We start from the raw sequence: 72,089 nt of genomic DNA on the forward strand, positions 1-72,089 counted from the left end.
AATAAACATATCACACCACCCCATTATATTTTGTCCCCCATGCCTAACATAAATAAATACAAGATTCCCCCACTAAATTTTGTCTTGTCCCCCCTTTATATTAAATAACCATATCACAACCCACCCCATTTCATTTTGTCCCCCATGCTTCATATAAACAATTACAAAATGTACAATTCCTAAACTACCCCTCCGACCCTATTGCAAATTACTATTTTACCCCCGAAAGTACTATAAATTACCAAACTACCCATCAGCTATAACACATCAATTAATCAAACTTAACCAAAATATAGACAATATGATTAATTTCTAACAATGTTCAAACAACAAATTTCATGAACATGATTTCTTCAACATTTCAACAACAAATCACATGAACATGATTTCTTCAACATTTCAACAACAAATCACATGAACACAAATTGAACAACAAAGAACAACTAAAATTTGATTGAACAATATTTTAGCAACAAACAATCCTATTTTCGGATTCAACAACAACAACAAACAAGTATATTTAGATTTCTAAATTCAATAATATTGAACTTAAAATCAACTACTCTAACAACATTACAACAAACAATTCCTATATTAAACTTAAACAAGATTATGAGACAAATTCAAGAAATAATCATAAATGATAAACAAGAAATCAAACTATACAAAATTCGGATTCAAGATCATCCAAACAAAGTATGAACATGAATGAATCTATTTTAACACAACAAACATGACGGATTAAAACGATTAAATCAATATATTTCCTTTAACACAACTAAATTCTTTTTAGACAAATAACAAGATCGACGAATAAACAATTATGAACTTAAGCTTGAACTTAACAATATTAACAATTTCTAACAATACATAAACACATGAAACAAATTGAAGAAATAGTTAATTAAATTTCAATTTGAATCTAGCAAACATTAGACTAACAACTTTTACCTAAACAATAAAACAAACATGAAAAACCACTAATTAAATTTCCATTTGAAATCTGAAAATTAACTCAATCAAAACACATGAACAAAAATAAAAATTAATTCAACGATGAACAACGAACAAAACAAGAATCAAATATTTAACGATTTTAACTTTGAGAAATATAAAAACGAAATATGGACAAAAATAAAACTCAAAAACAACTAACCGGAGATGAATCAACGACGAACTCGATTGTAAACAAATTTGTCCGGGCTTCGACTCAACGAAAGACCTTCGAACTTTGACGAAACGAAGAGGAAAGGAGTAACAGCAGGAGCTACTGCCGTGACGAGCAGTAGCAATTTGTTGAGGAGGACGTCGGGAGAAGAAGCATCGACAGAAGCGGCGTGAAGCCATAGCCGCGGGGAGCAGAAACGGAGGAAGCAACATCGCTTCACAGTAGAGCTAGTCGACGCACCTGTGCGTGCTCGTCCATGGCGGAGATCAGCAGCTCGGAGGAGAAGGAACAACAGCAACACGAGTAACAGAAACGTGAGCAGCAGTGCTGGTCATGGCGAAGAGGCAGCAGCGACGCAACAACACGACAGAGCAACGGTGGAGCTCATTTTTGGGCTGGTTTCGAGCAGCTCTCATTGCTGCGTTTTGGAGAACGGAGCAACTTGGTCGTTTGGACTTGAGGTTGAGAAGATGGAAGCAGAAGGACCTCCATGGATGACGAAGGAACAGCAGTAGCAGCTGCAACGACTGGAAGAAAACGCAGCAACAATGGCGGACGTGAAGCTACTCCAATGGTCATTTGGTTTCGACAACGGGAAATGGGGGGAGAAAGCAGCCATGGCTGATCGTGTTGGGGTCGATGGGATGATGGAAAATGTCGTGTGTGTGTTGAGGTGGTGGAGGCGTGAGGAAGGGCAGCCATGGGAGGTGGAGAAGCTTGAGGAAGAAGAAGAAGATAGGAGGGGTGGGGGCGGATGACTTAGGTTTTTTTGAGGTTTGTTTTTTTTCTTTTGTTTTGTTTTACAAGATAGGGGGTGTTGGGTTATGGACTGGGTCGACCCAGTTCGAAATGGACTGGGTCGTAGGAAAGATTGGGCCATTTTTTGGGCCTGTGGCTTGAAATCGAAGAAGAGGCTCAATTCCGACTTTCTTTATATTTTTGCTCTCTTTTCTTCTTTTATTTTTCTAAAACTAAATTATAAAAATACTTAAACTATTATTAAGAATTAAATTAAGTTATAAAAGCGCAAATTAACTCCCAATAACAATTAACGCACAATTAAGTAATAATTAAGCATAAAATTGTATATTTGGACATTAAATGCTAAAAATGCAAACGATGCCTATTTTTGTAATTTTTAATTTTTGTAAAACAAATTTAATTACTAACAATTGTAGAATTAAATCCTACATGCAAAATGCGACATATTTTTGTATTTTTTTATTAATTTAGCAAATAAACACGCACAGACAAATACAAATAATTATTCAAAATATCACAAAATATCACAAAATTGCACACCAAAGAAAAATTATTTTATTTTTGAATTTTTTGGGAGTAATTCTCATATAGGGCAAAAATCACGTGCTTACAGCTGCCCCTCTTTGCCCGAAGACACGAAGGGTTTTCGTGCAAAGATAAAGCGAGCGATTTTTGCCCATTCGAGTACTCCGTTGAAGCATTTTTTGAAAAAGATTTGACCGAACCTTTGCTTCAAAGGTTTCCTACATATCCTGGGCTAAACAGGAATCAGGTCAATGTAGTTCGGGAAACTTTGGTAGCTGGGACTACCGTTGGACATAAAAGTCCAGAACCACTGGTTCAGGGTTCAAGAATTCGAGCTTAAAATAACTGTTATAGTTGGCTTTATTTATTATCTGATTTTTACATGATATATGCTTAATGTGCTAAATGATGCTTTTACCGCTTTAATATTATCTGAATTGTGTATATAAAACTGCTACGAAACCCTTCTTCTTTCTGAGTCTTCTGAATTTATGGTGTACACGTGCGCGTGGCCCACCTTTCTGTTAGAAGTCATACCAAATAAGACGAAGTTGGGACAAGTAACTAGGCCGGGCAGACTTTCGTGCTCCCGGTACGTTGCCCCCATTTCGGCTCAAGCTGTCCACTTGGGTAAGCCAGGGCTAGAACAATATGCCTCAGGTTTTTTCACTTAGAATAACTCAGCTTCATGCCGGATCCCTAGTAGGAACGTTTGTTTGCATCACGTGCATTTGACTTTGGAGGCTCAACACAGGGGTTGGGTCTGTCTAGGACAGGTGTACCAAAAAATGAAAATGACCATCCTGATGCATCTTACTTGCTGCTATTTGCGCATTTATTTGATTCGGACTTTTGTGTTGACTGACTTTTGAATATCAGGAATAATATTTTGAAATTGAAAAAAATAGCGGTTAGGGAATTGATTGTTTATTTTTGAAAAAAAAACAATGCCCAAATACTGTCAAAACTCTGCCGAAATTTTGAGAAAATGAAAAAAAAATGTTTATTAGTTTGTTTTAATAAAAGCAAAGAAAAATAGAAAAATAAAATAAAAAGTGTCTTTCATTATTTGTCACAAACATATATATATATATATATATAAGTCCAAAAAGTTTTTCTTTATTTCCAAAATATATATGTATATCTTTATTAGTTGCAAAAAATATTTGTCTTGCCAAAAGTCTAGAAAAGTTTTTTTTAGACCCCCAATTTTCAAAACAAAAAATCCAAAAATATTTTCCATTATTGACTTCTTTAGAATTTTTTTTTAAATTATTTTAAAAAAAAATAATAAAATAAAAAATCCGAAAATATTTTGATTCTTCTTTCAAAATTAAAAAGAAAATTCAAAATTCAAAAAAAAATATTTTTAGAAGCATTTCTTTGATTAAAGGTAAAATTCCGAAAAATATATTCTTTTTTCTTTAGAATAAGAAAAAAAAACAAATGAAAATTCTGAAAAAATATCTTAGAAGTCTTTCTTTTAAAAAGAAAATCAAAAAAAAAAAAAAACTTCCTTTCTTCTTTTAAAGTAGTTCTTTCACAAATTTTAAAAAAAAAAAGAAGTTAGCTCATTTACTTATTCTTGATCTGCCCGAACTACGCGGGTTTGATTCTCACCGGATGTGAGATACGTAGGCAACCCTCATCGGGTCCAACCCCCCCTTTTGTTAAAATAGCCAAAAACCAATAAATAAATAAAAAAAACGTGTCAAAATTTTAATTTTGTCATAAATAAGTCGGGAAGTGTCCAGCCTCCCCTTTTGCTAAAAAAAAATAGCCAAAAAAATATGTCAAATTTAATAAATAAGTCAGGGTGGTGCTGTTTTTGTCAAAAATAGCCGAATGTTCCCGAAAGGGACGCCGGAAGGCTGACTTCGCATAAACAACCACTTTTGGGTCATGTGTAGGATTTTGGTCCAGTCGACCCACACGGCCTTAAAAATCTTCGTCCCCGAGGCGCTGAAGGGCCATGTTTGAAACACCCGGTTTTTATTATAACTTGAAAAAAAAGAGTCAACGGTCAGGTGAATACCGTTTGGATTTTTGGTCAAAATAAGCCGAGCCAGCTTCGACCGCGTCTTAAACCGTTCTTGCCGAAATAGCCTTAGAGTATCTTTCAGTTGTCGAAAGGCTATTTTCGTAAAAGAACGGACAAGTTTGTAAAGTGTCAAAATAATCCTCCCCGGCCTCAAAATTCATGTGAGATTTGGAAGGGGCCACATTTGCAAAAAAATAGCCGTTTGGTTGCATTTGTCAAACGGGGAAAGGAAGCTGCCCTTTTTGTTTCGAGGTTATAAATCTTTAATTAGAATATGTGGGTTGTTTGATTTCCCAGTTTATTTTAATATGAAAATTGAAAAAATGATTAGTATTGCTTATCTTTCATTGGTCCGAACTACGCAAGGTCTGATTCATGCGGGGTCATGATATGCATGCAATCTCCATAAGATTCGACCATCACTGAAAAAGAAAAAAAAAGGAAGAAAGAAAAATAAAAGAAAGCGCAAGTGCATCGTATCTCTGATAGAACGGTTTAACTGCTTAGGTGCATTGCATCTCTAATATATGATTATCTGTCAAATACCCTGACACTAACGTGATGGCTTCCCTTTGCTGTGTTCATATATAGAAAAAGTGGTTGGTTGTGGTAACTCCTCCCTGCATAGCAAATGACACAGAACCTCAGAACAGGGTGGGTCGGTACTGATAACCGACAACAATTGGTCGAACAGAACAACGGGTTGGTAGAAGAAGTGAAAATGCTGAGACAACATGTGGCAGACATGTATCAGGCATGGATAACTGGGAAAACACCACCCCCACCACCGCCAAGCTTTTCAAACTATGGCATTATCCATCCCTCATACTCTCCGGCGAGGGTGCGTGGGGGTGTTTTCTCCAATTAAAGGACAGTCGAAACGGGATTTGTTTGTTTGTTTCAGAGTCGCCACTTGGGAATTTTTAGGCGTCCCAAGTCACCAATTTTAATCCCTGAATCGAGGAGAATATGACTCTGTTTATTATTATGCGAACCAGAAATCCTGAGTAAGGAATTCTGTTAATCCGGAAGAAGGTGTTAGGCATTTCCGAATTCCGTGGTTCTAGCACGGTCGCTTAACTGTTTTTATTCTTGGCTTAATTATCTCGATTTTGCATTTTTTATTGCATGATTTTGTTATCGCTTTTGTTTAGATTGTTTATAATTAAAGACCCTTCTTCGAATCGAATCACGCATACGTGTATCCGTTTTATATATTATATATATTCTTAACGTGAAAAATCGTATCATGCGTACATATATACAATGATATTGATAATATAATAATTATTTTTTCGATTTTTTTTTATTATAAAAATAGACTTAAGTTCGAAATTGTGCTTAAAATAAAATTAAGAATGTTCGACGAGTTAAATAGCGAACTGCACATCTCGGGTTATATGAAATTAATTTAAGATCCTCCGACGAGTCTCTTTTTATTAAAAATTTGCTCGAAGTTGCGCGAACGCATAATCCGAATTGCCTTTAGAAGTATAATCAAGTCACGCGAACGCATCCCTAATTATGCAAATATTCTTGACAGTAATATAAATTCTCTACAAATGTTTATTGCATCCATCTATTTTTAAATGGAAGTCATGAGAAATCACTATTTGAGATGCCTCTAAATTCCTTGAAAAGAATTCACAATTCATTAAGTGTTGACCGCAAATTATATTTTTACGTGTGAATTATATTCCTCAAAAACCATGAGTTTAAAGAGTAAAATAAAAATAAAATAAAAATAAACAACGTGTGATTAATACTACCATTTTTATGGTAAATACAATATTTATCTACCCAAAAAGCGAATTGCGTATAAAACTTAGGAAAACAATTGATTTAATAAATGAAGTAATATTTTTTGAAGAATTTTCATTGTTATATTTGGAGCAAACGCTATTTACACATTTTTTGACTTAAAATGTTACAATCTATAAATCTCATCCTTCTTTTACACCACTTGTTTTTAGTCCGAGGTTATAATTGTTTGGTTAATTTTGCTTACGAAGATTGAGTTTGAGATAAATAAACCAATTCTTATTCTCTGCCTATGCGAATATTTGCAAATACTAACTCTATATTTTGTAAAAAATTCATTGACATTATTTCATACATTAAAAGAAATGAGTTGATCGCGTTCCTAAAATAACTAAGCCATTTGTTATTAAGAAAGAGAACTAATCTACCAATTGATTTAATAAGACGATATCACATATAACGTAAACATACATCATGACATGTTCGCAATATTCCAGCATTGTAATAGTAATGGATTATATTAATTCACCTTTCAACTATGGGTTATACACATAACCGTTATTACGCCATATACGAACAAAGTACGACTGACATCATTTAGTCTTAAACAAAATTGGATATTTGACAGAATAAGCTAGTAATGTAATTTCTGGGTAGTTCCGTACTATTCTTTACTTAACTAACAGTATCACAAGATTTAATTAATGGTCAACTTTCTGTCATGTTCCCTATCTCAACAATTCAAACAGTAAATGTCATCACTAGTCCTCAAAACATATATGATTATCGTGGAATTTATTACTCCAGAAGGTTAATTAGTTAACAGTTTATCATGTCAAGTATAATACTATATTAACCAACTAAAACAAAACTGAAACTTAAACTAATAAAATTTAAATGAGTAGAAGACATCCTTATAATTCCAAACTTCATTTACTTGTCATGTTGAAGCTTTTCATGACATGAATTTACAGATATGTACCTGATATTGGAAGCAAAAGAAAATGATGATGAGAATTAGCGGTAGTAATAACAATACAACAACAACAATCCAGCAGCAGTAACAACCCAGGAACAGAGTTTGCAAACCAGTAGAACAGTAATCCCAAAAACAAAAGCTTCAAGCTTTGAATGAAACAACAACCATTAATACTAATTTCAAACAAAGAAAGAAAGCAGAAGATTTTTTAGTTTTTATTTTTATTTTGAAAGCTTAAATATTTTTCGGAATTTTTCTTTCTCTTAAATGTTCAGCCCTTTTTTTTCTCTCTTCTATTCTCTGTCCGTTTTTTCTCTCTATCTGTCTGTGTATTTTTTCTTGTCTCTCTTCTTTCTATTCTGATTTCAAGACTTCTTATAACTCATCCCATAAATCTTTCCATTAATTAAAATCAATACTTTTTCTCTACCCAACCCATTATCTTCCCACTCATCCCCATTACATTAAATAAACATATCACACCACCCCATTATATTTTGTCCCCCATGCCTAACATAAAATAATGCAAGATTCCCCCCACTAAATTTTGTCTTGTCCCCCCTTTATATTAAATAACCATATCACAACCCACCCCATTTCATTTTGTCCCCCATGCTTCATATAAACAATTACAAAATGTACAATTCCTAAACTACCCCTCCGACCCTATTACAAATTACTATTTTACCCCCGAAAGTACTATAAATTACCAAACTACCCATCAGCTATAACACATCAATTAATCAAACTTAACCAAAATATAGACAATATGATTAATTTCTAACAATGTTCAAACAACAAATTTCATGAACATGATTTCTTCAACATTTCAACAACAAATCACATGAACATGATTTCTTCAACATTTCAACAACAAATCACATGAACACAAATTGAACAACAAAGAACAACTAAAATTTGATTGAACAATATTTTAGCAACAAACAATCCTATTTTCGGATTCAACAACAACAACAAACAAGTATATTTAGATTTCTAAATTCAATAATATTGAACTTAAAATCAACTACTCTAACAACATTACAACAAACAATTCCTATATTAAACTTAAACAAGATTATGAGACAAATTCAAGAAATAATCATAAATGATAAACAAGAAATCAAACTATACAAAATTCGGATTCAAGATCATCCAAACAAAGTATGAACATGAATGAATCTATTTTAACACAACAAACATGACGGATTAAAACGATTAAATCAATATATTTCCTTTAACACAACTAAATTCTTTTTAGACAAATAACAAGATCGACGAATAAACAATTATGAACTTAAGCTTGAACTTAACAATATTAACAATTTCTAACAATACATAAACACATGAAACAAATTGAAGAAATAGTTAATTAAATTTCAATTTGAATCTAGCAAACATTAGACTAACAACTTTTACCTAAACAATAAAACAAACATGAAAAACCACTAATTAAATTTCCATTTGAAATCTGAAAATTAACTCAATCAAAACACATGAACAAAAATAAAAATTAATTCAACGATGAACAACGAACAAAACAAGAATCAAATATTTAACGATTTTAACTTTGAGAAATATAAAAACGAAATATGGACAAAAATAAAACTCAAAAACAACTAACCGGAGATGAATCAACGACGAACTCGATTGTAAACAAATTTGTCCGGGCTTCGACTCAACGAAAGACCTTCGAACTTTGACGAAACGAAGAGGAAAGGAGTAACAGCAGCAGCTACTGCCGCGACGAGCAGCAGCAATTTGTCGAGGAGGACGTCGGGAGAAGAAGCATCGGCAGAAGCGGCGTGAAGCCATAGCCGCGGGGAGCTGAAACGGAGGAAGCAACATCGCTTCACAGTAGAGCTGGTCGACGCACCTGTGCGTGCTCGTCCATGGCGGAGATCAGCAGCTCGGAGGAGAAGGAATAGTAGCAACACGAGTAACAGAAACGTGAGCAGCAGTGCTGGTCATGGCGAAGAGGCAGCAGCGACGCAGCAACACGACAGAGCAACGATGGAGCTCGTTTTTGGGCTGGTTTCGAGCAGCTCTCATTGCTGCGTTTTAGAGAACGGAGCAGCTTGGTCGCTTGGACTTGAGGTTGAGAAGATGGAAGCAGAAGGACCTCCATGGATGACGAAGGAACAGCAGTAGCAGCTGCAATGACTGGAAGAAAATGCAGCAACAATGGCGGACATGAAGCTACTCCAATGGTCATTTGGTTTCGACAACGGGAAATGGGGGGGGGGGGGGGGAAGCAGCCATGGCTGCTCGTGTTGGGGTCGATGGGACGATGGAAAATGTCGTGTGTGTGTGTGTGTGTTGAGGTGGTGGAGGCGTGAGGAAGGGCAGCCATGGGAGGTGGAGAAGCTTGAGGAAGAAGAAGAAGATAGGAGGGGTGGGGGCGGATGACTTAGGTTTTTTTAGGGTTTGTTTTTTTCCTTTTGTTTTGTTTTACAAGATAGGGGGGTGTTGGGTTATGGACTGGGTTGACCCAGTTCGAAATGGACTAGGTCGTAGGGAAGATTGGGCCATTTTTTGGGCATGTGGCTTGAAATCAAAGAAGAGGCCCAATTCCGACTTTCTTTATATTTTTGCTCTCTTTTCTTCCTTTATTATTCTAAAACTAAATTATAAAAATACTTAAACTATTATTAAGAATTAAATTAAGTTATAAAAGTGCAAATTAACTCCCAATAACAATTAACGCACAATTAAGTAATAATTAAGCATAAAATTGTATATTTGGACATTAAATGCTAAAAATGCAAACGATGCCTATTTTTGTAATTTTTAATTTTTGTAAAACAAATTTAATTACTAACAATTGTAGAATTAAATCCTACATGCAAAATGCGACATATTTTTGTATTTTTTATTAATTTAGCAAATAAACACGCACAGACAAATACAAATAATTATTCAAAATATCACAAAATATCACAAAATTGCACACCAAAGAAAAATCATTTTATTTTTGGATTTTTTGGGAGTAATTCTCATATAGGGCAAAAATCACGTGCTTACAATAATGACCATACCGAGTCCTGAAAGCGGTCTTCGAGATATCTGGCTCTCGAATCTTCAACTGATGGTATCCTGAGCGCCAGTCAATCTTAGAAAACACCCATACACCCTGAAGCTGGTCAAACAGATTATCAATACGAGGCAAAGGATAACGGTTCTTAACTGTAACTTTGTTCAACTGGCGATAATCAATACACATACACATAGAACCATCCTTTTTCTTCACAAACAAGACAGGAGCACCCCAAGGTGATACACTAGGCCGAATAAAACCCTTATCAATCAATTCTTGTAGCTGATCCTTCAACTCAGGAGGAGCCATACGATACAGAGGGATAGAAATGGGCTGAGTGCCCAACAATAAATCAATGCCAAAATCAATATCTCTATCCGGCGGCATGCCCGAAAGATTAGCTGGAAACACATCGGGAAAATCCCGTACTACTAAGACTAAATCAACTGAAGGGGTATCAATACTGACATCTCTCACATAGGCTAAATACGCTTCACACCCCTTCTCAACCATACACTAAGCTTTATGAAAAGAAATAACTCTACTTGGAGTGTGATCTAAAGTATCCCTCCACTCAACACGCGGTACACCTGGCATAGCCAGCGTCACGGTTTTGGCGTGACAATCAAGGACAGTATAATGGGGCGACAATCAGTCCATGCCCAAGATAATGTCAAAATCTACCGTGCTGAGCAACAATAAATCGGATCTGGTCTCAAAACCACTAAGATCAACCAAACACGACTGATAAATGCGGTCCACAACAAGAGAATCTCCCACAGGAGTAGAAATATAAACATGGGAACTCAAAGAATCCCGAGGTATACCCAAATACGGAGCAAAATAAGAAGACACATAAGAGTAAGTGGAGCCTGGATCGAATAGAACCGATGCATCTCTATGACAAACCAGTATAATACCTATGATGACAGAATCAGAGGCAACAACTTCAGTACGGGCAGGAAGGGCATAGTATCTGGCCTGGCCTCCCCCTCTAGGGAGACCTCTACCTCCCCAACCTCTACCTCTAGCTGGCTGAGCAGGTGGGGTAGCAACTGGAGCTGTAACCATAGCCTGAGAACTTTGCGGGGCACGCTGTGGCTAAGAAGTCTATGGAGGTGCACCCCTCCCAAGTCTGGGGCACTCCCTCACCATATGGCGTGTGTCACCACACTCAAAACAAGATCTGGGAGGACGTGGTGGCTGTGACTAGCTCGGGCCAAGTCTGCTGGACTGACCTTTGAAAGCACCTTGCGCATGAGGCACGCTAGATACCGGTGGTGCATAATAAGGCTCTTGAGGCCTAGGAGGAGCTAGAATACCACTGGCTACTGGAAACGCTGAATGAATAAGGCGACTCATATAACCCCTACCATGACGACCTGCAACTGGGGCACGAGCACCAGAATAATGGCCTGACTCTCGAGACCTCTTGGCCTCCCTCTCCTCTCTCTCCCTAGCATGCATACCCTCAATCATCCTAGCAATGCTCACCACCTGCTGATAAGAAATGTCCATCTCCAACTCACGAGCAATTCTAGACCTGATGCTAGGAATAAGGCCCTCAATAAACCGGCGAACCCTCTCGCAAATAGTAGAAACCGAGGCTGGGGCATGTCTAGCCAAACTAGTGTAACGGACTACATACTCTGAGACAGTCATAGTACCCTGGCGCAAATGCTCAAACTCTGCACGCCACGCGTCCCTGAGGCTCTGAGGAACATACTCTCTCAGGAGCAGATCTGAAAACTGAGCCCAAGTCAGTGAAGCAGCCTCATCCGGACTATCTAACTCATAGGTGTACCACCACTCATAGGTGGCTCCTTGAAGCTGGAAAGTAGTAAAGGAAACCCCGCTCGATCCTAACATAGCCATGGTACGGAGAATGCGGTAACACTCATCTAGAAATCCCAGAGCATCATCCGATGCTAGACCACTGAATACAGGAGGCTTGTACTTCTTGAACCTCTCAAGCCTCAACTACTCATCCTCAAAAGCCGCTACCCTGTCCTCGGGCTGATCTCGGACTGTAGGTTGTACAAGAATAATCTTAGGGACCTGCTAGACATGCACTCTCTGCTCAGGAGTACAGGCGGCGGAGTCCATGCTCATCCCCCGTCCTGAGACGTAGCTGCAGCAAGGGAAAGCAACCCTGCCTGAGCCAAAGTGGTGTACATGCTCATGAACTGCGCTAGAGTCTCCTGAAGAGCTGGAGTAGTAGTAGTAGTAGTAGTAGTAGAGGTATCAGGTGCCTGGACTCTGGCTGGAACTGCTGGTGGTACCTCGGCGGCAGCTCGCGCAGGTGCTCTGGCTACACCACGTGCACGTCCTCGGCCTCTACTCTTATGAACCTAGATCTCTGATACCAACTTGTCACGACCCCGGTTCGCCCTCCGTGAACCATCATGACGACACCTAGTCTTTACGACTAGGTAAGCCTAAAATGCGGAAGATAAACCAATTTGCAGAAGAATACAATTTATAACAAAAATAATGTAATAAAACAGCATTTTAATAGTGCCGCTCGACATACAAAATATAACTCTCAAATCCAATATATATATATATATATATATATATATATATCTCCCAAAACCCAGAAACCCATGAATCACAAGCTAAAGATATTACATACTGCTCTAACTCCAGAATAGTCTAAAACAAGTAAATACAAAATGGTTGTAGCTACAATGAGAATAGAGAGAGACTCGTCGGTCTGCATACGTGGAAAATATACCTCAAAGTCTCTGATGGGTCGCCTCGCCTCAAGGATGGTAAGTCTGAGTCAAGGTACCTGGATCTGCACATGAAAAACATGCGCAGAAAGGGCATGGGTACACCACAATGGTACTCAGTAAGTACCAAGCCTAACCTCAGTCGGGTAGTGACGAGGAAGGTCAGCGCCCTACTGAGGTTAAATAAAATATAAAGTTCAACAGTGTAGAACAGAACAGTATAAATAAGTGCAACAATAAAAGTAACACAAGATATAAAGAGCAACAACAACTATTACAGAGGCAAGGTAAACATAGAAAGAAATACGGTTCAACATCAAAATAACAATTAGGGATCCCCCAGGATACCATGTTGTATTCCCAAATATACATATCCAATGGATTTCCCGGGATCCCCTCCCGTAGTCCAACTCATAGTGCGGGGGGATCTACCGGAATCCCGTTCTATAGTCCCAAATGTAAATACCTAGTACTGGGGGAATCTACTAGGTGCGTTCCCGTAGTTCCATATAACTGTGCAGGGGGATCCGGAATCCCACATCCGTAGTCCCAAAAAAACAGACAAGGGAGAGCTACCAGAATCCCACATCCGTAGTCCCAATATAAATACATACCAGCAACAGGAAAATGTTCAGAAATGCAAATTTCATATTAAGGCAAACAAGTAATTCTATCCTAGCGTGCGGCACAAAATTCAAGTAAGGCAGTTTTAGAAAATACAGTAATTAAATCACTTAGACATGCTTTCCTAAGCTAACAACATGCTTAATAGTGCAAGTAATAAAAACAGGAAAGGAAACTTACTAGTAATTACTTAATGAAAACATGATTTCCAACAATTAGCACAAGTACGCAGTCGTCACCTCACGTACAAGGCATCTCAATTACCAAATATACCAAATCTTAAGGGGAAGGTCCCCCACACAAGGTTAGACAAGCCACTTGCCTCGAACCAGCTCAAGATCAATTCGAAATCACGTTCTTGCCACGAGTATCCGACTCCAAATGGCCCAAATCTATTCAATTCAATTGCATAATGTAAATAACACTTCAAGTAACTGATTCTACAATTAAATTCTAAGCTAATACGCGAAATTAAGTAAAATGACCAAAATACCCCTCGGGCCCACGTCTCAGAATCGGGTAAAATTTATATTTTCAGAATCCTCATACTCTCACGAGTTCATGCATACCAAAATTATCCAAATCTAAGGTCAAATTCCCAATCAAAAGTCGAATTCTAGGTCTAAGAACTTTCTTCCAACTTTTCCCCAATTTTATCTCCAATACTAAATTAAATGATGAAGCTAACTATAGATTGATGGAATATAACTAGAAAGGGTTAAAGAATTGTTACCCACGGATCTCCTCTTCAATTTTCTCTCAAAATTGACCTCTCCCGAGCTCCAAATTGAATTTCCAACTTTTGAAACTAAACCCTCAAAATTTCATATTTCTGCCCAGCTGTTACCGCATTTGCGTTCCTGGGACCGCATCTGCCTTCCCACTTTTGGGGAACAATGGTTGCTTCTGTGACTTCTCACTTAAAGCCAGTTTTTGCTTCTGCAGTAGACCATCCGTACCAACGGTCTCGCAGGTGCGATTCCCTTCTCGCACCTATGGCTCCTGCTGGACCACAAAGCCGTTTCTGCGACACCGCACTTGCTGTACCCAAACCGTAGGTGCAGTTATGATAGAAAACCAGCTGAAGCTGCAACCTCAAACTCCAAAATCCTTTCGTCAACCATTCGAAATCATCCCGAGGCCCCTGGGACCTCAACCAAAAGCACCAACAAGTCTAATACTACTGTCCAAACTTGCACCAATCCTTAAAACACCTAAAACAACATCGAAATGACGAATCAACCACAGATTCAAGCTTAAGAACTCCAAAACTCTAGAAATACGCTTTCGATCAAAAAGTCTATCAAAACTCGTCCGAATGACCTAAAATTTTGCACACACGTCACATTCAACACTACTGAGCTACTAAAACTTCCGAAATTCCATTCCGAGCCTCGGATCAAAATCTCACTATCTAACCGGAAACTTCAAAATTCGACCTTTCGCCATTTCAAGCCTAAATTAGCTACGGACCTCCAAAACACAATCCGAACATGCCCCTAAGCCCGAAATCACCCAACGAAGCTAACAGAACCATCAAATTTCTATTCCGAGGCCGTCTTCATACTGCTTTGACTATAGTCAACTTTCCAACACTTAAGCTCTCATTTAGGGACTAAGTGTCCCAAAACTCTGCGAAACTCAAAACCTAACATCCCGACAAGTTCAAAATAGCAGAAATAAACACGGGGAAAGCAGTTAATAGGGGATCGAGGCATAAATTCTTAATACGACCGGCCGGGTCGTCACATTGCAGTAGTTCACATTAGCTGGAGTTCGGGCTGGACTTTGTTCATTTGAAAAGTGTACCAAGTGTGTTAGGTTCCCTATCTGGTTCTTGACAATAAGTTTGTTAGATCATCAAAACATAAGGTAAAGACATTGAAAGACCATCATTTTCCCCTTTTTGATGATGACAAACTTAGGCATTGATAACATTTATTTAGAGCAGAAATAACCAGATGAGGTAACAGAAACTTCACAAGTTCCCCCTGACCTTTTGCTTTTGATTCCCCCTTAATCGGATCCCTGTTTCAATCAATTTCCATTGCATATGCATTTTATACTAATTTTATACTATATTTCCCCCTTTTGGCATCATTAAAAATACACAAGCAGGCAAACAACATAAAGAAGTCTAACACAGCCAACTCATACCATATATGTGCACACAACATGACAGAAAAAGAAGCCAAAGGAAAACAATATTGTACAAGCAAAAAAAAGAGGAGCTGTTTCATTGATATGAACAATGGACTGAGCAAACAGGAGCAATAACGGTGAAATCCAACATGCCATCAACAATAAGACAAACAAAAAGAGAAACAACAGCCACAACTGTGCACTAAGAGGTTTCTAAGGGCCACTAGAATAGGGAGACTTGGAGAAAGAGGTAGCAAGGGTTTTGAGAACCAAGTCCATACGAGCATTTGCAAACAGCTGCTCTTCAAGCAGTTTTATGCGAAGCTTATCATTTTTCATTGTCAAGCGGGCAACTTCTTCATTTGTGGAATTAACAGAACCAGGTCCCCTAACAGCTTGACTGAGCTGAGTTTCTAGTATGGAATTCTGAGCCCTCAACCTCCTGATATCTTCGGAAGCAGCATTTTGAGCATTGATCAGCTGAGAAATGGTCGAGGTGCTTCCACCAACCTTTTCTACGCACTCACATTCCTCCAGAGTGGTTTTGGAGAAGGTTTGCTTGCGTGTGCCCACTTTGGGATTAGCCAAAGGAACCTTGTAGAACTTAAACACTCAAGTGAGGAGAAAGCCATATAGAAGCCCGTGATTGCCACCTTTAAAGTTTGCCATCTTTTGCATATGTTCTATCATGATTGCTGGAAGATTGATCGGGACAAACTCATCAAGAGCCTCCATTAAGACCAGATCAGACTTTGAAGCGATAGACCACCTCTCAACACGAGGTAAAAACACCTTATTGACCAACTCAAAGAGAAGCTGAACTCAGGAAGTAGTGCCTTCTTATGCACCCATTCCCCCTGCTAAACAGCTTGCTCTTTCATGATAGCTCTACGAAAGTTAGCACCACATGCACCCTTGACTGAGGACACCCCTTCACATGGAATTTGGAGAACCTTCCCCAATGTTGAAGCGTCAAGCACAATGTCTACTCCATTTACTAGAACACAGATGTGATCCCCCTCAATAGTGAAGAGAGATGCGTAGAAATTTTATACCGCATCTTCGTACACCTTAGGCACATCCTCTTGAAACAAATGCTTCCATTGCTGAAATTCCACCATCTCCAGAACTTGCCTCCTACCTGCCATCTATGAGATTTCCGAATCAAACATACGATGTCACAAGACTTTCTGAGTTCTCAATCTCTCCTGCCAAAGACCACTGTCACTAGGTATGGTCTTCATAGAACCAGGTACCCCTACAGTTTCCCGTTTTTGTTTTCTGGACCCCTCAACAAACTTCCCTTTCCAGTTTACAACCCCCAGAGTATCTCCTTCAGACATAGCTTGCTCAACTACAACCTTCTTAGACTTACTGCTACCCTTTATGGATGTTCCACTTTGTTTTTAAATAGATTCATTAGAAGCTCCAACCACAGACTTCTGGATTTTTGTACATCGTTTTACTAAGGAACTGGGTTCCTCTATAACATCTTCATCAACCTCAACCACTGGAATGCTTTTGTCAGACACAATTCCCCCTGTTTTATCAACTTCTTCTTCTTTTTCTTAACACTTCTCTTATTTTTCTGCAAGGAAGACTCGAAAGTCTCTTTCTGTTGCAACTTAGTAGTGAGTCATTTGGAAGAGGATTCAAGAGTCTCTGTTGGTTTGTGCATCTTAAACCGCACGATGAGAACCATATCATCTTCATCAACAGGGATCTCACTAGGTGTAATGGATTCTAAAGGCTTAGGATAAACAAGAAGTTCCTGAGTTGATTTAACTGGAAGAGAATCAGGTTCTCCAAAAGGTTTTTCTGTGACTGTTTCATGGACTGGAGACTCGAAGAGTACCAAGGTTCTTTCATCGCCTAGGAATGGAGTTTCTTCCCCCCTGAGACTCATACAAGAGGGATGATCTTTCATTCAAAAGACTCTCAGCAGTGATAGCAATGATATTGTATGCTGCTTCCTTTTCTGGTGACTTTGTGAGAGCCACTGAGTCCAAAATGGAGGAATTCAAATACTGATCAGGATCATCCTCAGATACCTCTGACACCTGAGTGGTAACACTTCCTGAGTGCTCTTTGGTGAGATCAGAAGAAGGGGGAGACATGGGGTTTTCAACACATAGAAGGGAGACAGAGTTTGACGGAGAAGGAAAAACAATAGGAAATGAGGAGGAAACAGGTGTGGGTGTAGTAGTATTGGGGATAGTGGAAGAGTGGATTTCTAGAGATGAATTTAAAGAGGATGGGGGAGTGGAAGTGGTGTTGATGATATGAGAAGGAAGAGATTGTTCGTTTGCCATTGTAGAAGGATGTAGTAGAGAATTTGAGTGAGAGATAAGTTAGGAACGAATCATAGAGATACAGAGGAGATGCAGGTTCAGGACTGCTATGAGAGAAAGAGAGTTTTGTGGGAAGACGGGCTAATAATGAGAAGGGAGAGAAACAGATTCTGAAAGGTTTTGAAACGGCGGCAGGTTCATGGGAATACGTAACGTGCAGAGCAGGTGAAAGGATTTGAAAGATAAGATGTGACATGCAGACTCTGAAAAGTAGAATGATGTGGAAGTTGAATTAATTTTGTTAACCCTTTTTGAGAAAGCATGCGAAAAACAAACACATTACTACTAACCTGTGGTACATGAACTTGATTCCCGAATAGTTTTTGAAAAAGATTTTAGCAGCTCTTCTTTTGCAGTTCAGCATTGTACCTTTAGCTTCTATGATCATCATACGTGTTTACTTGCAACCGTATCGATGTGAGTTAGGCTTAGCCAGAAAACATTTTAGCTAGTTTTACCTGAAGGTGATTTTTATAGCCAATTGATGAGGTATCAGGTTCTCAATTAAGTTTCAATAGCCCCAGCTTCACCCTGTTTCTTTCAAAATATTCCCCGCTTAATGTTTTGGTGAGGATATCTGCAATTTCATGTTCTTGTGCAGCAAAATCTCATACAAATAAGTCCCCTTTTCACATTATTTCTGAGGCAAGGTATTTGACATCAACGTGTTTGGTCCTCTTGCTAGACCGGGTTCTTTGCCATTTTAAGATCATCTGCTTCAGTTGTTGAGAGAACTACTAGGCTGTATTTCCTCGTACCCCATGAGATTAACCATGATCCAATGGAATGAGTCATTCCAGATGTGCTCTTCTTTACCATCGGATAACCTTGTTTCCTTCAAAATGATGCAGTTCCTCTTGCATTGCTGAATGCCAATCAGCATGCTTCAAGGCTTTCTTGATGATTTTCGGTTCTATCTGGAATAGAAATACAGAGAAGGCTAGGGAATTTCTGCCTTTTAATTTTGTCTGAATCCGGAATTAAGGGGGTGATTATGTTATCAAGTGGATGAGATATTTTGTGTTTCCACTTGAGAACTGAAGTTTTATTAGTAGAGGAACTGCGTAAATTAAGTGGATTTCCCTGCACTCCTTGTTCTGCTACTTGTGGAGTACCTTGCACTATATCTCCAACTCTTTCTTCAGCTTCAGTGATAGTAAATAAAGTATCAGGTTCCTCTTGAGAAGTTAAAGAAGATGTTGCATTTTCTTTACCTGTCTCCTTCATCTGACTCATCATATCAGCCTTGCCATTTGAAACATCAGATATTTCCCCAGGAACCAAAAGTGGTTCTTTATCTGCTTCCTCCCTTGTTAGAAGAGGGAGTCTTGTTGAATAGCTCATGACCACTTTCTTCCACACATTGTGTCCTTTTGTTGCAGACTTTGCTTTGAGAGGAATATCTCAGAAAGATTCCTTCATCGCTTTTTGCATCAAATTTCCCAAGCTGGTCTGTTCCGTTGTTGAGAACATAGCGTTTGCATCCAAAGGTTCTTAGATGAGTTATCTTTGATTTTTCTTCCGTTAAGCAGCTCATAGGGGGTTTTGTTTAGGGGGGACCTGATCATAAACCTGTTCACCAAGTAGCAAGCAGTGTTTATTGCTTCTGCCCAGAATTTTTGGAGATTCCATTATCGATGAGCATTGTCCATGCCATGTCTTCCAGAGTTCTGTTCTTCCTTTCACCAATCACTATTTCGCTGTGGAATCCTTGGTGCTGATTGGTAACTGTGCGTACTTTTGATAAGAACTCTGTCACACCTCCTTCTTTACCCGAAAAGGGATATAAGGGAGTTTTTTCAATTAAAGTGACAATAATTGAAATGGGATTAATTATTCAATTCAGAGTTGCCACTTGGGATAATTTATGATGTCCCAAGTCACCATTTATTTCTAAATCCCAAATCGAGAAAATTTGACTCTTATTTATGGTCTGCAAAACCAGAAGACCAAGTAAGGAATTCTGTTAACCCGGGAGAAGGTGTTAGGCATTCCCGAATTCCGTGGTTTTAGCACGGTCGCTTAGCTATTTATATTTGGCTTATTTTATCTAATTACTCATTTTAGGACCTATGTTTATTTTACCTTTTTAGCGCTACTAATCACTTGGTGACCCGTATCTAAAGAATTAACTTAAGACGAGTTACGCGTACGTATACTCGTTTAGTTTGGTGCGTCAAAATCATATCACGCGTACGTGTACACAATTAATAACACTTTATTATTATTAATAAAGTTTGGCCGAAGTTGCGCGAACGCATACCTCGATTTATTTTGAAAATCGTAAATATGTAACGCGAACGTGTACACAATCACGATGATAGATTAAGTCACGCCTAAAACATTTCTATGAATATTTATTAATTATTCTTCCTAAACTTTGAGATTATTGTAAGGTAAGAGTTATGGAGTAAATTTGTGGAGTAGGGTATACGATTACGATGTTATTGGGCTTGACATAATTTATTATTTTGCCCAATCTAATTCTACTCAATACTTTTAAGTGTAAAAGGTTCACTACTTTTCAATTCTTCAGTCACTTCCCATGGCCCACAAATTTTCACTTACAACCCAATTTTAACTTCACTCTCTCAGAAATCAAGCATACAAAATAATTCTCAAAGAGAAAACTTCTAACAAGCAACTTAAACAAATGCATTATATTAAGGAAAAACCCACAAACATAAAATTCATCATTGACAAATCACCTAATAGAACCAAACTTGATTAACCCCATCCACTGTTTCTATTCAACTTTTAATTATATGAACTTAGTAACAACTCAACATTAATTACACAAATTAAATAACAAAACTCAACATTAAATACACAAACTTAATAACCAAACCTCAACATTACACACCCATTAACACAAGACGGCAAATCCAAATAACAAAATATGAACCATTTAATCAGTGACAAGCAATTTAGAAGAAGAAAGATCGAAACAATTTGTGAAGAAAAAAGAAAAATAAGCTGACCTTTATGCTAAACAATTTGATGTCGAACACTGTTGAAATTTCACGGCCAAAGAAACCTTGAAACAGAGCCTCTAAACTACACTTCGCCGGCGACCTCAAAACTCGATTGAAGATGGTGTTTTAATGGTGTTTTGGGGGCATTTTTGCTGGTTAGATGTGCTGAGTTTTGGAGTTTTTAGGGGCATGTTTTTGTGGTTAAGAGCTACGAATATGGCCAGCCTTCATGGCTGTTTTGAAGGGAGGAAAACAGAGGTGTTTGGATAGTGTTGAGGTTGCTGATTTGGTGGTGAACACAGAGGTTCATAGTTGCATTTTCAGGCATATTTTCAGCTTTATTTTTGGAGCTTTTGAGCAGTTTTTCAATGACTTTTCATGGAGATTCAAGGAGCTTTTTTACAAGGCTTAAATGGAAGAAAGATTAGTGATTGATGATGAGGAAGAAGGGAAGAAGAGAGAGATATGGTGCTTCGTTTTTTTCAATTTGTGCCTTCCCCCTCCCTCTATTTTTTTGCTTCCTCCTCTGGTCTGTTTTTAGCCTTTTCTATTCCCCAATTTTTGCTAGCCTCTCTTTTTCATTTTTTCCAGATCCCCTTTCACTTTTTTTGTTTTGTTTTCCCCCCAATCCTTGTGTGTGAGTGTTTGTATATATATTCATTTATTTTGGCAGGATAAAGAATTTCCCAGAAAGATCGTGGGGCCTCTTGACAAAAAAATGTGAGTGGGAATTCAATGGGGATGCATGTGAGTGAATTGTGAGATTGTGCAAAAGAATTGGTTATCCCATTTTATCTTTTTGTGAGGGTCCACACATAAAGAGTGGAAAAAATCTTTCTCTCATTAATTAATTCCCCTTCTTTTCTTTTGATACAGGAAAGTGACATGATTTCCTTCCTTTCTTCTCTTTCCTCATTCTTTTTTTTTGTGTTTTTGCTTGTTTGTTGTTTTTTTTCTTTTTCCTTTATTCTAAAGATGAACTAAAAAATAGCTTTATAAAGATACTAGTATATTTAAGATAATGAAATATTAAGAGGAGACATATAGTTATTATATAATGGAATTTAAATACTACTCATTATATACTAAGAACCTACAACTTTAAAACTAAAATAAATAAATATATTTTTTTTGTAATTTTCTTCTTATCTTTATGGAAATAAAATGTCAATACTATTTTTGTATTTTTTTATGAAAGGCAGATAAACTGAAAATAACTAGATAAAATATTAATTAGCTAAATAAAAGAAAAACATTTTTGTAATTTTTATTTTTATGATAAAATAAAGTAAAAGAGTCAAAACTAGTTAAAATAGCAATATTTGACTTAATCTAAATATTTAAATGCTAAATGTGTAAAATCTCGAGAAGGGTAAAAAATTACATGTCTACAACTGTCCCTCTTTGACTGGAAACACAAAGAGTTTTCAGACATAGAACGACGAGACAGGTTTTTTGACCCGACCCTTATTTAGAGAGATTAAAAACTAAAAAAAAGAGAATGTGACCGAGCCCTAGTATCTGAGCTGCCTACATATCCTTGGCTATAAAGGAATCATGCCACGTGTAGTTCAGAAGTGAATGAGGTGATGGAGTGTACCGAGGTGGAGAGCTGAGTGAGGTTTCGTTCCGCCGAGGTTCCGGCCCGCGGTCCTGTTATTACATCAAAATCAAAAATGAAAAAGACTAACTAAGCCTATCAGATACGAGTTACAAGATTCCTATCTATGAGCCTTCTGAAGCTTGATCTTGAGTCTTGGTTGATTCTTCATGCGGACTCTGGTCTGAATCTTGACGCTTGTTAGCTGTAGGTGTTGGTTCAATCTTCTTCAGCTTTTTCAGATCAAGACGGGACATGTAGAGCTTGTGACTTCAATTATGTCTTGAGCAGTCCACATCTTTTCTCTACTTCTGCACTTTGGATTAACTTTTCTTTTTTTTTCTTTTATTCTTGATTGAGACTTTTTTTTGGTTATCTCGGACTGTCGACTCGCATTTTTGAGGCGAGCTTCCACTACTTCTATCTTGAATTGAATTCTGAAATGACTTCCCTTGTTCTCTAGGTGGTCGCCTGCTACTGAATTGAAATTTGAAGTGATTCTGAAATGAATTCCCTTGTTCTCCAGGTGGGCGCCTTCCTACTACAACAAAACAGACAAAACAAAAGAAACTTTTCTGCCCCAGTTTGCACTAGGAAGATTTGTGAGTTGTTAGTGAAACTATAAATCACCTACGCTACTGATGAAGGATGCAATAATAAGAGTAAAATTAATGACTCGACTAGGATGTGCGTCTCCTAAAAATGATTGAGCTTGTGCAACTATAAACTAAGCTTGACTAAAGTAAAGACTAACCCTATTCTCCAGGCGGGGCCCTTGATTTCAAGAAAACTAAATATTGATAACGTAAGAAAACTAAAAATTGACCTTTTTTTTTTCAAATTCAGACTTCCCCCTTTTTAAAAAAAAATATTATCCTAGGAGAAAATTCATTGGACTGAGTTTTCTATCTTAGGAGAAAGATTCATCAGACTAAGATTTTGATTCTAGGAGAAAGTTCATCAGATTAGGTCTCTTTTCTTCTTATTTTTGGTATCTTAGGAAAAAGATTCATCAGACTAAGATTTTGATCCTAGGAGAAAGTTCCTCAGACTAGGTCTCTTTCTGGTATCTTAGGCGAAAGATTCATTAGACTAAGATTTTAATCCTTGGAGAAAGATTCATCAGACTAGGTTTTCTATCTTAGGAGAAAGATTCATCAGACTAAGATTTCGATCCTAGGAGAAAATTCATTAAACTAGGTCACTTTTTTGTTACCTTAGGAGAAAGATTCATCAGACTAGGTTTTCTATCTTAGGAGAAAAATTCATCAGACTAAGATTTCGATCCTAGGAGAAAATTCATCACACTAGGTCCATTTCTTTTGTTAACTTATGAGAAAGATTCATCACACTAAGACTTTGATCCTAGGAGAAAATTCATCAAACTAGGTCATTTTTTTTTGTTATCTTAGGAGAAAGATTCATCAGACTAAGATTTTGATCCTAGGAGAAAGTTTATCAGACTAGGTTTCTTTTCCTTCTTTTTTTGTATCTTAGGAGAAAGATTCATCAGACTAAGATTTCTATCATATGAGAAAGTTCATCAGACTAGATTTTCTATCTTAGGAGACAGACTCATCAGACTAAGATTTTTATTAGGAGGAAAATCCATCAGACTAGGACTTTTTATCCTAGGAGAAAAAAAAATGGGAAGATCAACGACGAGATTTTATGCACAATAGCAAGGCAAATAAAGGCAAAGATTTGAGAAACTTCCCTTTGTCGGCTCTTCTCCTCTTTTTTTTGAACCACTTTCCTTGCACTGCTTTGTTCCTGTTTAAACAAAGAAAATTTTTGTCAGATTCAAAAGTGGTGGTTGGCTTGTGGCCTTGAGTCTTGAGCAGCTTGGCTTTTGCTCGATCAGCCTGAGTCGATCTCAAGAAACTTTTGTTCTGCACCACCTCTGATTGTTTCACACCCAGTACCATTTGTATTTGTAACTCAAATAGCCTTATCCCAACTGGAGATCTTTGCTTAGGTGACCTTTTTTGATATCTTGAATGACTTCCTGCTTTTGAGTAATTTGTTTGTTAGAGAGAATCACCAGTTATCTTTGCTTGCGCCAAATAGGCTGACAAGAATCTTTTGCGGGAGGCTTTTCTTGAATCCTCAAGGCACATTGACAGTAACAACCGAGTGTGCTGGCCAAATTTACTTTGTGCAACTGAAAATCTGGTAGCAGATTTTGAAATCTTTTCTTGCTTGTTTTGACAAGGACTGACTCGGAGTGAAGGACACAATGATGCAAAGAAACAAGTATTAACAAGAAATGCCCATGTCGGAAGGACAGAAGGAAGAGTTTTTTTTCCTTTTCTATTTTTTTCTTTGTTTTTTTCCCAATAACTAGCCTTAATAGTCATGACATGTATTTTGGACTCAATGGCCTGATCTATCAAACTAATCCAATTTTCCCTTTTGCCATTCTTATGACCTTTGAAGTCGGGCTTGTTTGTGTCAATCTTTCGCATTATCTTCACGACTCACTTTCGACTAGTGGTGCCCCGAGGGATTTTCACCAATAAATCTCTTTCATTTGTTCATCTCTGCTTACTGTCGTCTTACAATGCCCGTGAGAGTTTTCACTAGTAAGACTCTCTCATTTTTTTTCTTTTTCTCCATTGATTTCTTGAGCAACTTAACAGTATTCTATGTCGTGTGACAACCATTGCTCATTGCATGCTTCTCTTTGCATTTTTTGAAGTCATATCGGGAGGTCGTTATTTGGAATGATTTTGGATAGGGTTGAAAAGAAAGGACGTTATGATGACTCGAAATAGACTCAAAATAAAAGGGGGTTATAGACTTACAACTTCTTGGAATCGACTCTTTCAAAAGTGAAATAAAATCTTTGCCCCAGTTTCAGCTATTGGGGATTTTTTGGAATTTTTTTTTGAATTCTTATTTGGTTAGACCGAACCGTGAAGCTTCCTACGTATCCTTTTTTAAAGAATCAGGTCGAACGTAGTTCAAACATCTGACCTAACTATTTTTTTTTCATCTTTCTCTTTTTTTCTTTTTTTTTCGCTTTTTTCTCTTTTTTTTTTCAAAACAAGTTGCCCCAACTTTTATTTTCTGGGGACATGGACCTTTGAGTATTTTTTTTTCTTTTTCGCTTTTTTTTCTTTCCTTTTTTTTTTCAAAACAAGTTGCCCCAACTTTTATTTTCTGGGGACATGGACCTTTGACTTTTTTTTTCTTTTTTTTGAACCTTTCTAAGAGTTGCCCCAGTTTATACTCTTGGGGAATAGACTTCTCTTTTTTTTGCATCATTTTTCATTTTTTTATTGGACTTTTAACTCTAAACTTGATTCCAAAAGAGGGTGGTCAAAGAAAATAACACAGGCTCAAAATGGGTAACAAAGGGTATAAAGTGTTTGGTAGTAGAAAGAGGGCCTCCCAGCCTCGAGAATGCCAAACATATTATCTTTTCGCGATCACAACATTGACGAACATGTCTGTCTTCTTGGTGTGTCATGGTTACAAGGCACTTTCCATCCCTTACTGCCAAACTTTCCAACAGACTTCAATTGATTTTTCCTCAACCCGATCTTCATAATGATTTTGAAGGTAAAGATTCTTAACCTTCACAGGTCTGACTATTCTAGTTCCACTTGAATTTTACTCGGGCTTAATTCCATGGTATTTCAACTCTTTTTCATCCTCAAAAGTGCCTTTTCCTCAGTTGTCCAATTCAAGCTTAAATCAATTTTCTAAGATCTGGCCAAAAATTCCGCATGCATGTCATATCACTAAAACTAGCGGGAAAAGAACTGAGCATGGAAGGACACAAAATGAAAAACTCTATTTTATTGAGTAAACAACAAGACAAATAACCTAAAATCTGAGTTACAACCCTAAAATAACCCGGCTAATGAAAATAGCAACAAAACCAGACATATAAGACTCACACAAACGAAATAGAGTGATAGAAGGGTTTGACTCAATAAAACAAATAAAATCTGGATCTCAACCCTGAAATAACCCAGAAAATAGAAAAAACATCAAAACAAGCTACCAAGATTCCTTCCTAATGAGGAGAGAATGACTTTTTCAATTGCTAAGCTTGACATTTAGCCACAAATTTGCTCATCAGAATCACCATGGCCTTCTCCAATTTCAGTCGGCAAGTTCCCAAGAGGATTTTTATTTTCCATGTCACCACGCATCATCCCCACAGAGTGTGCATCATCATGTGGAGGTAAAAGATTCTGTGTGATGTTCTAGGTGTCATTGTCTTGGATCACAATTAGTTATTCCTGGATCATCCTTTCTATTTCTCTTTTCAAATTCCGACAGCTTTCAACATCGTGCCCTTGGGCATTGGAATGGTATTCACACCTTTTAGAAGGGTCAAAGCTTTTTGCACGTGGGTCCAAATGATTTGGAGGAATAGGTGCAATCATGTCATAATGCTTTAATTTCTCAAACAAGCTTGCATAAGACTCTCATATTGGTGTAAAATTATATTTCAACCTTTGTTCCCCTTTATACCCCTTGCTTGGATGAGGGTTATAGGGCACTTGAAAATTTGGTGGAGACTGACAGAGACTTTGGGGTGCGAGTGCTTGCCTTCTGGGGTGTCTTGGTGGTGGGACAACATACTCAAGTGGAGCAAAAGAGTATTGTGGGTTTTGAGGTGGGTAATAGTGCTCAGGAAAATCATCGAAAATTATACAAGGCTGGTCATACCTTCAAGATGTTCTCTTAGGACCTCTTCTCAACCCTGATGTCATCATGATTTCCTCCTCCTTCTCATTCATGGCACAAAAATTACTAGATTCAATTTGGACTGCCTGAGTTGCAGCTTTGAGAGCTGCTTGACTTATAATTCTGCATGTCTTAAGGTCATTCTCTATCATTTCTCCCATTTTGATTGCTTCCGAGAAAGATTTGCCAATTGCGGACATCATGTTTTGAAAGTAATCTGGCTCTTGAGCATGGAGGAAGATAGTGATTAGCTTATGGTCATCCATGGGTGGCTTAACTCTAGCCGCTTGCTCTCTCCATTTAATGGCATATTCCCTGAAACTTTCAGTTAGTTATTTCTTCATGTTAGAAAGGGAATTGCGGTCTAGGGCAATGTCGATGTTGTATTGGAACTGTTTGACAAAGGCCTGAGCCATGTCATCCTAGACATACCAGCGAGATGTGTCTTGATCCATAAACTATTCGGAGGCTACTCCTGTAAGGCTTTCCCCAAAATAAGCCATCAATAATACTTCCTTTCCTCCCCCACCTCTTAGTTGATTGCAATACCTTTTCAGGTGGGCTATGGGGTCTCCATGTCCATCATACTTTTCAAATTTGGAAGTCTTGAAACCAGGTGGCAAGTGGACATCGGGGAACATACATAAATCCTTGAAGGCAATGCTCTTCTGACCAGCCAACCCTTGTATGTTTTTCAACTGTTGTTCTAAGTTTTTCACTCTTTGGGTCATTTCTTCCTATGCCATCTTTCGGGCAGGCTTTCAATGTTTGCAGGAAGATCAAACAAGTACGAGTGGTACTCAGGAGAGTGGTACTACTCTTGTTGGGTAGCAAATTGTGACTCATGAGTTTTCTTCTGCACCACCGTCGGTTGTGGGATAGTGAAGACGGGCATAACAGTAGTGGTTGTCTGATTGGTTGTCAATGGAAAACTTTGGGAGCATGCAACATAAGTTCCAGTTGTAGTCGTACAGTTGGGATAAGGACTGAACCCAGGTGGATAGGATTGATCAGACAATGAGGTCGGAATGGCAGTAGTCGAGATAGGTGTGAACTCTGGGAAACCATGAGAAGAAAAAGGCGGTCCTTGTCCATTGGCCCATGCTTGACACATTTCAGTCATTTTTTATTTCAGTATTCTATTTTCCTCAACCATAGTAGACTCTTGTTGAACCCTCTGACTCTGAGTCTCTTGAGCATTTGTAATAGCTTCGATGTCGGTTGTCAATGACATTTTCCCTTGGAGCTTGTGTTGCCAGCCTACCACAAACCAACCACCTTAAACTTTATTCACAATTCAAAACAAGAGACACGTTAGAATGGACTCAGTCAGTCCTTATTGTTATCATTCTTTTTCATTTTTTTTTAATTTTTCATTTTATCATTTTTTTTATTTTTTTAGCGGTTGATCGAACCTGATGTGGGTTGCGTACGTATCATGTGGGAACATGAATCAGATCTTGCGTAGTTCGGGAAGATTAAGAATAAAGGAAATAAACTAAATCTTTTTTTTAGACTTTGAATTTCTTTTCTTTTTAAATTTTTGAAAGAAAGACTTATAAAGAAGAAAGAAAATATTTTTTGATTTAGATTTTTTTTTTTGGAATTTCGAAAGAAAAACTTCTAAAGAAGAAAGAAAATACATTTGGATTTTTGGACTTTTATGTTAAAATTATGAAAGAAAGACTTCTAAAGAAAATATTTTTGAATCTTGAATTTTCTTTTCTACTTTCGAAATAAAAACTTCAAAAGAAGAATGAAAATATTTTTGGACTTTTTAGAAGAAATTAAAAGAAAATATTTTTGGATTTTTTGAAAATTGGGGCCTTAAAGAACGACTTTTCTAAATAATAAAGTAAAGGAAAATATTTTTGGGTTTTTAAAAATTGGGGGTCGGAACCGATGAGATTTTCCTACGTATCTCACATCCGGTGGGCATCAGACTCGCATAGTTCGGTAAATTTTGACGGAACATGGAAACATGGTACTTGAAAATTTTGGCTCATTTTGAAATGACTTTTCTTTTTTTTTTTCCAGAATTTCGGAAGAGTTTCAAGATTTTCAAATACCTATCTTACTCTTGTTTTTTCTCTTGATTTTCTTTTCCTAGCCAATCGACATGCAAGCCGAAACAACAAAATGTTCACATAGAACGTATGATGCATCAGGATGATATGTTATTTTGGGTATACCTGTCCTAGATAGACTCAACCCCTGTGTTGAGTCCCCAATATCAAATGCACGTGATGCAAATAAACGTTCCTACTTGGGATCCGGCATGAGGTTACGTTATTCTAAGTTTAAACCTGGGGTTGTGTTCTAAACCTGGCTTACCCGAGTGGACAACTAGAGCAGAAGAGGGGGCAACGTACCGGGAGCACGAAAGTCTACCCGGCCATGTTGCTGGCCCAACCTCATTATTTTTGGCATGACTTATAACATAAAAAGTGGACCACGCGAACGTGTGCACCGTTTTTTAGAAGACTGAGAAGGGAGGCGTAGGGAGATAGTTTAATACAGTTCAAGTAATATCAAAGCGGTAAATAAACGACAATTACCACACTAGGTCCACAAAATACAGTAATATCAACAATAAATAAAACCAAGTAAAAATCATATTAACAAGCTCGAATTCTTGAACCCTGAACCAAAAATTCTGGGTTCTCGAACCTAGCAGAGTTGCCAGAGCTGTCACACCTCCTTTTTCTACCCCGGAAGGGGATATAAGGGAGTTTTTCTAATTAAAGTGGCAATAATCGAAATGGGTTTAATTATTCAATTCAGAGTCGCCATTTGGGATAATTTATGGTGTCCTAAGTCACCGGTTTGTTTTTAAATCCCATATCAAGGAAATTTGACTCTTATTTATGGTCTGCGATATCAAAAGATCGAGTAAGGAATTCTGTTAATCCGGGAAAAGGTGTTAGGCATTCCCGAGATCCGTGGTTTTAACACGGTCACTTAGCAATTTATACTTGGCTTATTTTATCTAATTAGCCATTTTAGGACCTATGTTTATTTTACCGCTACTAATCACTTGGTTACCCCTATCTAAAGAATTAACTTAAGACGAGTTACAAGTACGTATACTCGTTTAGTTTGGTGCGTCAAAATCATGTCACGCGTACGTGTACACAATTAATAACACTTTATTATTATTAAGAAAGTTTGGCCGAAGTTGCGCGAACGCATACCTCGATTTATTTTGAAAATCATAAATATGTCATGCGAACGTGTACACAATCACGATGATAGATTAAGTCACGCCTAAAGCATTTCTACAAATATTTATTAGTTATTCTTCCTAAACTTTGAGATTATTGTAAGGTAAGAGTTATGAAATAAATTTGTGGAGATGGGTATATGATTACGACGTTATTGGGCTTGACAAATTTATTATTTTGCCCAAACTAGTTCAACTCAATACTTTTAAGTGTAAAAGGTTCACCACTTTTCTATTCTTCAGTCACTCCCCATGGCCCACAAATTTTCACCTACAACCCAATTTTAACTTCACTCTCTCTCAAAAATCCAGCATACAAAATAATTCTCAAAGAGAAAACTTCTAACAAGCAACTTAAACAAATGCATTAGATTAAGAAAAAAGCCACTAACATAATATTAATCATTGACAAATCACCTAATAGAATTAAACTTAATGCCATCCTCTGTTTCTATTCAAAATTTAATTATATAAACTTAGGAACAACTCAATATTGATTACACAAATTAAATAACAAAACTCAACATTAAATACACAAACTTAATAACCAAACTCAACATTACACACCCATTAACACAAGACGGCAAATTCAAATAACAAATATGAACCATTTAATCAGTGACAAGCAATTATAGAAGAAGAAAGATCAATCCTATTCGTGAAGAATAAAGAAAAATAAGCTGACCTTTATGCTAAACAATTTGATGTCGAACACTGTTGAAATTTCACAGCCAAAGAAACCTTGAAACAGAGCCTCTAAACTACACCTCGCTGGCGACCTCAAAACTCGATTGAAGATGGTGTTTTAATGGTGTTTTGGAGGCATTTTTGCTGGTTAGAGGTGCTGAGTTTTGGAATTTTTTGGGGGCATGTTTTTGTGGTTAAGAGCTGCGAACATGGCCAGCCTTCATGGCTGTTTTGAGGGGAGGAAAACAGAGGTGTTTAGATAGTGTTGAGGCTGTTGATTTGGTGGTGAAAACAGAGGTTCATGGCTGCATTTTCAGGCATATTTTCAGCTCTCTTTTTGGAGTTTTGAGCAGCTTTTCTATGGCTTTTCACGGAGATTCAAGGAGCTTTTTTATATGGTTTAAATGGAAGAAAGATTAGTGATTGATGATGAGGAAGAAGGGAAGAAGCGAGAGATATGGTGCTTTGTTTTTTTTTCAATTTGTGCCTTCCCCCTCCCTCTGTTTTTTTGCTTCCTCCTCAGCTCTGTTTTTAGCCTTTTCTATTCCCCAATTTTTGCTAGCCTCTCTTTTTCGTTTTTTCCAGATCCAGTTTCATTTTTTTTTTGTTTTGTTTTTGCCCCAATCCCTATACGTGAGTTTGTGTATATATTCATTTGTTTTGGCAGGAAAGAGAATTTCCCAGAAAGATCGTGGGGCCTCTTGACAAAAAAACGTGAGTGGAAATTCAATAGGGGTGCATGTGAGTGAAATGTGAGATTGTGCAAAAGAGTTGGTTATCCCATTTTGTCTTTTTTGAGGCGTCCACACATAAAGAGTGGAAAGAATCTTTCTCTCATTAATTAATTCCCCTTCTTTTCTTTTGATATGGGAAAGTGACGTGATTTCCTTTCTTTATTCTCTCTCCTCATTCTTTGTTTTTGTGTTTTTCCTTGTTTGTTGTTTTTTTTCTTTTATTCTAAAGATGAATTAAAAAATAACTTTATAAAGATACTAGCATATTTAAGATAATAAAATATTAAGAGGAGACATATAGTTACTATATTAATGGAATTTAAATACTACTCACTATATACTAAGAACCTACAATTCTAAAACTAAACTAAGTAACTATATTTTTTTTGTAATTTTCTTCTTATCTTTATGGAAATAAAATGTCAATACTATTTTTGTATTTTTTATGAAAGGTAGATAAACTGAAAATAACTAGATAAAATATCAATTAGCTAAATAAAAGAAAAATATTTTTGTAATTTTTTATTTTTGTGATAAAATAAAGTAAAAGAGTCAAAACTAGTTAAAATAGCAATATTAGACCTAAACTAAATATTTAAACGCTAAAATATGTAAAATCTCGGGGAGGGTAAAAAATTACATGTCTACAAACTCTACTTTGTTCTCTTTATCACAGATTTGAGAAACACTCAAGAGACTGTACTTTAGGAAATCGACATAGTACACGTTCTCAATTAAGTGTGAAAGAGACTTTTCAACTTTTCCAACACCGAGAATGTACCCTTTTTTTATGTTCAAAGGATACATTCCCTTCCCTGCAGGGCTTTCAGTGGGAGAAAATCTATGGTGTTTCCAGTCATGTGCTTTTAGCATCCACTGTCCATGAACCATTGGAGTCCGCTACCTCTCACTGTTACCTACACATATAAATTATGGGTTAGATTTAGGAACCCAAACTAGTTTGGGTCCCTTGTTATGAGAAAAAGGATGAATTCGAGCTTTTCTAGTCCATGCAGGCAATATTCGTTTCTTGCGAGTGGTACCTGGTCCTTCTTTAGTAGTCACTTTTTCAGTAAACACTTGGTTTTCTGAACAGATTGAACTCTGGTCTGGCAATTTTCTTTGAAGTGTCCATTGTTCCCACAGTGGGTACAAAACCAGTTATCAGAAACTATAACATACTTGCTATGAGGGTTGTAAGGAGTTTTCTCCTTTTGAAACCCAATTCCCTGCATGTTTCCACTATTATTGAAGTACATGGCAGTGACAACATCTGAGGACCAGGTCCACTTGAGAGATTTTTAAAGATCAGTTTTTACTTTCTTCAGTTCAGCTTGAAGCTGCCTATTTTTCTCAAGTTCACCATATAGACTAGTTTTAACATCATTTAATTCTTTTTCAAGCTTGATGTGTGACTCACTTGCTACTTCTTCCCCTTTTTCAATACTTGCAGGCCTAAATTCTGATTTGAGTCCCTCAATAATTTTTCTCTAGGTCAGTGATTATTACTAAAAAATCATCTCTCTCTTGCTCAGTAGCTGCAATTTTCTCTTCTAGAGTGTGCTTTTCAATGCTAAAGCCTTCTATGATTTCTTTAAAATCAACAACCACTACCATCAAGTCATCTCTCTCATTTTCTACACTATTTATTTATTCATTTAAAGCTTTCTTTTCTTTTTCAAGATTAGCTATGGTCTCATTTACATCAAGTACACAAACCACCATATCGTCTCTAGATTGTTCAGCATCTCCTAGCTCTATGGTCAAGATCTCCTTATCATTAATAAGGCTATAATATGCATCAATTAGAACATTTGCTAATGACCTTAATTTCTTAGAAGAGTAAGACTTCATATTTCTTTGAACATCTCTGAAATTTACCTCATCATTTTCATCCTCTTCATCATTGTCAGACTGAGCCATCGGTGCAAACAGTGAGTCATATTTTGTTGCTTCAGTTTCCACTACCATCATAGAGCTATTTTCTGCATCTGGTTCCCCTTGTAATTCACTGGAGGAGTCTCCCCAAGTAGAAAGAGCTTGCTTTACAACATTGTCAGCTGTACTTTTTCGACTGAATCGTTTGTCAGGAACCAGGTTTATTTTTTATGCTTTGTCATAGTTTTGCTTGTATTGCTCCTGTTTCAGAAGTTGGCAGTCTTTGATGAAATGCCCTGGCTTTCCGCACGTGTGATAAAGATCATTGTTCCTTGCCTTACTTGAACTACCCCTCTTTGGTATACCACATTTCTTCGAACCATCTTTTGAAACATTTTAGTAAGATAGGCCATATCACTATCTTCTTCACTTGAGTCATTGTTTTCAGCTTGAGCACTAGGTTCTTTTCCTTCTTTGGCTCTCTCCTTTCACTGTGTTTCTTTCTTTTCATCTCATATGTCTTCAGATTTCCAATCAGCTCATCCATGGTTAGAGTTTGTAAATCTTTAGCTTCAGTGATGGCATTCACCTTACTCTCCCAAGAGCCAGGTAGAACACTGAGAATCTTCCATACAAGCTTGTTTCTGGGAATAACATCTCCAAGTGAATGAAGCTCATTTATGATGGATGTGAATCTAGTATGCATATCTTGTATAGACTCATCATCCTTCATCCTGAAGAGCTCATACTCAGGGGTGAGCATGTCAATCTTGGATTGTTTAACCTGAGTAGTTCCTTCGTGTGCGGTTTGCAATGCTTCCCATATTTCCTTGGCAGAATCACAATTGGAGATTCTGTTGTACTCATCAGGTCCTATACCACATACCAAAATTTTCTTGGCACGATAGTTCTTTTCTACAACTTTTCTGTCAATATCACTGTACTCTTTCCTGTCTTTCGGCACCATTGGTCCAGTTTCTCCAAAATTCTTCATAGGAACATGTGGACCATCACAAATGATGTCCCACAGCTCTGAGTCTTCTGCCATTATAAAATCATGCATACGAGTCTTCCATCAGCCGTAGTACAGACCATTGAATCTAGGAGGTCTGTAGGTTGAATGTCCTTCCTCAAAGTCAGGTGGAGCAGCCATTGAGATCCTTTTTAGGTATTAACCTTTTAGAAAGAACCTGCTCTGATACCAATTGTTAGTTTATATGAATCCACCACACTATAGAGTACCTAGTCCTCTATGAGTTTCCACTGAAAATACTAATGAAGTAGTAAGTAAATGAGACACGGGATTTTTACGTGGAAAAATCCCACTCAAGGGGACAAAAACCACGACCTACACTTGTAGGCTTTCAACTTCACTAACTTGCAATCACATTATTACAAGCCACTTTGTAATGACTTTATTACAAAGACTTCAACTCAACTGACTTATGATACACTTACCACAAGCCACTTTGTCACACACTAGTTACAAAGACTTTAACTTATGACTAACTCTCTTCACAATATAAACTCAGAAGGTTTATGATTTTGGGTTTCCTTAAACACAGCTTCTTAGAAAGAAAGATAGGAGTTACAAAGAAGAACAAATAACAAGATTACAACTCAACTACGGATACACATAGACTCATTGTGGAACTGATCCTTAGTGGAGTTGTCTTCTTGTTCTTGATACACTTGTGACTTCAATGCTGTATCAACTCTTTATTGCCGGTTGTTTCATGTGTTACCGCTCCATTTTCCCCATTTCTGCATCTTATTATCTTGTTCAGCGATATTATGTATTATCGGGTCGGGTTTTGGTTAATTTCAGGATTCGTGTTATAATTTGATTACTTTTGAGTGGGCTGTTCCCTTAGCTTATTTTAATGGTTATATACTGATTTTGGTTAGATTTGGAGCATTCGGAGGCCGATTCGAGAGGCAAAGGCATCACGGGCTAGAGGTTTGACCGGATAGAGATGAGTAATGATTGTAAATATTGTCCTGAGGGTTGGAAATCCCGAATTTCACATTGTTGTGCTACTTTGAGGTGACACACACGCTAGATGACGAGCGTGAGGTCATGCACCATTGGGAATCGTGACTTAGTCCGTCCCGTATGACTGTTAACGACGTATTTGATTGAAAATTGTTTGCTATCATCATGTTTTGGGCTGAATGCATAAGGGATTTTACTACTATTCCTCACTGTTTTGACTTCGTAATTGTACTCAGTTATGTTATATTCTACTATTTTCATAACTCAGCCATCTTTATTTGTTTTTGATATTTTAAATGATATTTTGGGCTGAGATCATGTTTTACTGTTGCCCGAGTAGCTTATGAGTTTCTGACTGAGTAAGGCTGACGACTTGTGTTGTGAGGATACTTTTGGATGGGCTGTGCGTCGCAGCAATGATATATTGATTCTTGATTATGAGGCTGAGGTCCTGATTTGTTACGCCACGAGGTGGCTTGTTATAAGGTCGAGTGCTTGTTTGATTATGCTACGAGATGACTTGATATCGTGCTTGGGCTGTTAGGGGCCCCACCCGGAGTCTGTGCACCCCAGTGAGCGCGGGTACCCAGTGTGAGATGTGATATAGCCCGAGGGGCTGATGTTGTTCTATGTTATTGCTCGAGGGGCTGATATGAGTGATTGTGAGATAGCTCGAGGGGCTGATTCTGTTTGTATTTTGCCCGAGGGGTTGATTTTATGTGTCTATCTTTTATCACTACTTTTCATTCACTCGTTTAACTGCTAAAAGTTATTTTACAGAGGTTTTTATTGAACTAAGGTGTTTCTATGAGTTTTTACTGATTATTGCCTTGTTCTGGTTTTACACTGCCTCTTTGTAGCATTTTGCTATATTTTACGTGTTTTCTTATTGCTCAGCTGCCATTACTTTTATTACTCACTGAGTTGGCATACTCACATTACTCTCTGCACACTGTGTGCAGATTCAGGAGCCTCGAGTCCCACTAGCGAGGGCTGATTGCTTCCAGCAGGCTGTTCGGAGTTCACTAGGTAGCTGCTCGGCATTCGCAGCTAAGTGTTTCTCCCTCTTATCTTACTTTCCTTTGTACTAGTTCTGTAATAGACTGTGTAGTGTCTTTCATACTCTTAGACAGATTGTTAGATGCTCATGACTGGTGACACACCGATGTCGGGCTGTGTTTGTTTCCGCACTTGTTCTATTTCACTTTATTTTGGAATTTATCACTTATTAATGACTTAATTATGAATTATATAACTGTTAATTGGTATTGGGGGTTTGTGTCAGTTGGCCTTGTTTAACGATAGGCGCCATCACGATTGAATCCGGTTTAGGGTCTTGACACTTTAATGCTTAAGAGAATATCACTAAATGCTCAAGTAAATATCTTGTTCCTTGCACCATGTTGTTATACTACCAAAGACATCCCAAGGATGATGTCAGTTCATGGTTAGTACATGCCTCTTCCCAATGGGAAATGATTGCTACATTGTCTGCTGCACTGTTGCGTGTACAGTTGCAGGCAGGTACTTTCTATAGTGGTTTTCCAGCTGTATAGTTGACTTATACATCTGTCAGAGAACATCTAGGGATCAGGTCTCTATCTTGTTCCTCTTTTCTCTTTATTTGCAGCAATTCACATTGGATGGAGTTTAGGCTGGACTTCGTTCATTTGAAAAGTGTACCAAGTGTGTCAGGTTCCCTATCTAGTTCTTGACAGTAAGTTTGTTAGATTATCATAACATAAGGCAAAGACATTGAAAGCCCATCACTTACTCTCTCTCTCTCTCTCACACACACACACACAAATAAAACTATTATCTCTCTAATTGTACCATCATATATTTCTCTGAATCAATTCCACCAACAACCATTAAAAAGCTTCAACTATTGACAAATCCATCGACATTATCTCTGGAATTGTAGGTAGAGGGGTCTGCCATTGACATAGCATTAAAAAGCTTCAAAACTTTGAATTAGATATTCGATTTATTTGTTTGTTTCTAATTTTTTTGTATAGGGTGTTCTTGAATACGATTGAAAATATCCTTTAGAGTTTATATCTCAATTTTAAGAGAGATTGGTTAAGTTTAAAGTTGGTTTAAGTTGAATATCATAATAAAACTCGAGGAAGATGAAGTTTCGGAGTTGTATTACGATTGTATGTTCAATGTATCATAATTGTATCTGATTTGTATTTGATACATCAATACCTAAGACAATTTTAATACAATACTAATACTATTAAAATTCAATATTGTATTATAATTTAAGTTTAGAGTTAGTTCTAGGTGGATGTTTTAAATTGAAACTTCAAAAAGATGAAGATCAAAGTTGTATCATTGTATCACAATTATATCACAATTTGTACCTAAAACAATACATGATACAATACTTATACAAGTATAATACAATATTATTTCAGTTTAAGTTTAGAGTCGGTTTTAAGTTGTATTATAATTGTATCATAATTGTAAGAATTCTTTCAAGATTGTATAAAATTTATATCTGAATTATGAGCAGTTGTGAGATCGTGACAAATTTCACAGTTTATATCACAAATATATGATAATTATATATTAATTTATTAGTATTATATCAGGTATTATTTTGGATATTAATGTACCATCTACAAGTTATATACAATTGTGATACAAGTATGATACAATTATGTGTTTTACGTATTGATGTATCTGATATAATTTAAATACAATTATGATACATTTATCATACAATTCCTAAATATTTCTTCATTTTCAGTGTTGTCTGGTCTCCCAGCAAAAGAACGATGTAATTGATGATTTAATAATATAAAATTATTGGAAATGGTGGGAAGAGAGAAGAAGGAGATTATATGGGCTTAGATTAAGGAATTTTATTGTAAAAAAAGGAGAGAGAAAAGGAGAGGAAAAAAAGAAAGTATATAATTGAATCCTTCAATTGAAGGCTGTCACGAACTTAAAACCAACTCGGTCGTGATGGCACCTATCGTGAAACTAGGCCAGCCGACACAACACCCGAATTAACCATTTAATCAATAAAAGTCATTTTTAAGTCTTTATTTAATCAAATATTTCATAATGAAAGTCTAAATGAACAGTGCAGAATAAATACACAAGCCCGACATCGGGGGTGTCACAAGTCACGAGAATTTACTAAGGTCTGAATACAACGAAAAGTCTAAAAAATGTACTAAATACAGTTTAATGAAAAACAAGAGGAAAAAGCAGTGCTGCAGACGTCAGACAGCTACCTTGCTAACTCTGATGACTCTGCTACTGAGCAATCAACACCCACTACCAGGTACAGAAATACCTGAATCTGCACACAAGGTGCAAGGAGTAATGTAAGTACTCCAACTCAATAAGTAATAAAGGTAAATGAAAGCTGAGCAGTAAGAAAACATGTAAGCCACGTCAAATGCTACGACAAATGCAGGATATTTCCAACACAGTATAGAAATCATTTACTCCGTAAATCATGCTCAGTTTCGGTAAAACCTTTTTAAACATTTTCAATAGTTTCAAACGTGTGATAAAATAGTGAGTAAACATGATAGAAACGCAAACAGGCCCTCGGGCAAAACATGTACCATAAACCACCCCTCGGGCATAATATCAACAGAACCATCCCCTCGGGCTACCACACAATCACTCATAATTAGCCCATCGGGCATAACATAAATCAAGAACCGCCCCTCGGGCAATAACATGGAACAACATCAGCACCTCGGGCTATATCACATCTCACACTGGGTACCCGCGCTCACTGGTGGTGTAGAGACTCTGGGAGGGGCCCCTTACAGCCTAAGAGCAATAACAAGCCATCTAATAGCATAATAAACATATCACTCACTCAGGGTACCACACTCGCTAGGGGTGTACAGACTCCGGGAGGGGCCCCTTACGACCCAAGCGCAATATCAAGCCACCTCGTGGTATAATCAATAGGCTCTCGGCCTCATATCAAGCCACCTTGTGGCGTACAACTCAATCCCTCGACCTCATAATCATGAATCAGCTCAATACCGCTGCGGCACGCAGCCCGATCTCATAATAACCTCACAACACAGGCTCTCGGCCCTATTCAGTACGAAATCTATAAAAGCCACTCAGGCAGAGTAAAATATGATACTCAGCTCAAAATCTCATTTAAGATGTCAAAACAGAGTAAACATGGATGAGTTATAAAAACAGAAGAATATAGCATGACTGAGTACAAGTATAAAGTCAAAACAGTGTGGAATAGTAGTAAAAATCCCATAAGGGTCCAAAACAGTTGGCACGAGGCCCAAATATGGCATTTAGCCCAAAATTGTGATGACCCGGCCGGTCGTCTTAAGAATTAATGCCTCGATCCCCTATTAACTGCTTTCCCCAAGTTTATTTCTACTATTTTGATTTGCCAGAATGTTCGGTTTTGAGTTTCGGAGAGTTTTGGGATACTTAGTCCCTAAATGAGAGCTTAAGTGTTGGAAAGTTGACCGTAGACGGAAAAGTGTGAAGACAGCCTCGGAATGGAAATCCGATTGTTCTGTTAGCTCCGTTGGGTGATTTTGGGGTTAGGAGCATGTTTGGATTGTGTTTTGGAGGTCCGTAGCTAATTTATGCTTGAAATGCCGAAAATTGAATTTTTGAAGTTTTTGGTTCGATATTGAGATGTTGATATGAGGGCCGTAATGGAGTTTCGGAAGTTGGAGTAGATCCGTAGTGTTTAATATGACGTGTGTGCAAAATTTCAGGTCATTCGGATGAGGTTTGATAGAACTTTTGATCGAAAGCGTATTTTGAGAATCTTGGAGTTCTTAGGCTTAAATCCATGGTTAATCTGAGGTTTCGATATTGTTTTAGGTGTTTTAAGGATTTTTACAAGTTTGGATAGTGGTTTGTGACTTCTTGGTGCCTTTGGTTGAGGTCCTAGAAGCCTCGGGATGATTTCGGATGGTTGACGGAAAGATTTTGGAATTTAAATTGCAGCTTCAGCTACTGGTTCTGTCATAACCGCACCTGCGATTTGGGTTCCGTAGGTACGGTGCCGCAGAAGTGGCTCAGTGGCCGCAGAAGCGGAAAATGGGAACTTCCTCAGGAACCGCAGAAGCGGTGCTAATTCCGCAGAAGCGGTACCGCATCTGCGGATTTGGTGTCGAGGTAAGTGGCTTGTCTAACCTTGTGTGGGGGACCTTCCCTTTAGGATATGATATATTTGATAACTTAAATGCCTCGTTTGCGAGGTGACGAGCGCGTACTTGAGCTAGTGGTTGAAAATCCATTTTTTTCCTTAAGTACTTCAATTGAGTTCTTTTTTTTCATGTTTTATTCTACTTGCGAATTTAGCCTGTTGCTAGTTTAGAAAAGTATGTTTAGTTGACTTAATTGCCTATTTTCGTAAACTGCCTTGCATTACGTGAAGCATCTTAGGCTTGAATTAACTGTTTACTTGGTACTGAATTTAGCTTAATTGGGTATTCTTGTGTTGTTGCTGTGTGTTTTTACTTTGGGATTACGGGATGACATCCCAGGAGATCCCCTGTACGTATTTATGATCTGAACTGAGGTGCGGGATACCAAGAGATCCCTGACACGTATATTGAGGATACCAAGAGATCCTTGGGATACCGAGAGATCCCTAGCATATATTGAGGATACCAAGAGATCCCTAGCATATAATTGAGGATACCAAGAGATTCTCGGGATACCAAGAGATCCCCGGCTATCATCCTTGTTATGAGTGGTACTTCCTGGTGTTTGCCTTTATTTCTGTTTCCGTTATTGTACTCCTTGTTATCCTGATTCTTACTGTAGATTCTCAATTGTACTATTTATCTTATCATGTCATCTTATTATTTATTTAACCTCAGTAGGGGCCTGACCTTCCTCGTCACTACCCAACCGAGGTTAGGCTTGGCACTTACTGAGTACCACTGTGGTGTACTCATGCCCCTTCTACACATGTTTTTTATGTGCAAATCCAGGTACCACTATTTAGGCCTATCTTCCTTAAGGAGTCAACTGCTCTAGAGACTTCGAGGTACATCTGTCGTGTCCGCAGATCGAGAAGTCCCTTTCTATTCCTACTTTTAGTATTTAGCCCTTCTGTATTTTTCTATTCTTATGAGACATTCCGGAGATAGAGTTATGTAATATTGATCTTGTCTTATGATTCGTGGGTTTTCAGGTCTTGGATTTATGTTTTGGTATTGAGAGTTGGATATGGTGTATGCCGAGTGGCACATTTAAACATTGTTATTACTTTATTACTATTTAAAGTTGTCTTATTTTCCGCAAATTTTGGTTTTCTTCTGCAATTTAGGCTTACCTAGTCGTAGAGACTAGGTACCATCACGATGGTTCACAAAGGGAGAACCGGGGTCGTGACAAAGTTGCTATAAGAGCTCTAGGTTCATAGGAGTCATGGATCACAAGCCAGTTTATTAGAGTCTCGCTGATCGGTACGGAGACGTCGGTACTTATCTACGAGAGGCTATGTAACTGTTAAGAAAATTCCACTTCATTTGATTTCCTTGTCGTGCGAGATTTTATGTCACAATTCTAAACTTCTGTCTTCTATTCTCTCACAAATGGTGAGGACACACGCTGCCCGAGATGATCATGCACTCGCGCCCCCTACTGCAGCCGTTAGAGGTCGAGCCAGGGTAGAGGCCGAGGACGCGCACGTGGTGCAGCCAGAGCACCTGCGCGAGCTGCCATCGGGGTACCACCAGTAGTTCTAGCCGGAGTCCAGGCACCTGATACGCCTACTGCTACTACTACTCCAGCACTTTAGGAGACTCTGGCACATTTCATGAGAATGTATACTACTTTGGCTCAGGTAGGGTTGTTTCCCCTTGCTGCAGCTATATCTCAGGCCGGGGGAGGAGCACAAACTCCTGCTGCATGCACTCCTGAGCAGTGAGTGCATGTTGAGCAGGCCTTGAGATTATTCCTATATAGCCTGCAGTCCGAGATTAGCCCGAGGACAGGGCAGTGGTTTTCGAGAATGAGCAGCTGAGGCTTGAGAGGTTCAAGAAGTACAAGCCTCCTGTATTCAGTGGTCTAGCATCGGATGATGCTCTGGGATTTCTAGATTAGTGCTACCGTATTATCCATACCATGGGTATATCAGGATCGAGCGGGGTTTCCTTCATTGCCTTCCAGCTTCGAGGAGTCGCCTATGAGTGGTGGTGCACCTATGAGTTAGACAGTACAGATGAGGCTGCTTCACTAACTTGGACTCCGTTTTCAGATCTGTTCCTAAGAGAGTATGTTCCTTAGAGCCTCAGGGACGCATGGCGCATAGAGTTTGAGCATTTGTGCCAGGGTGCTATGAATGTCTCAGAGTATGTTGTCCGTTACACTAGTTTGGCTAGGCATGCACCTGCCTTGGTTTCTATTATTCACGAGAGAGTTCGCTGGTTTATTGAGGGCCTTATTCCCAGCATCAGGTCTAGCATGACTCGTTAGTTGGAGATAGATATTTCTTATCAGTAGGTGGTGATCATTGCTAGGAGGATTGAGGGTATGCATGTTAGGGAGAGAAAGGAGAGGGAGGCCAAGAGGTCTCGAGAGTCGGGCCTTTATTCTGGTGCCCGTACCCCAGTTGCAGGTCGTCATGGTAGGGGTTATATGAGTCGTCCTGTTCATTCAACTCTTCCAGCAGCCACTAGTGCTCCAGCTCCTCCTAGGCCTCAGGAGCCTTATTATGCACCTCCGGTTTCTAGTGCGCCTCCTGCGCGGAGTGCTTTTAGAGGTCAGTTCAGCAGACCTGGTCCGAGCTAGTCACAACTGCCGCGTCCTCCCAGAGCTTCTTTTGAGTGTGGTGACACACGCCATATGGTTAGGTATTGCCCTAGACTTATTAGGAGTGCACCTCCATAGACCTCTCAACCACAGCGTGCCCAGCAGAGTTCTCAGGCTATGATTATAGCTCCAGTTGCTACCCCACCTGCTTAACCAGCTAGAGGTGGAGGTTGAGGAGGTAGAGGTCGCCCTAGAGGGGGAGGCCAGGCCAGATACTATGCCCTTCCTACTTGTACCGAGGTTTTTGCCTCCGATTCTGTCATCACAGGTATTATATTGGTTTGTCACGGAGATGCATCAGTTCTATTTGATCCAGGCTCTACTTACTCTTATGTGTCTTCTTATTTTGCTCCGCATTTGGGTGTACCTCGAGATTCTTTGAGTTCCCTTGTTTATGTTTCTACTCCTATGGGAGATTCTCTTGTTGTGGATCGCATCTATCGGTCGTGTTTGGTTGCTCTTAGTGGTTTTGAGACCAGAGCCAATTTATTGTTACTCAACATGGTTGACTTTGATATTATCTTGGGCATGTACTAGTTGTTTCCCTATTATGCTATTCTTGATTGTCACGCCAAAACCGTGACGCTGGCTATGACAGGTGTACCGCGTGTTGAGTGGAGGGGTACTTTATATCACCCTCCCAGTAGAGTTATTTCTTTTCTTAAAGCTCAGCATATGGTTGAGAAGGGGTGTTCCGCGTATTTAGCTTATGTGAGAGATGTCAGTATTGATACTCCATCGGTTGATTCAGTTCCAGTAGTACGAGATTTTCCCGATGTGTTTTTAGCTGATCTTCCAAGCATGCCGCCTGATAGAGATTTTGATTTTGGCATTGATCTGTTGCTGGGCACTCAACCCATTTCTATTCCTCCGTATCGTATGGCTCCTCTTGAGTTGAAGGATCAATTATAGGAATTGCTTGATAAGGGTTTTATTCGGTCCAATGTATCACCTTGGGGTGCTCTTGTCTTGTTTGTGAAGAAAAAGGATGGTTCTATGTGTATGTGTATTGATTATCGCCAGTTGAACAAAGTGACAGTTAAGAACCATTATCCTTTACCTTGTATTGATGATCTGTTTGACCAGCTTCAGGGCACACATGTGTTTTCTAAGATTGATTTGCGCTCAAGTTACCATCAGTTGAAGATTCGGAAGCCATATATCCCGAAGACTGCTTTCAGGACTCGATATGGTCATTATGAGTTCTTTGTTATGTCATTTGGGCTGACCAATGCCCCAACAACCTTTATGCATTTGATGCACAGTGTGTTCCGGCCGTATCTTAACTCATTCGTCATTATCTTTATTGATGATATTCTGGTGTATTCCCGGAGTCGGGAAGATCATGAGCAGCACCTGAGGAATGTGCTTCAGGCTTTGAGAGAGAAGAAGTTATATGCTAAGTTCTCAAATGTGAGTTTTGGTTGGATTCAGTGGCATTCTTAGTCCACGTGGTATCGAGTAAGGGTATTCAGGTGGATCCGAAAAAGATAGAGGTCGTGCAGAGTTGGCCTAGACCATCCTCAGCTACAGAGAACAGTAGTTTCCTTGGCTTGGCGGGCTACTACTGTCATTTTGTGGAGGGGTTTTCATCGATTCCAGCCCCTATGACTAGGTTGACCCATAAGGGTGCTTTGTTTCAGTGGACAGAGAAGTGTGAGGCGAGCTTTCAGAAGCTCAAGACAGCTTTGACTACAGCCCCAATTTTGATATTGCGTTTAGGTTCGGGGTCTTATACGGTATATTGTGATGCCTCGAGGATTGGCCTCGGAGCGGTGTTGATGCAGGATGGTAGGGTTATTGCCTACGCGTCCAGACAACTGAAGATACATGAGAAGAATTACCCTGTTCACGACCTTGAGTTAGCTGCCATTGTTCACGCCTTGAAGATTTGGTGCCATTATTTATACGGGGTTCTCTGTGATATTTATACTGACCATCGGAGCTTGCAACATTTGTTCAAGCAAAAAGGTCTAAATTTGCGCCTGAGGAGGTGGTTAGAGTTGCTGAAGGATTATGACATTACTACTTTATATCACGCGGGCAAGGCCAATGTGGTGGCTGATGCTTTGAGTCGTCGGGCATAGAGTTTGGGGAGTTTGGCTTCTTTACCAGCATCGGAGAGGCCTGTGGAGATGGATGTTCAGGCCTTAGCCAGCCAGTTTCTGAGATTGGGTCTTTCGGAGCCCAGTCGGGTTCTAGCTTGCGTGGTTTCTCGGTCTTCCTTAATTGATCATATCAGGGAGCGGCAGTATGATGACCCTCATTTTCTTGTCCTCAAGGACAAGGTTCAGCACGGTGATGCCAGAGATGTGACTATTGGTGATGATGGGGTATTGAGGATGCAGGGTCGGACTTGTGTACCCAATGTTGATGGGCTTCGAGAGTTGATTCTAGAGGAGGCCCATAGCTCGCGGTATTCCATTCATCCAGGTACCGCGAAGATGTATCAGGATTTGAAGCAGCACTATTGGTGGAGGCAGATGAAGAAAGATATAGTTGGATTTGTAGCTCGGTGCCTTAACTATCAGCTGGTGAAGTATGAGCACCAGAGACCGGGTGGGTTGCTTCAGTAGATAGAGATTCTGGAGTAGAAATGGGAGCGGATCACCATGGACTTTGTAGTTGGGCTCCCACGGACTTTGAGAAAGTTTGATGCTATTTGGGTGATTGTGGATTGGCTGACCAAGTCCGCTCATTTCATTCTTGTGTGTACTACTTATTCTTCGGAGCGGTTAGCGGAGATTTATATCCGGGAGATTGTTCGTCTGCATGGTATTCCAGTGTCTATCATCTTAGATATGGGTACTCAGTTCACATCACGATTTTGGAGGGCCGTTCAGCATGAGTTGGATACTCGTGTGGAGTTGAGTACAACATTTCACCCTCAGACGGACGGACAGTCTGAGCGCACTATTCAGATTCTTGAGGATATGCTCCGTGTGTGTGTGATTTAGTTTGGAGGGTCTTGGGATCAGTTCTTGTCATTGGTGGAGTTTTCCTACAACAACAACTATCAGTCCATCATTCAGATAGCACCGTATGAGGCTTTATATGGGAGACAGTGTAGATCCCCGGTTGGTTGGTTTGAGCCGGGTGAGGCCAGATTATTAGGCACAAACTTGGTTTAGGATGCTTTGGAGAAGGTCAAGGTGATTCAGGATAGACTCCGTATAGCCCAGTCCAGAGAGAAGAGTTACGCGGATCGGAAGGTTTGTGATGTTTCCTATATAGTTGGAGAGCGGGTTAGGCTTCGGGTCTCGCCTATGAAGGGCGTTATGATATTCAGAAAGAAAAGAAAGTTGAGTCCGAGATTTATTGGCCCTTTTGAGATATTGAGACGTGTTGGGGAGGTTGCTTATGAGCTTGCCTTACCTCCCAGCTTGGCCGGAGTTCATCTGGTATTCCATATTTTGATGCTCCGAAGGTATCACGGTGATCCATCGCATGTGTTGGATTTCAGTTCAGTCCAGTTGGACAAAGATCTATCTTATGTTGAGGAGCTAGTGGCAATATTGGACATGCAGGTTAGAAAGCTGAGGTCAAAGAAAATTGCATCCGTGAAAGTTCAGTGGCGGGGCCAGCCGGTCGAGGAGGCAACCTAGGAGACCAAGCAGGATAGGCGCAGTCGTTACCCTCATCTTTCCACTACTTCAAGTATGTCTTTATGCTCGTTCGAGGACGAACGAATGTTTAAGTGTAGGAGGATGTGACGATCCGGCCGGTCGTCTTAAGAATTAATGCTCTGATCCCCTATTAACTGCTTTCCCCAAGTTTATTTCTGCTATTTTGATTTGCCGGGATGTTCGGTTTTGAGTTTCGGAGAGTTTTAGGGCACTTAGTCCCTAAATGAGAGCTTAAGTGTTGGAAAGTTGATCGTAGTCAGAACAGTGTGAAGACGGCCTCGGAATGGATATCCAATGATTCTGTTAGCTCCGTTGGGTGATTTCAGGGTTAGGAGCATGTTCGGATTGTATTTTGGAGGTCTGTAGCTAATTTAGGCTTGAAATGCTGAAAATTGAATTTTTGAAGTTTCCGGTTCGATAGTGAGATGTTGATCCGAGGGTCGGAATGGAATTCCAGAAGTTGGAGTAGCTCCGTAGTGTTTAATGTGACGTGTGTGCAAAATTTCAGGTCATTCAGACGAGGTTTGATAGACCTTTTGATAGAAAGCGTATTTTGAGAATCTTGGAGTTCTTAGGCTTAAATCCATGGTTAATTCGAGGTTTCGATGTTGTTTTAGGTGTTTTAAGGAATGGTACAAGTTTAGATAGTGGTTTGTGACTTGTTGGTGCCTTTGGTTGAGGTCTAGGAGGGCCTGGAGGCCTCGGGATGATTTTGGATGATTGACGGAAAGATTTTGGAATTTAAATTGCAGCTTCAGTTGCTGGTTCTGTCATAACCGCACCTGCGGTTTGGGTTCCGCAGGTGCGGTACCGCAAAAGTGGCTCAGTAGCCGCAGAAACAGAAAATAGGAACTTCCTCAGGAACCGCAGAAGTAGTGGTAATTACGCAGAAGCGGTATCGCATCTGCGGATTTGGGGTCACAGATGCAGAAATTGGCCATTAAGTGAAAAGTCGCAGATTCGACATTAGTTCCGCAGAAGCCGGACCGCAGAAGAGGGACTGCAGAAGCGGTCCTAGGGCCCATTTTTCATCCTTTTCAAAACGGGAAGAAGCTTGGGGAGCACTTTCAAGAGGGATTCTTAGAGGAGTTCATTGGGGTAAGGTCTTTGGTCCCTAAACTCGTTATTGGAGTGATTTTTATCAATTTAAGCATGAAAAATTAAGGAAAATCAGTGGTAATTGAGGGTTTAGGGCTTGATTAATTGGAGACCTTTGAGTGATGATTTGAGGGACCATTTAAGGTCCAACTTTGATGATTTTGGTATGACTGAACTCGTGAGAGTGTGAGAATTCTGGAAATATAAATTTTACCCGATTCCGAGACATGGGCCCGAGGGGTGTTTTGGTCATTTTACCTAATTTCGCGTATTAGCTTAGAATTTAATTGTAAAATCAGTTACTTGAAGTGTTATTTACATTATGAAATTGAATTGAATAGATTTGGGCCATTTGGAGTCGAGTACTCGTGGCAAGAGTATGATTTCAGATTGATTTTGAGCCGGTTCGAGGTAAGTGGCTTGTCTAACCTTGTGTGGGGGACATTCCCTTTAGGATATGATATATTTAATAACTGAAATGCCTTGTACGCAAGGTGACGAGCGCGTACTTGAGCTAATGGTTGAAAATACCTTTTTTTCCTTAAGTACTTCAATTGAGTTTTTTTTTCTGTTTTATTATACTTGCGAATTTAGCTTGTTGCTACTTTAGAAAAGTATGTTTAGTTGACTTAATTGCCTATTTTCCTAAACTGCCTTAATTGCATTATGTGAAGCAAGTTAGGCTAGAATTAACTGTTTACTTGGCACTGAATTTAGCTTAATTGGGTATTCTTATATTGCTGCTGTGTGTTTTTACTTTGGGACTACGGGACGGCTTCCCGGGAGATCCCCTGTACGTATTTATGATCTGAACTGAGGTGCGGGATACCAAGAGATCCTCGAGATACCGAGAGATCCCTAGCATATATTGAGGATACCAAGAGATCCCAGCATATAATTGAGGATACCAAGAGATCCTCGGGATACCAAGAGATCCCCGACTATCATCCTCGTTATGAGTGGTACTTCTTGGTGTTTGTCTTTATTTCTGTTTCTATTATTGTACTCCTTGTTATCCTGTGTAGATTCTTACTGTAGATTCTCAATTGTACTATTTATCTTATCCTGTCATCTTATTATTTATTTAACCTTAGTAGGGACCTAACCTTCATCATCACTACCCAACCGAGGTTAGGCTTGGCACTTACTGAGTACCGCTGTGGTGTACTCATGCCCCTTCTGTGCATGTTTTTCATGTGCAGATCCAGGTACCGCTACTCAGTCCTATCATCCTTGAGGAGGCGACTGCACTAGAGACTTCGAGGTACATCTGCCGCGTCCTCATACCGAGAAGTACCTTTCTATTCCTGCTTTTAGTATTTAGCCCTTCCGTATTTTTCTGTTCTTATTAGACATTCCGGAGATAGAGCTATGTAGTATTGATCTTAGCATGTGATTCGTGGGTTTTCGAGTCTTGGATTTATGTTTTGGTATTGAGAGTTAGATTTGGTGTATGCCAAGTGGCACATTTAAACACTGTTATTACTTTATTACTGTTTAAAGTTGTCTTATTTTCCGCAAATTTTAGTTTTCTTCCGCAATTTAGGCTTACCTAGTCGTAGAGACTAGGTGCCGTCACGATGGTTCACGGAGGGCGAACCGAGGTCGTGACAAAGTTGCTATGAGAGCTCTAGGTTCATAGGAGTCATGGATCACAAACCGGTTTATTAGAGTCTCGCTGATCGGTACGGAGACGTCTGTACTTATCTACGAGAGGCTATGTAACTGTTAGGAAATTCCACTTCATTTGATTTCCTTGTCGTGCAAGATTAGATGTCACAATTCTAAGCTTCTGTCTTCTATTCTCTCACAAATGGCGAGGGCACGCGCTACCCGAGATGATCAAGCACCCGCGCCCCCTACTGCAGCCGTTAGAGGTCGGGGCCAGGGTAGAGGCCGAGGACACGCACATGGTGCAACCAGAGCACCTGTGTGAGCTGCCACCAAAGTACTACCAGCAGTTCCAGTCGGAGTCCAAGCACCTGATACGCCTACTTCTACTACTACTCCAGCATTTTAGGAGACTCTGGCACAGTTCATGAGCATGTACACCGCTTTGGCTCAGACATGGTTGCTTCCCCTTGGATTTATGTTTTGGTATTGATAGGTGGATATGGTGTATGCCGAGTGGCACATTTAAACACTGTTATTACTTTATTACTGTTTAAAGTTGTCTTGTTTTCCGCAAATTTTGGTTTTCTTCCGCAATTTAGGCTTACCTAGTCGTAGAGACTAGGTGTCGTCACGATGGTTCACGGAGGGCGAACTAGGATCGTGACAAAGTTGCTATCAGAGCTCTAGGTTTATAGGAGTCATGGATCACAAGCCGGTTTACTAGAGTCTCACTGATCGGTACAGAGACATCTGTACTTATCTACGAGAGGCTATGTAACTGTTAGAAAAACTCCACTTCATTTGATTTCGTTGTCGTGCGAGATTTGATGTCACAATTCTAAACTTCCGTCTTCTATTCTCTCACAAATGGTGAGGACATGCGCTACCCGAGATGATCAGGCACCCGCGCCCTCTACTGCAGCCGTTAGAGGTCAGGGCCAGGGTAGAGGCCGAGGATGCGCACGTGGTGCAGCCAGAGCACCTGCGCGAGCTGCCACCGAGGTACCACCAGCAGTTCCAGTTGGAGTCCATGCACTTGATATGCCTACTGCTATTACTACTCCAGCACTTTAGGAGACTCTGACACAGGTCATGAGCATGTACACCACTTTAGCTCTGGCAGGGTTGCTTCCCCTTGGATTTATGTTTTGGTATTGAGAGTTGGATGTGGTGTATGCCGAGTGGCACATTTAAACATTGTTATTACTGTTTAAAGTTGTTTTATTATCATCAAATTTTGGTTTTCTTTCACAATTTAGGCTTACCTAGTCGTTGAGACTAGGTAACGTCATGATGGTTCACGTAGGGCGAACCGGGGTCATGACAAAACATGATGATAACAAACAGTTATCAATCAAATACGATGTAAAACAGTCATTCGGGACGGACTAAGTCACTGTCCCCAAAAGTGTACGAACCCATGCTCGTCATTTAGCATGTGCGTTACCTTAAAATAGCACAACAATGTGAAATCCGGGGTTTCATACCCTCAGGACAAACATTTACAATTATTACTTACCTCAATCCGGTCTAGACTCTAGCCCGCGATGCCTTTGCCTCTCGACTCAGCCTCCGAATGCTCCAAATCTAGCCAAAAGCAGATTCATACCATCAAAATATGCAAATGGAACAAAGTCCACTCAAAAATATCCAATTAACATCAAAACTCTTGAAATTGCTCAAACCCGGCCCTCGGGCCTACGTCTCGGAATCCAATAAAAATCATATCAATAGAATCCTCACCCTCTCTCGAGTCTACCCATATCAAATTCATCAAAATCCGACCTCAATAGCCCATTCAAATCCCCAAAAGAATTCTCAAACTTTTCTTCCATTTTTCCCCAATTCCTACTCTAATTTCTCGAATTAAATGATGAAATTCAAGACTAAATCATAGAGTTAAACTAAATATGAGTGAAGAATACTTACCCCAATTGCTCCACTTAAAATCTCCTTAAATTTCACCTTCTCCCGAGCTCTCTAATGTTTTTTGTGATATTAAACTTGAACCCTCAATTTTGAACATAAACATTCTGCCTAGATATTTGTTTCATCGCCAACGCGACAGCAACCTTGCGTTCGCGAAGCACAAAGCTTCACTGACCAAAATTCCTTGTACACGAACGCGACAACCCTAACATAAACGTGGAGCTTCAGCTCATCAAAGCATCCCGAACGCGACTACCAGCTCGCGAACGCGAAGAACAACTCTCCAGGACCCCAGCTGCACACCTTTCCTCTACGCGAACGCATTAACACCCTCGCGAACACGATAGCCACTAACCTCAGCCCATCGCGAACGCGGAACCACCTTAGCGAATGTGAAGGCCAACTCTACTGCCTCACATCCTAACGCTTCGCAAACGCGGGACATCCATCGCGAACGCGAAGGCCCAAAGCCTGCAACACCCACAACAGTTTTTCTGCAACTTTTTCCAACATGAAATAATTCGTTCAACCACCCGAAACTCACCCGAGGCCCTCGGGACCTCAACCAAATATTCCAACATATCCGATAACATCATTAAAACTTGTTCCAACCTTCGAAATGCTCAAAACAACATCAAAACACCAAATCTACATCGGATTCAAGCCTAAGAATTCCAAAAACTTCTAAATTCTACTTTCGATCAAAAAGTCTATCAAACCTCGTCCGAATGACCTGAAATTTTGCACACACGCCACGGATGACACAACGGACCTACTCCAAATTTCGGAATTTCATTCCGACCCCTATATCAAAATCTCACCTCTCAACAGAAAAACGCAAAAATTCTAATTTCGCCAATTCAAGCCTAAACCTTCAACGGATCTCCAAAATACATTCCTATCACGCTCCTAAGTCCCAAATCACCTAACGGAGCTAAGCAAATCATAAAAATTCCAATCTGAGATCATATACTAACAAGTCATAACTTAGTCAAACCTTTTAAATTTTAAGCTTCAAATTGAGAACTGTTCTTCCATATTCATTCCGATTACCCTGGAAAAAAACTGACGATTTACATAAGTCATAATACATCATATGGGGCTATTCATGCCCGAAAACTGGCGAGCGAAGTGCAAAAGCTAAACAGGAGGGGTGGGGTCGTTACATCCTCCACCACTTAAACATACGTTCGTCCTCGAACATGCCCAGAGTTGCTCTGAAGGCCATCAAATCGCTGTGTAACCTTGCCACGCACATACCCGGGGGTGATCCCACGCCACCCTATCTCATATAGGTCCGATAACACAATGTAACTGATGTTTCGCAATCCAACTTAGCCCATAAACCTTAGAGCCACATTTCCACTTCTAAAATCCTTTACAAGATCATAATCTCACATCTGTACACCGAATAAATCTGAATATGCTGTACCAAGCCATAATCTCAAGTCAAGATGAAATCACATGATATACCACACAACTCAAACTCTCATAACGATAACTTCTAATCACAACAGCTGCTCAAACGACCAAATTCCGGTAATAAACCTCTTATCAACTAAAGCCTCATTCCAACACTTCTGTATACCGCCAATGATAAATGAAGCACGTAGAGAGTCATAACTATTCCTTAGATCAACCATTCGTGAAGCCACTTCTCCCTTGGCAAGGACCATAGCAAATTTCTGAGCCGAATATCGATATTATCCTTCCAACATGCTGACACCGAATCCGTTTGTATTCATTATGGGTCCCAACGATCTCATCTAATCCAACACGACTACTCTGGTGACATGAAACATCAATACAATCCAAAGCCACAACTCGTGCAATCCGCACACCAACTGGCAACAATCTGAACATACTCAAATCATGAAAATGTCTCAAATGAGAGAGTTGTACCGCAAGATCACCAGTACCACCACACGCAATTCTGAGAACCCGCCACACATCGTAGAAATAGAACACATGAATCTAAACTGAAGGGTCATACCTCCATATAACTTCGCTGCAATGCACGACCCTATCCAAACACTGGTCCACATGAAATACCTCAAGTCACTCTGCTCAAAATTGAAAACCACCCGCAATTTGATGTCTAGAACCAAAGAAAATCATCATAACCACTAGGAAGCAATTGACATAACATTACACACCCGAAAGGACACAACCGATATGTCATCCGCCGAGCAATACCCCATACTCTTCCCGCTCGAATTTCACTGAGAGGCCCCAATAACACCGCACCACATGTACCTATAACCAACAAATCCTAACGCCTCGAAACACTGAAAGATAACTCATAAATCTCCCTAAATCACTAATAAGCTCAATAACAATCGAATCAACACATCCCTCAACAATACAACTCGGATCCAACCAAGCCGACTCGAGTTAGAACACACAAGCATATTGTCCTACCAATGTACCCCTTGACGAGGAGTTCCTGAAGCTGCTCCTTCAACTCCTTTAACTCCGCCGGTGCCATATGATACGGTGCCCGGCACCAGATCCATACCGAAATCCACAACCCTATCCGGCGTCATGCCCGGTAGTAGGAAACACATCCAGAAAAGTCCCTCATCACTAGAACTGAATCAATGGTAGAAGTCTCTGCACTAACATCCATCACGAAAGCCAAATAAGAAAGACAACCCTTCCCAGCCATCTGCTGTTTCTTCAAAAATGACACCATCCTACTAGGAACATAATCTGTCGACCCTCGCCACTCAATCCGTGGCATTCCCGACATAGCCAACATCGCCGCCTTAGCGCAATAGTCCAGAATAACACGACACAGAGACAACCAGTCTATACTCAGTATCACATCAAAATTTAACATACCAAGCCACAAAGGATCCACTCGGGTCTCCAAACCCCGATAGTCACCACACAACGCCGATACACGCGACACATAATCACAACATAACCTGTTTATGAGAACTCCTAGTCTCCAAATCCATATAGCACACAAATCACTGTATTCGATCCCAATTCTGCCGTCTGAATACATACCACACCACTAATACCTAATCATTCCACGAGAGATACTCTAAAAATTCTTCTGTACCACTAAGTAAACTCGAATATCAACAGTCGATCCAACAAGAGAGACACGCGATACCAATGACATATTATTGACTCAATCACATTGCCCCATTTTATGAAACATATGCCCTCATCAGGCTACACCAATTAGCAATATCAGTTGCCTAATCATCTGAAACTGCCCATGCTATCTAAGAATTTATGACCCTTTTTTTCATAACTTAACCGTGACCTTATGTATACAAATTGCAACCCTACACAACATACTGCATATACTATGCCATCCTATGATAAATATAAGAACTTCATAATCTCCTTCCGAGCCACAAACAGCTACGTACTCAACTGGCCAAGAACATTCCATTTGATCCCATCTAGAAGAAAATCACTATACATTACATGCTCCTCACGCCCGTAGAAAATATACATCTCTAACCGTGGTAGAAACCATCAAGAACTCTCTAAATTCCATTGGCACAAAATTAAACCGTCAGGACTGAATCCTTCTAACTCAACCAAGCTACGCATGCCACTAATACCCAAAAGCATTGCCGCGAAACACCTGTACAAATTCATTGCCTCGTAAGCACCCAAAGAATGAATCATAACCCTTACCATGCCGATCCAACCTACTACCAAGCTTTCCTATTAATTCAAGTTCTTTCTAAATTTCCTTCAAATTAATACTTCTCCTTACCATAATACCACAATTCCTCAACCTAGACTCACCACACGAGACCCAAGCATAAAACCACACCATCTAAGGCTCATAAGCCGCTAAATACTCTCTTAAATATTCCCAAAGCACCACATTCAAAATACCTACCCCAAAGAAACTTCATGTAATCCAAAGCTATTACCTTCGCCTTTCTAATACTAATATATAGAATTCCCTAATTGATATAGAAATCACACAAGTCTTGACACCCTCCAATGTAAACCTCAGTTTCTAACCAACTATACAACCTGAAGATTCCCAATTACTACATATAAATCTTGAATCCTTCAAAACCATTCTCGAGAGTCATCCACTCTACTCAACCTCAATTGGATTGATCAAATGAACCGAACAACATGTGCCTCCTTAGTACAACAACACCTAAGTAAGTAACCCCACCTTAATGCAACCAAACAAATTTTTGCCCTACACAATGTACATCCTTTACCAATAACAACTCAAATCATTCCGTCATTCTCGTACATCCATGCAGCATAACACAGCCTTTACTAAAATTTCCTCTACTCAAACCGCTCTCGATCTCAACCCTTGCAAGCATTCACTAGCATGCCTCAAACTGAAACTAATATAACATATAACCGTGCAATTAACTAATCAATAGCAGACTCCCCCACTTGGCTCAAAGCCATAGATCAAAACACACAATAACTCATAATGCATATGATCTATTATTTCCATAATAGCATAGTGAGATTAAACTCAATCCTTCATAAAGCTCGTGCAACACATACCATCTAGTACTTCAAATCATCCGCAAATCACGCATTCACCCTCGTAACAGTCAAGCCCACTCTCTTAAGCGACCCAAATTCAAATTGCAACACATATTTTTTACTGGTTAACAGAGATCTTCCAATAGATGGCATAAAGGATCACACAAACTTCAGAACAATCCGCAGGAGATAACCCACTTGCCTCGCCTCAAACTAACATCTCCTTATACCCTCCCACCGTCATAAACATTATGCAGTCACTGAATCTTCCTGAGTCTGAACTCATATCACAGCGTGAAATCTACTTCACTTCCCACTAGACAGCATGAAAAGGTCCTTCAACACGCCCACAACTCGGGCTATACATCAAATCATGATGGAAATCAAGCACCAGATAATGCTTACTACCACCAAGCAGACCCTTCTTGTCTCGTTCAAATCATGTGCACACATCTCGCAGTCACCTCATACTCATCCGCTGCTATCCAGTCATCACTCCCACTAATAGGGACACTATTAGACACAAAAATTCAAAAGCACGAGCTCATACAATCAATGCCTCAATTCTCAAGCAATAGGCAAAACCCGGCCTCAAGTCCTTCAGACTGGCCCAACATCAACACACAAAGATCACACCTTACCCCTCGATCAGGGAATCACAAGCCATCGATGCATAACTGGTACTGAGCGCTCATGCATGCATACAAATGCATGGAAGGAATTTAAGGAATTACATTTCAAGCTGAATCAAGAATGCACAATAAGAATTTAAGAATATGAAATTTTTCCTAAAGGTTCTGCAGCCTCCCGAGGATAAGTACAGACGTCTCCATATCGATCCATGAGACTCTACTAAACCTGCTCATAACTCGTGAGACCTATGTAACCTAGGCTCTGATACCAACTTGTCACAACCCTAAAACTAACCCGGTCATGATGGCGCATCTCGTGAAATTAGACCAGCCGACACAACAAACGAATTAACCATTTAATCAATAAAAGTCATTTTTAAGTCTTTAATAAATCAAATATTTCATAATGAAAGTCTAAATGAACAATGCAGAATAAATATACAAGACCCACATTGGGGTGTCACAAGTCACGAGCATCTACTAAGGTCTGAATACAACGAAAAGTCTAAAAATGTACTAAATACAGTCTAATGAAAAACAAGAGAGAGAAAAGCAGTATTGCGGACGTGAGCAGCTACCTTGGTAACTCTAATGACTCTGTCACTATGAAATCAACACCCATTATCGGGTTTAGAAATACCTGAATCTACACATAAGATGCAGGGAGTAATGTGAGTACTCCAACTCAGTAAGTAATAAAGGTAAATGAAAGTTGATCAGTAAGAAACACGTAAGCCATGCCAAACGCTACAACAAATGCAGGATATTTCCAACACAGTACAAAAATCATTTACTACGTAAATCATGCTCAGTTTCAGTAAAACCTTTTAAAACAATTTTCAATAGTTTCAAACGAGTTATAAAATAGTGAGTAAACATGATAGAAACATAAACAGCCCCTCGGAAAAAACATGTACCATAAATCACCTTCGGGCATAATATTAATAGAACCAGCCCCTCGGGCTACCTCACAATCACTGGTAATCAGCCCCTCGAGCATAACATAAATCAAGAACCTCCCCTCGAGCATAACATAAATCAAGAACCGCCCCTCTGGCAATAACATGGAACAACAGCAGCCCTTCGGGCTATATCACATCTCACCCTGGGTACCCGCGCTCACTAGGGGTGTACAGACTTCGGGAGGGGCCCCTTACGGCCCAAGCGCAATAATAAGCCATCTCATGGCATAATCAACATATAACTCACTCAGGGTAACCACTATCACTGGGGGTGTACAAACTCCGGAAGGGGCCCTTACGACCCAAGTGCAATATCAAGGCACCTCATGGCATAATCAATAGGCTCTCGGCCTCATATCAAGCCACCTTATGGAGTACAACTCAGGCCCTCAGCCTCATAATCATGAATTGTCTCAATATCACTGTGGCGCGCAGCTCGATCCCATAATAACCTCACAAAATAGGCCCTCGACCCTACTCAGTCTGAAATCTCTAAAAGCCACTCGGGCATAGTAAAATATGATACTCAGCTCAAAATATCATTTAAGATGTCAAAATAGAGTAAACATGGCTGAGTTATAAAAACGGTAGAATATAGCATGACTGAGTACAAGTATAACGTCAAAACAGTGAGGAATAGTAGTAAAAATTCCCTAAGCATCGAAAACAGTTGGCACGAGGCCCAAATATGGCATTCAGCCCAAAACATGATGATAGATAACAGTTTTCAATCAAATAAGCAGAAAAACAATCATTCCGGACGGACTAAGTCACAATCCCCAACAGTGTACAACCCCAAACTCGTCATCAAGCATGTGCGTCACCTCAAAATAGCACAACGATGTGAAATCCGGGGTTTTATACCCTCATGACAAACATTTAAAATCATTACTTACCTCAATCCGGTCCAGACTCTAGCCCGCGTTGCCTTTGCCTCTCGACTCTGCCTCCGAATGTTCCAAATCTAGCCAAAAGCAGATTCATACCATCAAAATATTCTAAGGGAACAAGGTCCACTCGAAAATATCCAATTTACATAAAAAATCCCAAAATTGCTCAAACCCGGCCCCCGGGCCCACGTCTCGGAATTCGATAAAAATTACATCAATAGAATCCTCACCCTCTCACAAGTCCACCCATATCAAATTCATCAAAATCCGACCTCAATTGCATATTCAAATTCTCAAAAGAATTCTCAAACTTTTCTTCCATTTTTCCCCAATTCCCACTCTAATTTCTCAAATTAAATGATGAAATTCAAGACTAAATCATAGAATTAAACCAAATATGAGTGAAGAATACTTACCCCAACTGCTCCACTGAAAATCTCCTCAAATTTCACCTTCTCCCGAGCTTTCTAATGGTGTTTGTGATATTGGACTTGAACCCTCGATTTTGAACTTAAACATTCTTCCCAGATATTTTCTTCATCGCGAACGCGACAGCACCCTCGCGTTCGCGAAGCACAAAGCATCACTCACCAAAATTCCTTCTATGTGAACGCGACAACCCTAACTCGAACGTGGATCTTTAGCTCATCAAAGCATCGCGAATGCGACTACCAGCTCGCGAACGCGAAGAACAACTCTCGAGGACCCCAGCTGCACACCTTTCCTTTACGCGAACACGTCAACACCCTCGCGAACGCGATGGCCACCGAACTCAGCCCTTTTGAGAACGCGGAACCACCTTCGCGAACGTGAAGTCCAACTCTACTGCCTCACATCCTAACCCTTCGCGAATGCGAACACCAATAGCCTGCAACACCCACAACAATTTTTTTGCAACTTTTTCCAACATGAAATGATTCGTTCAACCACCCGAAACTCACCCGAGGCCCTCGGGACCTCAACCAAACATGCCAACATATCCCATAACATCATTCAAACTTGTTCCAACCTTCGGAACGCTCAAAACAACATCAAAACACCAAATCTACATCGGATTCAAGCCTAAGAATTCAAAAACTTCCAAATTCCGCTTTCGATCAAAAAGTCTATCAAACCTCGTCCGAATGACCTGAACTTTTGCACACACGTCACGAATGACACAACGGACATACTCCAACTTTTGAAATTCTATTCCGACCCCTATATCAAAATCTCACCTATCAACCGAAAAACGCCAAAATTCAAATTTCGCCAATTCAAGCCTAAACTTTTCACGGACCTCCAAAATACATTCCTTTCACGCTCCTAAGTTCAAAATCACCTAACGGATCTAACCAAATCATATAAATTTCAATCCGAGATCGTATAATAACAAGTCAAAACTTAGTCAAACCTTTCAAATTTTAAGCTCAAACTGAGAACTGTTCTTCCAAATTCATTCTGATTACCCTGAAAACCAAAACCGACGATTTACATAAGTCATAATACATCACACGGGGCTAGTCATGCCCGAGAACTAGAGAGCGAAGTAGAAAAGCTGAAAACGACCGGTCGGGTCATTACAAAGGCACTAATAATGGGGTGGAAGACTTTTAAGGAGCAATCTACACAGTTTGTAAGAAAAACCTAGATACTTATTAAAAACTTCAAAATATAGAGTCATAGGTAAATAAGTTTCTAATATAGTATAACTAGGTAAAAGTCCTAACTTGAATTCCTAAAGAGAGTACCACGCCGGCTGAAGGATAAAGCAGCCCAAGCAATGGCTTTAGGCCCCCAAACTTTGGGGGCCGCTACTAGAAATTCGACAAAAACCGACCAAGGTGGAATTGGCCAAAAAATCGACAAAAATTGGTCGATTTTTTAAAATGTTTTATTTTAATTTTTTTTTACGAAACCGACCAACTTTGATCGGTTTTCTTTGGCGCAAAAATGCTGGAAACTATTTTTGAGTCCCGCAAATTTTATTTTTCAAGAAACCGACAAAATTTGGTCGGTTTTTCATTTAAAATAAATTAAAATTAATATTTAAAAACCGACCAATATTGGTCAGTTAATTCGGCCGGTCAATTCAAAAAATCGACCAACTTTGTTCGGTCATTTTATTTTTTAATAAATCGATCAACTTTGGTCGGTTATTTTCGTACGAAAATACAATTAAAGAGTATAAATCAAATAAAAGACAATCTAAAAATAAAATGCACCAATGATCTAGTGGTAGAATAGTGTCCTGTCACAGTACAATCCCTGGTTCGATTCCTAGATGGTGTATTTTTTTAATTAATTGACCGACCAAAGTTGGTCAGTAATTTCCGACCAACTTTGATCGGTATGCCCTTCTGGCCTTCAAAATACCTTCCACACGTAAATGATCACATTTTAGCAAGTTATTGGCCATTACCAACCAACTTTGGTCGATATTTTTGGACGATTTTGCCTGGATTTCTAGTAGTGGGCCTCATTTTCCGTTGGTTGTAATTTTATGAATTAATATTGTTTATCTTAAGGTTAAAAGGTATAATTTTTAATATAAAAAATAAAATTTGTTATTGATGTTGACTGTTGATATTTGAATAACCCGAAGCGTATAAAAATATCTTTACTTATTTATTTAGTGAATAAAAATTGAAATCACTAGATAATAAAAATTTGAAAAAATATTGACTTAATCTATATTAAAACATAATAGTCACTTTGACATGATAGCTTAGACTTATTTTTCAAATAATATAGCGTTAAAGAAGATATTACAAGTAGAAGATAAAACTTTAATCAATATACTTGATAAGATAACAAGACTTTATTTTTTTTTCAAATGTCTATATTCCGTATAGAATAATATCACTATAACAATTGCATCCTAGGAACGAAGTTTTTCTAAATTAAAATTAATAAAATCTTGTATCAGATCAACAATGCCTCACGACAAGCTAAATGGTTCGAATTAGCAATATTATCAGTTAAAAAAAATTTATTAGAATAACTCAATGATAAGAAAATTATTAATAATTTTGCATCTAAAAAAGTTGGAAAACTAAACTTCAAATAAAAAAAAATAAAAAATTAAGACCTCACATCAAAATTTTGCTTTAGGCCACCAATAATGTTGAGCCGACCTGAGAGAATGTATGCAACACCTTGAGAGATATTTATTTATAAGAAATCAAATTTTAGATCTTAGTGACACATTTTAAAGTCGTGTACACCTAGGTCCAAATCCCAAAGTGACCAATATCACGAATGGTTGTGCTGTTACTTTAATTAGTTCAAAATCCCAACACATAGACCAGTCGAAGGGCATGCAAAGGTTCGTCATAGATATTCTATATCACTTCGTGTACGTTAGACTGCCAAAAAAGAGCTCCCTGCATAACCATACCAGACCAGTTGGTACTATGTCATGGTTTAACTGTAAAGTGCAAGCCAAAACACAATAAACCTGAGTACTAAAACTATGACGTAGGTCGCTCATGCAGATAGGTCAATTTTCATATATCTGCTTAATTACCTCTCTGTTCATCCACTATAAACGTATAGAGGCCTAAACTTGTTTAACAAGAACAAACAGCCGATCAGTTGCAAAGACAAATCATTCAATCTCAAGCCTAAACCATGGCTATTTTGAAATCTGTTCTTTCCCTGTTGATGTTGGCTATCCGTACTGTAATTGTGATGCAAAGCCAAGTCATTGAATCTCAGGGGCAGACATGCTCTGCATCACTTTGGAATTTGAACGTGTGTGCGCCTTTTGTAATGCCAGGAACATCGAATCCAAGCCCTAGTGCAGACTATTGTGCTGCCCTTAAATCGCTGGATCATGATTGCATTTGTAACACCCTTCGTGTTGCTGCCCGCCCTTCCCTCCCAGTGCAACCTTTCTTACCCTCTCTTGTGCTGGTCCGTAGTACTCTCTCCATTCCCAAATATTAGTCCATTTTGCAAATCGAATTTGCTTCTAAATATTAGTACGGAAAGGATCAAAACTACCGCTATTGCTTGATAAATGGTTTACAGATACCCTTCATCCATCCAAAAAAGCACACGACGTTAATTCTACTCATACACTTGCCCCCACGTCTAACGACAGCACTAATTGGACTCCAATTAAATGAGGTGATATATTTTTACTGGGCCATGTAGCATTTTGGGCTAGATAACACATATGGTTTTATTACCCGCCCCATTAACCGAACCTGCCCCAATTCTTCTACAATCCAGGTTAAAAAATAACCTAACTTCTTTTTCCTCCTCTATTTCATCCTTCAATGGCTCCTGTGGTCAACCCCTTCTCCTGACTGGTATCTTTTCTTCTTTGTCACTTCCAAGATTCTCGTGAACAGATTTTAGTACAAAAGATGAGGGCATAAAGCACAGAAACTATAAAATAAATTCGATACTTGACGAGCTTTGAGTCATACAAGTAGACATAGTGACAAAATTGATGCCTAACCTGTGTCTAATTAATCAATCAGATGTCATTCTACATCGAAGATAATCATCTAAGATCATAGAATACCCCATATAGGCACCAACTGTTGCTACTGCTACGTATGAAAGGGATAAAAAGGACAGAAAGATAAAGAGAATAAAAAGTTGTTTGTCATTCAGCATAAAAATAGGAAATAAGAATACACGGTACTGAATAGGACTCCTCTGCTAACACACTAGGACACTTGGCATCCAACTACATAGGCCACGTTTATGGACTTAAACATAAATAACTAGGGACTAAAGTAATATAAATTAGACAAAGACTCCATAGCATAAATAAGAAAACTAATAACCTAAACTACCCTTCTTGTTAATCCCAGCTCGTAACAATCCCATCCTCCGTTAAAGAACCTTGATGACAGTCAAGGTTGAAATGTAGGGAATTAAGAACGAAGGAAATTAATATCCTCCCAGGTTGCTTCTTCAGAAGATAAGTTCGCCCACTGCACCAATACTTCAGTTGCCGCCTTATTCTTCTTCTTCTTCACCATGCATCGATCTAAGATTGCCACTGGTTCCACCAAAATTTGGCCTTCATTGTTGCAGATTAGGGGATCAATCAATGCTGCAGTTGGATTTCCAACCTTCCTATTAAGTTGTGACACATGAAATACCGGGTGAATCTTCGACCCGACGGGTAATCAAAGCTCATAAGCCACTTGGTCAATTCGTCGCATAATCTGATATGGGCTATAGAATTTCGAAGCTAACTTACAATTCTTACAAATAGCTACCGACGTCTGTCGATAAGGTTACAATTTGAGGTATACCCAATCCCCTTCTTCAAAAACTCTCTTTGTTCTTTTGAATCGGCGAAAAGCTTCATCCTTTCTTGAGCCTTCTTTATATTCTCTTGCAGAACCTTGCTCATGATTCGCCTCTGTTTTAACATTTCATCCACGAAGTTCTCTTTGGACTGAGCCACTAGCTCGAATGTAGGTAAATGAGGATCATAACCATACAAAGCATTAAAAGGAGACATTTGAATTGCAAAATAATAGGTCGAGTTATAACAAAATTCTGCTAAGCTCAACCATTTACTCCAATTTGTTTGTTTATGACCCATCATACAATGAAGGTACCCTTCCAAACACCTATTGAGCCTTTTCGTTTGTTCATCTGTCTGTAGATGATAGGCAGAACTTAGCTTAATTTGCACTCCCATGCCCTTAAAAAGTTCCTTCCAGAATAAGCTAACAAATATAGGGTCCCTATCAGAGACAATTGACACTGGGTTCCCATGTAATTTAAGAATGTTGTCAAGAAAAACTTGAGCTATTTGAGATGTTGTTGTTGAAGTTTGGCAAAATGCCAAAGTCCAACATTGGTTGGGAGTTAAGTTTGGGGGGATTTTTCCCCTATAAAAGAAGGCCTAATGTTTAGGATTGAAACACACCTCTCATTTGCCTTCTCATCTGTTTAAGGCATTTGTATCTTCTCTCTTTAGTATTATTTCACTTGTATTTTTGGAGTGAAATAAAATATTGGTTGTGTCCGAGGAGTAGGCAAAATTAGCCGAACCTCGTAAATTCTGGTGTTCCCTTTATTGTTGTTTTATTGTCTTATTTATTATTTGGTGGCTGTCATAATTTTTGGTATAGTAGTTGTGACTTATTCACACTATATACATTTGGCTTCCGCAACAATTGGTATCAGAGCCAAGGTACTGTCTAAGTATGCTCTGTGGTTGCAGCATAGTCTGATCTTCCACATCAGAAAAGATTTATCTTGGTAACTGAGTCAAGGTTCTGTCTGAGTATGCTCTGTAGTTGCAGCTTAGTCTGATCTTCTACATCAGAAAGGAAATAATCTTGATTTGTGTCGTCAGCTATTAAATAATATTTGTGTCAAATATGGGAGACAATAAACAAGAAGAATCTACATCAAGTGTCAACAATACGTCATCATTGGCATCTTCGCTTATGACAAGAATTGTGTCAAATGCGAAATTTGCGGTAGAAATTTTTGACGGGTCCGGACATTTTGGGATGTGGCAAGGCGAGGTTCTAGATGTCCTTTTTCAACAAGGGCTAGATCTGGCCATTGAAGAAAAGAAACCAGATGTTATTGGAGAAGAAGATTGGAGAATTATCAACCGTGTTGCTTGCGGTACCATTCGATCCTACCTTGCTAGAGAGCAGAAATATCCATACACAAAGGAAACTTCTGCAAGTAAATTATGGAAAGCACTGGAGGATAAATTTTTGAAGAAAAATAGTCAAAATAAATTGTACATGAAGAAGAGACTGTTTCACTTCACCTATGTTCCTGGTACCACGATGAATGAACATATCACCAGTTTCAATAAGTTGGTCACAGATTTGCAAAATATGGATACAACTTATGATGATGGTGACTTGGCCTTAATGTTGTTGGCGTCACTTCCTGATGAGTACGAGCACCTTGAAACTACTCTACTCCATGGAAATGACGAAGTTTCTCTCAGAGAAGTTTGTTCGGCTTTGTACAGCTATGAACAAAGAAAGCGAGAAAAACAGAAGGGCGGAGAAGGAGAAGCACTATTTGTGAGGGGTCGTCCTCAAAATCAAACGAGGACAAAGAAGGGAAGATCCAAGTCAAGATCCAGACCCAGCAAAGATGAATGTGCCTTTTGTCGAGAAAAGGGGCACTGGAAGAAAGACTGTCCGAAGTTGAAGAATAAGGCCAAACATAACAATGGAAAGGCCATTATGGATTCAAATGTAGCTGATTGTGATGATTCAGACTTCTCATTAGTTACAACAGAGTCATTAACATCATCAGACATATGGTTGATGGACTCGGCTTGTAGCCATCATATGTGTCCCAACAGGGACTGGTTTGTGGAATTTCAAGAAGGAGAATATGGAGTCATCCACACAGCGGATAACAGCCCTCTTACCTCATATGGCATTGGTTCAATACGATTAAGGAACCATGATGGAATGATCAGAACATTAACAGATGTTCGATATGTACCGGATTTGAAGAAGAATCTCATCTCTGTGGGAGCCCTGGAATCAAAAGGGTTCAAAATCATTGCAGAAAATGGAGTGATGAGAGTATGCTCCGGTGCACTAGTGGTAATGAAGGCTAATCGGAAGAATAATAATATGTACCGCTATCGTGGCAGTACAGTTATTGGGACAGCGACAGTGACATCCAGTGACGACAAAGAGGCAGAAGCAACCAAGCTATGACACATGCGCTTGGGACATGCTGGAGGAAAATCCTTGAAAACTCTATCAGATCAAGGATTGTTAAAAGGAGTAAAAGCTTGCAACTTGGAATTTTGTGAGCATTGTGTTAAAGGGAAACAGACAAGGGTTAAATTTGGTACAACGATCCATAATACTAAAGGCATTTTGGATTATGTACACTCTGATGTTTGGGGTCCTTCCAAAATACCTTCATTGGGTGGGAAGCACTATTTTGTAACCTTTGTTGATGATTTTTCTCGAAGAGTGTGGGTGTATACAATGAAAAACAAAGATGAAGTGCTGGGAATTTTTCTCAAATGGAAGACGATGGTGGAGAATCAAACAGGCAGGAGGATCAAGTGTATTCGCACAGACAATGGAGGTGAATACAAAAATGATCATTTCAATAAGGTCTGTGAAAATGATGGCATCGTCCGACACTTCACTGTTAGACATACACCACAACAGAATGGAGTGGCAGAACGTATGAACCGGACCTTGCTGGAGAAGGTACGGTGTATGTTGTCCAATGCTGGCTTGGGCAAAGAATTTTGGGCTGAGGCAATTACATATGCATGCCACCTCATTAATCGTCTACCATCTGCTGCTATTGATGGCAAGACACCATTTGAAAAATGGTATGGAAAACCTGCTGTAGATTATAACTCTTTGCACGTGTTTGGCTCAACTGCATATTATCATGTGACGGAGTCAAAATTGGATCCAAGGGCAAAGAAGGCTATTTTTATGGGAATTACTTCTGGAGTCAAAGGATATCGCTTATGGTGTCCTATGACAAAGAAAGTAATATTCAGCAGAGATGTTACCTTTGATGAATCTGCTATGGTAAATAAGGTAACAGAAGACACCAAACAAAATAAAGGTGCTTCTAAGCAGGTGGAGTTTGAGGGAAAATTTATTTTTCCTACACAAGAAGCAGAGGAGGAAACAAATGAAGATTACCCTCTGGAAGGAGAGCCAGTAGAGGAGATTCCAACTCAGGAACCTCAACAACAACTTGAATCAATAGCAACCAGCAGGCCAAAAAGAACAATAACGAAACCTGTTCGTCTCATAGAGACGGTTGCTTGTGCAACCTCAATTGTAGCTGATGATGTTCCTACCACTTATAAAGACGCTGTCCAAAGTTCAGAAGAAGATAAGTGGAGGATTGCCATGAATGATGAAATACAGTCCCTTCATCAGAATCATACATGGAGATTGGCCAATCTCCCGAAGGGAAAGAAAGCAATTGGGTGCAAATGGGTATTTGCAAAGAAGGAAGGATTTCCTAACCAAGTAGATGTTCGCTACAAAGCAAGATTGGTGGCCAAAGGATATGCTCAAAAGGAGGGAATTGATTACAATGAAGTGTTTTCTCCAGTTGTAAAACATTCCTCCATTAGAATTATGTTGGCTTTGGTAGCACAATTGGATTTGGAACTAGTTCAGATGGATGTAAAAACTGCGTTTTTACATGGAAACTTGGAGGAGGAAATCTACATGACTCAGCCAGAAGGATTCAAAGTTGCTGGAAAAGAAAATATGGTGTGCAAACTTAAAAAATCATTGTACGGATTAAAACAATCTTCTAGACAATGGTACAAACGATTTGACGAGTTTATGTTACGACAAGGGTACAAGAGAAGCAAATACGATCATTGTGTGTATTTGCACAAGCTTAAAGATGGTTCTTTTGTATATCTTCTCCTATATGTTGATGATATGTTGATAGCTTCCAAGAATTCGGAAGAAATTGATAAGTTGAAGATTCAACTGAAGAAGGAGTTCGAGATGAAGGATTTGGGTGAGGCAAAGAAAATTCTTGGCATGGAGATAATTAGAGATAGACGTTCAAAGAAACTCTGTTTATCTCAAAAGGAATATTTGAAGAGAGTACTTCAACGTTTTGGCATAGATGACAAGACTAAGCCAGTTAGTACTCCACTTGCTTCCCATTTTAAGCTAAGTACTATTATGTCGCCAATGGATGAAGCTGAACGAGAGTATATGTCAAAGGTACCATACGCAAATGCTGTTGGTAGCTTGATGTATGCAATGGTTTGCACAAGGCCTGACATTTCACAAGCTGTTGGAGTTATTAGCAGATATATGCACAATCCAGGGAAGGAGCATTGGCAAGCTGTGAAGTGGATTCTACGGTATATTCATAATACTGTAGATGTCGGGTTAGTTTTTGAGCAGGAAGACAATCAGTCTGTAATTGGATATTGTGACTCAGATTTTGCGGGTGATATGGACAAACGAAGATCAACTACTGGTTATGTGTTTACTTTTGCAAAGGCACCAGTTAGTTGGAAGTCTACTTTGCAGTCAACAGTTGCTTTGTCTACAACAGAGGCAGAGTACATGGCTATTACAGAGGCTGTGAAGGAGGCAATTTGGCTTCAAGGATTGCTAAAGGAGCTTGGTGTTGAACAAAAAGGTATCACAATTTTTTGTGATAGTCAAAGTGCTATTCAATTAGCGAAGAACCAAGTTTATCATGCAAGGACGAAGCATATTGATGTTCGGTATCATTTCGTACGAGAAATCATAGAAGAAGGAGGAGTCACAGTGAAGAAAATTCATACTACGGAGAATCCTGCTGATATGCTAACTAAGGTGGTGACTGCGATCAAGTTTCAACATTGTTTGGATTTGATCAACATTGTTGAACACTGAAGATTGAAGATGAAGACACAACCAAAATTTGTTATTGAGAGAGAATTGAAAATGTGGAATTTTGCCAAGGTGGAGATTTGTTGAAGTTTGGCAAAATGCCAAAGTCCCACATTGGTTGGGAGTTAAGTTTGGGGGGGATTTTTCCCCTATAAAAGAAGGCCTAATGTTTAGGATTGAAACACACCTCTCATTTGCCTTCTCATCTGTTTAAGGCATTTGTATCTTCTCTCTTTAGTATTATTTCACTTGTATTTTTGGAGTGAAATAAAATATTGGTTGTGTCCGAGGAGTAGGCAAAATTAGCCGAACCTCGTAAATTCTGGTGTTCCCTTTATTGTTGTTTTATTGTCTTATTTATTATTTGGTGGCTGTCATAATTTTTGGTATAGTAGTTGTGACTTATTCACACTATATACATTTGGCTTCCGCAACAATTGGTATCAGAGCCAAGGTACTGTCTAAGTATGCTCTGTGGTTGCAGCATAGTCTGATCTTCCACATCAGAAAAGATTTATCTTGGTAACTGAGTCAAGGTTCTGTCTGAGTATGCTCTGTGGTTGCAGCTTAGTCTGATCTTCCACACCAGAAAGGAAATAATCTTGATTTGTGTCGTCAGCTATTAAATAATATTTGTGTCAAAGATGGGAGACAATAAACAAGAAGAATCTACATCAAGTGTCAACAATACGTCATCATTGGCATCTTCGCTTATGACAAGAATTGTGTCAAATGCGAAATTTGCGGTCGAAATATTTGACGGGTCCGGACATTTTGGGATGTGGCAAGGCGAGGTTCTAGATGTCCTTTTTCAACAAGGGCTAGATCTGGCCATTAGCTTCTTTTTAAATCTGCGAGACAGGGCATCAACTGCAACATTTTCACTCCCTTTTGTATAATGAATCTCATAACTAAGACCAAGTAGCTTAGTAAAGCCCTTGTGTTGCAATGAAGTAGTCACTCTCTGATCCTTTAGATATTTAGACTGAAATGATCAGTTTTAATAACCAAATGAGTTGGTTAGAGGTAATGTCGCCATTTCTCAATAGCTAACAATAATGCAATCAACTCCTTCTGATAAGTCAATAGCCCAAGATGTTTTTACCCCAAAGCTTGAATTAGAAAGGCTATAGGACGTCCCTGTTGCATTTAAACTGCACCCACTCCACTTCCACATGCATAAACTTCCATGACAAAATGCTTAGTAAAATCAGGAAGGGCCGAAATAGGTGCTTGTATCATAGCCTGCTTTAAGGCTTCAAAAGCTTGTGTTGCCTCTTCATTCTAGTTGAAAACTCCATTCTTTAGTAAGTTAGACAAAGGCCTACTTAAGATAGCAAAATATCGGATGAACCTTCGATAGTATCTAGTAAGCCCAAAGAAACCACAAAGGGCATTGATGTTGTTGGGCCTGGCCCAATTCACCATGGCCTCAATCTTAGAGTTATCAGTGCTAACCCCCTTCCCAGATATAATGTGTCCCAAATATTTAATTTGGGATTGACTAAAACTTCATTTGTATAATTTTGCAAACAATTGATTAGTTCGTAAAACTTCAAATACAATTTTTAGATGAGCCTCATGGTCACCAAATGTAGCACTATAAACAAGAGTATCATCAAAAGAAAACAAAAATAAATTTTCTAAGATGAGGGCCGAATACCTTATGCATTATTGCCTGAAAAGTTTTCAGGGAATTACTGAGCCCAAAAGGCATTACCCAAAATTGCCAAAGGCCATGATGGGTGCGGAATGCTGTTTTGAATTCATCCTCTTCGCACATGCGAATTTGACGATATGCAGAACGTAAATCCAACTTTGAAAATAAATTAGCTCCATGCAATTCATCCAAGAGATCTTCTACCACCGGAATGGGATACTTATTCTTAACCATGATGTCATTCAATTGACGGTAATCTACGTATATTCTCCATGATGCATCTTTTTTCTTTATCAAGATGACAAGTGAAGCAAAAGGGGACGAGCTAGGAACCACTGTGCTGGCTTGTAATATTTTCTGCACTAGCTTTTCAGTCATATTCTTTTGTTCGTAGGAGTAGTGATATGTCTTTTGATTCACAACTTTTGCTCCAGGTAAAAAGCTGAATAATGTGATCACACCTCTATCTAGGAGGTAGCCCTTTGGGTTCTTGGAATACATCTGCATAATGAGTCAGCATTTTATTAAATTGAACTGGAACTGGGTTGACACCAGTACTCTCCATAGAGTTTATCTGGGCTTAGGCCACAAAACTGCAAAAACTCCCTTTTAATAATTTGGTCATAAATTGAGGATGGTAGGAGATATCTGAGAACTTTCCTTTCTGCCAAAAAGAGTCATCACATCCCTATCTTTTATAAAGGAAATACTGTGAGGATTGGTGTTTAACATGATGGGAGTAACTGAATCGATCCAATCGATTCCCAACACAATATCACAACCTTTAACTCGCAACCAACATAAATCAAAGAGGAATTGATGGTTATCCTCATTCAATGATACATTCTTTTTCACCAGAAAGGAAGTGCAACAAGTTTGGCTTACATTGATGCCCTGAAAAATAATGATCATGTCATTTGAAACACAAATTCTTTTTACGGAGCTCATTCAATGATACATTCTTTTTCACTAGTTGTTTGCTTGATCCATTGGTTAGTAGTTTAGGGGGTATGGAAGAAGGTAAGGTTGGGATGGTTCTTGTGGTGGGTGTTGGTAAAGGAGATCCGAGGTGAGTGACTGTGTAACGAAGTTATAAGTTTTTGTAGA

The 72,089-nt window shown here is 39.1% G+C and overlaps 1 protein-coding gene across 1 annotated transcript; it reads right to left on the reverse strand.

The window, feature by feature from the left end:
• Nucleotides 1–33,112: 33,112 nt before the first annotated feature.
• LOC138869015 (uncharacterized) lies at nt 33,113–34,977 on the reverse strand. The gene is made up of 4 exons (XM_070146601.1): nt 34,295–34,977; nt 33,756–34,125; nt 33,371–33,541; nt 33,113–33,280 (listed from the first exon to the last, which is right to left on the reverse strand). The coding sequence occupies exons 1-4, from the start codon at nt 34,975–34,977 to the stop codon at nt 33,113–33,115; spliced, it is 1,392 nt and encodes a 463-aa protein (XP_070002702.1).
• Between the last annotated feature and the right edge of the window lie 37,112 nt (nt 34,978–72,089).

Source organism: Nicotiana sylvestris, chromosome 5 (genome assembly GCF_000393655.2).
Source record: "Nicotiana sylvestris chromosome 5, ASM39365v2, whole genome shotgun sequence".
Taxonomy (NCBI): Eukaryota; Viridiplantae; Streptophyta; class Magnoliopsida; order Solanales; family Solanaceae; genus Nicotiana; species Nicotiana sylvestris.

Bases quoted from the DNA above. Each gene is read 5' to 3' on its own strand.
- LOC138869015 (XM_070146601.1), bottom strand. From the start codon at position 34,977: ATGGCAGAAGACTCAGAGCTGTGGGACATCATTTGTGATGGTCCACAT. The intron at 34,126-34,294 runs GTATACCAAAGA...CAAACGATTCAG, and splicing joins AGATGGTTCGAAGAAATGTG to TCGAAAAAGTACAGCTGACA. The intron at 33,281-33,370 runs GTAAAAACTGAT...GGAAACATGCAG, and splicing joins TTCAAGCTGAACTGAAGAAA to GGAATTGGGTTTCAAAAGGA.